The sequence below is a fragment of the Lactuca saligna genome, chromosome 5, assembly GCF_052625555.1.
Source record: "Lactuca saligna cultivar CGN05327 chromosome 5, ASM5262555v1, whole genome shotgun sequence".
NCBI classification, from domain to species: Eukaryota; Viridiplantae; Streptophyta; class Magnoliopsida; order Asterales; family Asteraceae; genus Lactuca; species Lactuca saligna.
In genome coordinates this window covers 154,104,354-154,176,442 of record NC_136421.1, presented here as the reverse complement: position 1 = coordinate 154,176,442, position 72,089 = coordinate 154,104,354, and positions in this window count along the sequence as shown.

Sequence of the window (72,089 nt, the reverse complement as noted above, 5' to 3'; positions counted from 1 at the left end):
AATCATTAGATTTAATTGTGTAAATTCCTGCGAAAGATGGCTTGATCTTCCCATCCTTGATGGCTTGCAGATATTCCGGGTAGCTTCTCTTCCAATGCCCTATTTTGTGGCAATGCTGGCACTCTGCCTCCGTTGGGTTTTGGTTAGTCTTAACAGGATCAACCTTGGTCCTACTAGAAGAGGAACCATCTTGAGACTTTCCCTTGTGGTGGTTCTTTGAAGAAGCCTTCCTCTTCTTGCCCCTTCCCTGACCAATAGCCAAAACAGGAGCAGCGGGTGGATTGGGAGTTAGTGCAACAGACTTGTCCTTGAGGTTGCTCTCAACAGTCCTTAGGAGCCCTTGGAGTTTGCTTAGGGTGACCTCTGCCTTGTTCATGTGGTAGGTCATCCTAAATCGGTTGTAGCATGAGGGTAAGGAGTGAAGAACAATGTCGATTGCCAAATCTTCCCCAAAATTAACATTCAATTTGCAAAGACGATCAACATACCTTTGCAACTTTTGCAAGTGCACGGTTAGAGACTCTCCACTTCCCATTTTAGCAGTGATCATATTCGTTATGATCTCATAGCGCTCTTGCCTCGCGCTTTGGTGGTATCTCTCCATTTAGTCTAGAAGCATCTCATAAGGATACATATCCTCATAGGACTTTGGGAATTCGGAGTTCATTGTGGTAGCATGATGCAATGGATTTTCGTTGCATCACGCTCATGGGTCTCAAAGACAACCATTTCTTCGAGAGTATCAATTTCTGGATTGGTCTTCTCGAGCTTCACATCGAGAACATAATCTTTTTCCTCATAACGCGTGATCGTGCGAATGTATCTTATTCAATCGCTAAAGTTCGATTCGTCAAAAATCACTTTTTGACAAAGGCTCATTAGCGTGAATGAGCTAGCAGCGACGTTTTTTGATTTAGACATCTAAAAATAGAAAGGAACAAAGTTTGATTAGAGTTAAGTCCCTAATTAACACCCAAAATGAAAAATTAGGGCTAGGACCCAACAACATTATTTACACATTAGAAAAGGGATGTCGTAATCCAACATGCAAATGATTTGGAGGTAAGTGAATGGCGATTCACTAATTCTTCACCATTAAAAACATAAGCTTAAGTTTCAAATCTATTGAGAATTCCTAGATTTATTTGAGATTCATTGAACCTTTCAATGGCATGTTTAAATCTCGATATGCCCCTCTAGTTTGTGACTGGGATGCCGAGGATCACAATGCGGGTGTGAATAACCATGCAAATCTACATGGTGCCTTCATTGTTATAGTCATCTATTTGATGTGCCAGTAAACCACACACACTCCATCGAACTATGACAAAAAATGAATCACCCTTTGCCACCTTTGCTTAGAACCAATTAGTGTGCCGGTTAACCACACATGCTCCACTAATATCTTAACAAGGGTTCAAAGTGTAATTTCATGGGATTTCATCAATTCACTTTTCCTAAAGTAACTAAGATTAGGAATTTTATGAAATACATTTAGTTGCTTTAAATAGATTCATTATACTTATTAATGAGGAGAGGATTGCCCTATCCTACCCGTTCGGCTAACGACCCTCCACCAGTCAAGCAAGTGGTGGGTGTGAGTGTACACCCATTAAGCTCCATTTTATAGGAAGAAACCTTATACCCACCTTATAGACCGACTTTGTGAATGAACCCTACTAACGGTAAGACTAGCACTTTTAAATCATACATATATATATATATATATATATATATATATATATATATATATATATATATATATATATATATATTAAGCTTGTAATAATATAATAGTATAGTGTTGAATTTTAAACTTGTAAAATTCTAGGGTTTGAAATTTAAATTATTCAAATTAAACTATTAATCACAAAACATAAATTTCCAAACTTGAAGACAAGTTTTAAACTTTTCAAAACATAAGCATCAAATAGAAAATAATACAAATCAACTAATTAGATTATTTAAATTTGATCTAATCAATATTACTTGCAAGACAATCCACCAATGTAATTCAAATACTCAATTATGATCATATAAGGAAAATATTATTTAATTAAATGGGAATTATCTTTTGTTTGGTGAAGAATATACTCCAAGATATCATAAAATTCGGATTTTAATGACCCAAAACAATTAAGGCAAGTATCCTCAAGCAAAACAACAACAAATCCTGATATTGACTCTTTTTGGCACTTGAACTCGCCGAGTTCCTCTGTAAACTCGCCGAGTTGGAGCTACTCGCCGAGTCTACATTGCAACTCGCCGAGTTCACCTGTCAGAAGCATAAAAAAATCGAATTTTTCAAGAAACAAGCAATTAACCAAAGCATCAATTCAATAGAAATCAATCAAATCTCTGATACCACTTATGGGTTTGAGCCATAAGAACTTTCCTATGTGCACATGCAAACCCTAATGCTTGGATCTAGGTTTCTCTAATTGAACGTGCAATGTATCCAAGGCTTACAATTCTAGATCTAGTGTAAACAAGTGAATCATATCATATGAAATCAAAGCTCTTGAGTTGCTTCCTTGAAACTTCTTGTTATTGGAGCTTAGAGTCACAATTGTCACTCCTCTAATGGCTTACAAACACCAACTAGCAAGAGGATGATCTTGAGAGAGAGAGAGAGAGAGAGAGAGGTGGTGAGAAATCAGCTCTAGGGTTCTTCCTTGCAAAAGTATGGCCGATTTCCCTCACCCAAGGGGTCTATTTATACTATGAGATACTAGGGTTACACCCTTAACCCTCATTGAATAACTTAGGCCCTAAGCAATCCAAAGATCCTCTTAGATATGAGGCTTGGACGATTTTGAGGTATCCTAACCCTAAAATCCGTCCACCTTAATATCCATAAGGATACATAGCCCAAAATACAACTATCACACGTTTGACCGTTTATGCCCTTTTATTCAATTAACCTCTTTAAGTCAACAAATTAATTCTCAATTAATATATGACTTATATCAATCAAATAACATTATTACTCCTTTAATATATTATTCTCATAATATATTAACAATAATATCTCTTCTCTCTTTACAAATCATCATCTCAAGTTGCTATGGTGAATGCAACCCAAAAGGACCATGCACAACCAAGTCAAGTACTTACCAAATATAGTTACAACCTTAGACACTAATCTAACACACTCCCTCAATGATCACAACCAAAATGAAGGATGGAGAGTCCATCACGACCCACTTGCAAAAGATGCAAAGATATGTGGACCGCTTATTGAAATTGAATGTCAATTTTGATGAAGAGTTGGCCACATATATCATTCTAAACTCTTTACCACCTTTTTATGATCAGTTTCGTATGAGCTATCATATGAATAAGCAAGATGTCAATATTAGCAAGATTCAAGGCCTTCTAAGAATTGCAGGAAGCAACTTAAAAGGCAAGTCGGTTGTACCTAATCCTACTGCTGCTGCTCCTGTTCTGGAAATTAGACATGGGAAAAGGAAGAGACTAAGGCTCCTTTTAAGACATGCAAGGGAAAGTCTCTTGATGGTTCCTCTTCCAGTGGGACCAAAGCTGGTTCTTCTAATCCCTCTACTAATCCAAAGGAAGCAGAGTGCTTCCATTGTCATGAAAAAGGGCACTGGAAACAAAGTTGCCCTAAAGACTTGCGGGATATTAAGGATGGAAAGATAAAGCCCACCTTCATAGGGACTAAAAATAAGTAGGGATGTGTAGCACGGGAAGATAAACTTAATCATGGGAAATAGGAAAATGTTGCCTGTCACCAAGATTGGAGTTTATTCTTTATTTCTTAGTAGTGGGTTAAATTTAGAGTTGAATAATTATTGTTACTCATCGGATATGGCGAGAAATAGTATTTCCTTTCATAGTTTGTATAAACATGGTTGTACCTTTTCTTTTCATAATGAAACTAGTAGTATTAATGCCTATTATACTGGTATATTTTATTTTGAAGCATTACCTTATAATGGTATATATGAAACTGTGATGGTTGTAGATAACCTATGAAATAATGTGTTAAATATTGATTCATCCAATGTTTTGGATAAGGCATGCTTGTGGTATTGTCATCTTAGACATGTCAAGAAGAAGTGCATAGCCCAATTCCAAAAGGATGCAGTCTTGGAGTCATTCAACTTGAAATCGGATGACACTTGCGAATCTTGTTTTCTTGGAATGATGACCATGTAACCCTTTACTGCTACTTGTGAGAGCGGTGAAGGTTTGTTGGATCTCATACACACCAATGTGTGTGGACCCTTCATATCTGCTACAAGGGATACTAACCGCTTCTATGTGACTTTTACTAATGATTACAACAGATATGGCTACATCTACCAAATGAAGCATAAGTCAGAAACCTTTGAAAATTTCAAAGAGTTTAAGCAGGAAGTGGAGAATCAATTGGGCAAGAGGATAAAGATGCTTCGATCTGATCGAGGTGGAGAGTATCTTAGTGTCTATCTCCTAGACTATCTTAAGGAATGTGGAATTGTTTGACTGTTGACGCCACCTAGGACACCACAAATTAAGGGTGTGGCTGAGAGGCGCAATCAAACCTTTTTGGACATGATTCGTTCAATGATGAGTCGAGCTCTGTTACCTATCTCATTCTGGGGGTATGTCTTATAGACTACCACCCATATCCTTAATCTTTTCCCTACTAAGAAGGTTGCCAAAGCACCTTATGATATGTGGACATTGAAGGTTCGCTCGTTGGTGTTGGATTAATGTCTAAGTCCATAACTATAATTGGTAAGACTTGACCCGACCCGGCATGGTCCATTTGGGTTGCATGGCATCATGCATTTTGATAAGACTATAATGAGAGAAATAAGACACTTATGGTTATTAATATGTTATAAGTTCTAGTATATTAATAATAAGAATAATAAGATTATTTAATTAGTATTGAACAAGAATTAATCTAGGATTAATTAAGTGATCAAAAGAAGACTAATTAAATATATGGGTTGATTGTGCAAATCATCCATACTTATATAGTGGGCTAATGCTCCATGGATTATCAAGTTGGGCTAAAACCCATAGGATGGTCCATGGATGCTCCATGGTGTATTTGAACCCATGGATCCAAGGAAATGGAAAGTCATGACAACTAGGGTTTACCCTAATTGTATAACTATATAAGCATCTTATTCTTGATCAAAATCGGCCACTAGAGAGAGAATGAAAGGGCTAGCCGATTTCATGAAGTGTAGAATTCTCTCTAAGTTATTCCAAGTGCTTATGGTGTTATGTGAACCATTTGAGGTGTCACACTTTGGGCACTAGGCACTCAAGCTTCATGAAGACAAGCACCAACAAAAGGTATGTTATTCTAACTTGTGTTATTCAAAGTTTAATATGCTAGATTAGAACAATACCTTGGAAAGTTGATATTTGCATGTATAATAGAGAAAACATAGATCCAAGGTATTTAGGGTGGCATGTACACTTAGGAGTGTTAGAATGCTCATAACCCAATAGTGGTATCAGCGCCTAGGCTTGTTTTCTTGTTATACTTGCAAATGGAGCTGAAAAATCGAGTTTTGATGTTGCCTGCCCAGCAGACTCACCGAGTCCAAGGCAAAAAGCATCCATCTCGCCGAGTTGGTTCGTGCACTCGACGAGTTGGACCCCCAGACAGCATAAATTCGACTTTTTTGGCTGGAATTGGACTAGGAACATTACCCTAAGATGTTTTTGAACTTATAAATTTGTTTTTGATGTGTTAATGTTCATGATAATCCAATTTCAAAGATAATTGTCAATAGATTCATGTTTTGTATTAGTTTACGGTTTAGCCTAATTACATGAAAAGGTTTGATTTGAATTAGCTTGTTCTTATGAGTTCCTTAGATTAATAGAAAAGTTGAGTGAAATAGTTGTTTTCAATCCAAATTAATCTAAGAGTTGATTCTAAAATGTGTTTTTTGTAACTTGTCCTCAACTTATATGAAAAGTCACATTTAAGTTTCATAAAACTCATAAAAGTTGGCAAAGGTTACAAAATGAATAGTCTATTTCTAATTAATTTGTGTTATGACTCCATAATTTGTCCTCAAGTTATGGAGGACCAAGATTCTCTTCATTAAATAATAAATAAATAAATAAGTGTAACCTTAATTAATTCCATAAGTTATAAAATAAAGAAAAGCTAATTGTTTTATTAGTTTAAAGTCTTCCATAACTTGTCCTCAAGTTATGGAACTTGAAGAGTTTTTGGATTAAAACTACTTTAAACACATAAGTTGTGGAATTAATTAGTTTTGAATAGTTTCAAAACTTGCCCTCAAGTTTTGGAATTTGTAAAGTTTTCTCTTATGAATACTTTAATTCCAAGTTAGCCCTTAGAATTTTAAAAGTTAAAAATTCAACCCTTATACTTTATAATATTATAAGTTATATATATATATATATATATATATATATATATATATATATATATATATATATATATATATATATATAAGAGTAAAGTCAGTCTTACCGCTAGTACGCCTCATTCAGGAAGCCGGTCTATAAGGTGGGTATAAGGTTGTTGCCTATAAAATGGCAACTTAATGGGTGTCCACTCTCACCCACCGCTTGCTTGTGTGGTGGAGGGTCGTTAGCCGAACGGGTTTGATAGGACTAGAATTCTCCCTTCATTAAAAGTATTAATGATAAATACTAAGTAACTAAACTCTTAATAATACCCAATCTTAGTTACTTAGGAAAATGTGAATAAAGTGCTAATCCATGAAATTACACTTTGCACTTTGTTTAAGTCGGTTAGTGGAGCGTGTGTGGTTAACCGGCACACTAACTCGTATTTAACAAGGTAGGCAAAGGGTAACTTAATGTTTATCATAGTATCGATGGAGCGTGTGTGGTTAACCGACACATCGATTAATGTGTAAACACTTAAGGGTACCAAGTAATTTGCATGGTTACTTCACACCTTGTTTTGTGATCCACGGCATCCCAGTCACAAAACCTGAAGGGCACACTCGAGATTGAAACATGCCATTGAAACGTTCAATGAATCTCAAAGATCTAGGAGTTTCAAAACAGATTAAAACCTAATTATTATTTCGTTTTTCATGGTGGAAATTGGTGAATCGTCATTCACCTACCTTCAAATATTTTATAGCTTGGATTACGGCATCCCTCTTCTAAGTTATAAAATAGTTTGTTGGGTCCTAGCCTTAATATTTCAGATTTGGTGTCATATTAAGGACTTTAAATCAACTATCTTGAATATCTCCCAAAAGATGTCTAGTTTAGACATTTATGATCTTCCCAAATCTCTTGAAACAAGATTTCCTAATGAAGATGATATCCCTTGGAAGTCATACTTCTTTCACCTCCTCTAATTATTCTCCCTAACCCACAAGTTCTTGAAAAGTTTAAGATCACTCAAGCCCTATTGGCAAGGAAAGGTCTAGGTGTGATCACATCTTGGAGATGTAGTCACATATTGACAAGCGGGGAGAGAAGGGTGTCAAAGTCTTGAGAAAGTTGGTGGTTCCATCACTTTCTAAGTCACATAGCGAGTTCCTTTGGGACACCTATGAAACAGACTATGACAAGACCCCTAATGATCTTATCTATTTGCTAAGATCAACTTCTTAAAACTTTATGGACATTGACAATGATGACACTGGATATCTAGTAAAGCTCTCTCTTCCCAAGGAAAGGGATTGACCAAAGTCAACTAGGTTGACCAAATGGTAAAGAGAAAAGGCTAAGTCTGTGATAGTCCCATGTTTCATTACCAAAGGGTCCATATGTTTATATTGCCAAAGGAAGGGTCATTAGTTGCGAAGCTGCCAAATTTACCTAAGGATGTTAAAGTCAATAAGTTTGACTCTACTTCAGGTAAAGTCCACTATCTAACTCTGCTAAGTTTCTATTCTGAGATTCTTATTACACGATGTGACTGGGTCACATGTTGATGTTTTTAGAATCAAAGAAAAGTGAAGGAACTTAAAGAAAGAATATGTTGAATCTGATCGCATAGATGGATTTCTATCGCGTAGTTTGAAGATCGGATTCTTGAGCTACTTCTTAGGATTTATGAGATATTACTTAGGAATCGATAACAGCAAGTTTTCATATGGATTGTAAGGATATGTTTTTCCGCATAGTTTTAAAATAAAAGAAATTTTATGATTTTATTTATTTTAAAATATCCTTACAATGGCATTTGAGGAAAAATTGTTGCTTATACGATTCCATTAATAGCAAGAGTGGAAATAAGAAATTGATTCCTTCATTTGTGGTAATGTCTAAATTTACCAAATAAGGAAAGATTCTCATCACCCAAGTTTCAATTGGACTAGAACTTGGAATCATGCAAGTTGTATAGCATGATGAATGAGAACTTTCAAGTATTGGAAAATTAAGACTAATTACTTATTCACATGGATGTGTGAGTAAAGTAATGGACTAACGGATCTAGTACATAGTCATGTGCACTGATTAAGTCCACCACAAAAGATTGATAAGACTATTCGTCATAGTTTACTAAAGCTCAATAAATATGATTATACTTAAAAGCTTAAGTGTAACTCTGAGACATTGAAAAAAGATTCCAATGTATGACAGAGCGAATAAGAAGAATCAAATTAGGCAGAAGGATAAAAGTTTCTCAAATCTGAAAAGATGGGAGAGTACTTTAATATCAGTTTTGTGATCATCTTAATGATTAAGATACCATATCAAAATTAGTTCTCTAAGGAAAGAAGAGGAACTCAAATTGTTGAAGTGGTTAAATCAAGAAGATGAGTCATACTTTGTTCCAATACAAGTCTTAGAGTCATACTCCAAGATTGTAACTTGAGTGACATGTCTCAAAGAAGGTTTAAAACACTTGTCAAATGTAAGAGTAAAAGTTTTCTACTCTTGTACATTTGAAATTGGTAAGTTGTGATGTTTTGGATAAAACAAAGACCAACTTAGGCTAATTGTGTGAAGTGTTTGTCTTGATTAGAATCTACACTGTCTCTTGAATATATGACAAGAAAGTCTTATATGTCAAGAGGACAGTGGGAGTCTTAAAGGTCTTAAAAGTCTCAAGAACTAATCAATAATAAAACCTAAAGTTCTTCACTAGCACACGACTTGAGGTTTATAACCTATCGTGTTGACATATTCTGTGCCCATTCCAGTTAAAGTTGGCTTTGCATATGAGTTCTTAGAGTTCTCAATGTGTTGCACAACAACTTGGAAGCAATGGCAGGCCCTTGAGCTACCAAGTGGCAAGAAATTAAGATTGAGTTCAATCCATATGAGTTTGTATTTGTCATTATCCTTGTCTTGTGATTATGGTTTTGACAAATTCATATGGGTAGGAACCCATACACCATAAAAGTCTAAGTGTCATAAGGTTTCTCTCCGATTCATGAAAATGATGGTGAGGAAACACTTGCATTCTCAAAGTCGTTAGTGGAGCGTGTGTGGTTTACCGGCACACTAACCTGGACTTATGAGAAGTGGCAAAAGGTCTAACCATTATGATTATGGCATCCCTCTTCATAATTGTTTAGACACACAAATGTGCTATCTAAGGGAAGGTGTATGATTTTGATAAAGTCTTATCAAAACAATCTAGTATCAGAAATCTGAACTTTGGTAAGAAAATCAGCTGATTTCTGATTACATGTCAAAGCTAGTGGGAGCATAAGTGTTATGCTAATAATCATCATGTTAGTGGGAGCATGATAATTATGATAAGTATTGCAAGTTAGCAATGTTAATTTTAGAAAACAAAATGTTTCAATTGGGAAAAGTTGTTTTGCTATGATTAAGGGAGAGGAAATTATACTTCATCTCAAATCTATAAGCTTAGATCGTGAGGCTTTGATCATTTAGTCAAGGAAATATATATGAATTTCATGTTGGAATGGCTCAACATAAGGAAATTCTGTATATGGGTCCATTATTTGCGTTCTAAAATTCGATTATGATTACGACATCCCTTTTCATAATCTGAATTATAAGAACTTGGCAAATAGAAATGGAAATGTTATAGCAAAAGACTGGTTTAGTCTTTATGTGAGACATCATGAATCGTGTCCCATATGCTTCGGATATAGGATCGATTACATGTGGTATATTCATCCTTTCTAAAATTTTCCAAATGCCTGGTCCATTAAGAAGGGAAAAAGGTTTAGAACTGGAACAATATACAATGAATAATGTGTAATCATATGGCGATAAATAAAAGGTGTTTTATTTATGTTCATAGGTTTTGATACCATATTGGATTCAATTATTATTGTGTTTCACTTTGCATGTTTTGACTTCCCGAATAAACTAGGTTATTCTTCTGGAATGACTAAGTTATTCAAACCATCCACAGTCGGTCATATATTGGAAGTAGATATGAATTAAGATTGTCATGGGTTGGCTTGTAGAGGTCTAAGGTGTTGGACAAAGGGCTACAACACTTATGAGTGCTCATAAGTTCTGAGTATTGGATTCAACCCCCGCTCATTGGAATCACTTCATGGATTTTATCACGAGTGATCATGAGACGATAATATCTTATATTCTTCAAACATAGAGATATGAGTTGTTACTATGAGTTGATAGTACGTTGATTGCACGAAACCGCATTTGGTAACTCGGTGCTATAAAACGTGTCTTTGTGTATGATTCAATAAGTAGTAGAACAAGCCATATGAGTCAAAGTTTATCCATTCCTTTTACCTTCAGGATAAAAGCAATATTTCTGGGCCCCTCGATGATTTGATGATGACAAATGGAAGTGCACGGCCGGGCCAGGACTAATTTGATTTGTTTAATTATTCAGTCGTCATAAATCAGAAATCAGGAAACGACAAATGGACAGAGAGAATGATTATAATCCATGTCTCAGTTCATACGATATCTAGAATGGAAGAATATATGATCCCTTATCTAATGGACAAGTCATTGACAAAGTTCAGAGTTTATCGACAAGGTCAGAGTTCGACAGAAGTTTTTGAGAGCTACGATTGCCAGTTGGTTCCTAAAGTCATACGCAATAATAGTTTTAGACTTATCCAAGTGGGAGACTGTTGCATTAATGTGTAAGTCCATAACTATAATTGGTAAAACTTGACCCGACCCGGCGTGGTCCATTTGGGTTGTATGGCATCATGCATTTGGATAAGACTATAATGAGAGAAATAAGACACTTATGGTTATTTATATATTATAAGTTCTAGTATATTAATAATAAGAATAATAAGATTATTTAATTAGTATTGATCAAGAATTAATCTAGGATTAATTAAGTGATCAAAAGAAGATTAATTAAATATATGGGTTGATTGTGCAAATCATCCATACTTATAGAGTGGGCTAATGCTCCATGGATTATCAAGTTGGGCTAAAACCCGTAGGATGGTCCATGGATGCTCCATGGTGTATTTGAAGCCATGGATCCAAGGAAATGGAAAGTCATGACAACTAGGGTTTACCCTAATTGTATAACTATATAAGCATCTTATTCTTGATCAAAATCGGCCACTAGTGAGAGAATGAAACGGCTAGCCGATTTCATGAAGTGTAGAATTCTCTCAAGTTATTCCAAGTGTATTTGGTGTTGTGTGAACCATTTGAGGTGTCACACTTTGGGCACTAGGCACTCAAGCTTCATGAAGACAAGCACCAACAAAAGGTATGTTATTCTAACTTGTGTTATTCAAAGTTTAGTATGCTAGAATAGAACAATACCTTGGAAAGTTGATATTTGCATGTATAATAGAGAAAACATACATCCAAGGTATTTAGGGTTGCATGTACACTTAGGAGTGTTAGAATGCTCATAACCTAACATTTGGATCACATCAAAGTTTAAGGTTTCGAGGGTTTCGTCAGACGAGAGACTCACGACAAGCTCGAACCTCAAAGTGAGCGATGTATTTTCATCGGCTACCTAGAGAAATCCTTTGCATATCTCTTCTATAGACCGAGTGACAATGTTATCTTTGTTGCGAGGAGAGGTGTTTTTTTTCAAGAAAGAGAAATCACATTCCAAGAGGATAGTGGGATGCAAATTGACCTTGAAGAGCTTCAAGAGTTAAGTGATGAAGGACCTCAAACACTAGCTCTCAAACTTAGGAGGAAACTCCTGTTGAACCAATTGTCGAGTCCATACCTCTTAGACGTTCCGGTAGAGTTAGTGTTCCACCTGTTTTTTATGGTTTCCATATAACATCTGAGGGTGATACATTTATCAGTGATCTTACATTGATAAATATGGATGAACATAACAACTACAAGGAAGCCATGGAAGGTCTTGAGTCTGCTAAATGGAAAGAGGAAATAGATAGCAAGATTCACTCGATGTATGACAATCAATTTTGGAAATAGGTTGACAATGTACATGGTCGTAAGATAGTCGGGTGCAAATGGATCTTCTAGAAGAAGACTAACATGGATAGGAAAGTACACACATATAAGGCGCGATTGGTTACGAAAGGCTTTATTTAAACTCGGGGAGTTGACTTTGATGATACGTTCTCACTAGTAGTGAAGATTAAATATATAACGGTTATGTTAGCCATAACTTCATTTCATGATTATGAAATATGGAAAATGGATGTCAAAACTGCTTTCCTTAATGGAAAGTTGGCTGAAGATGTTTACATGTGTCAGCCAGAGGGTTTTGTCAATGCAAAGTACCCTAATAGAGTGTGTAAGCTTGATAAATCCAGTTATGGATTAAAACAAGCATCTCGCAGATAGAATCTTTGTTTTGATGAGAAAGTCAAGGATTCTAGTTTTTCGAGAAGTGAAGATGAGTTCTGCGTATGTGTCAAAGATAGTGGGAGTATAGTTAGCTTGATGGTATTGTATGTAGATGACATACTTCTCATTGGAAATGACATTCCAAGCTTTCAGGAGGTTAAGTCCTGGATTGGGAAGTGTTTTGCTACGAAGGACATTAGAGAAGTTGCCTATATTCTAGGAATAAGGATCTTGAGAAACAAGAGTAAAAGACTAATAGGACTTAGTTAAAGTACATACTTGGACAAGGTGTTGAAGTGCTTCATCATGTAGAACTCCAAGAAATGTCACTTACCTATCCAAAACGATACCAAACCAAGAAAGACTCAGAGTCTGAGTACAGTGGCTGAGATAGTAGAGATGAGTCGAATACCATATGGTTCCTCAGATGGCTCGATCATGTATGCTATAACTTCTACTCACCTTGATGTGGCCATTGCATTGAACATGGTCAATGGATATTAATGGAAACCTGGTAGAGCTCACTGGACTGCAGTAAAGAACATTATTGAGTACCCGCGGAGGACTAAGGACTAGATTCTTACCCTCGGTGGGAGTGATGACTTAAGATTGACAAGCCATTGTGCTGCCGATTTTCAGATCAACAGAGATAATTTGTGCTCTCAGTCGGGCTGGGTGTTTACCCTAAATAGATGAGCAGTAACATGGAAGAGTTCTAGGGAGGAGACTGTAGCTAATTCAACATGTGAATCAGAGTACATAGTAGAGAGCGAAGCATCGAAAGATGCGATATGGTTGAAAAACTTCATCAGAGACCTTGAATTTGTACCATTCATAAAGGAGCTTGAGGAGATTTTCTGCACTAATGAAGGTGTAGTTGCCTTAACCAAGAAACTGAGAGATCATGGTAGATCCATGCATAATGACAGAAAGTACCACATCACATGACATCAAGTAAAAGAAGGACACCTCGTTGTGAAGAGGATCTCATCAGAGGACAACCCAATAGATCCCTTTACGAAAGGATTGAGTAGTGTTAGGCACTTGCAGCATGCAAGCGGCATTGGGAAAATGGACGATATTAGTTTTAGTGATTAGATACATATTTAGAAACTTGTAATACCTAAATTGTAACTGACATTTGATGATTGAATAAAATGAGTTTTATTTCTAAGTAAAGTTACTATCCTGTCTTAATTATTTACTATGGTTTCACTTTTGCATGTTTTGACTTCCAGAATAATAAGATTATTCAAACTATCCATAGTCGATCATACTTTGGAAGTAGGTTATGAGGTTAAACTATCATGAATTGGCTTGTAGATTTTCTAAGGTGTTAGACATAGAAAAAGTATGCTACAATGTTCATGAGTGCTTTTGAAATAAGATTTGAGTTTTAGATTAAACCCACGCTTACATGAATCACTTCATGGAATTTATCATGAGTGATTGCAAGACGACAATATCATATAGTCTTCAGACCAAGATATATTTGTTGTTGACTACGAGTTGGTTGTGCATTCATGATATGAAAATGCATCTGTAACTTGATGTTATAAAAGGTATCATTGTGCATGATTTAACGAGTAGTTAGTACAAGCATATAAGTCGAATTTTATCTGTTCCTTTTATCCTAATAGGATTAAAAGCGATATCTTGGGCCCCTCGATGATTTTGTTTTGAATTTTGTGTTGGGCCCCGTCGGGACTAAATTGATGTGTTCAACTATGTTCTATGTCAGTCATATCGGAAATCGGGAAACAAACTACAGGAGAATAAGTATGACTATTCTCCTTGTATTTTTGCGCATGATATCTTCAAGAATAAAGGAATATATGATCCCTTATTTAAAGGACACGTCACTAACTAGGTCAAAGTTCGACAGTGGCTTTTGAGAGCTATGATTGCCAATCGTATTTTGAAGTTACATTCGCAGTTATAGTTATTAGACTTATCATGTGGTAGACTGTTGGATTAGGTGTCTAAGCCCATAACTATAACCGGTATGTACTTGACCCGATAGTAGCACGGTCCTTTGGGTTACCTTCACCAGAGCAATTTGATAGGATGGATTTTTGAGAAAAAGGTTATTTGTGATTTATTAATATATTATAAGTATAATATATTAATTGAGAAATCATATTATTTAATTTGTATGGATCAAGAATTAATTTCGAATTAGTTTAGTGAAAAAAAAAGAGACTGATTAAATATACAGGGATTGATTAAGTAAATCAATGATCTTATTGTGTGGGCCAATGATCCATGGTTGATTAGGATGGGCTAAACGAATATGATATTCCATGGAGGTTTAACCCATGAAGCCTAGGAAATACGAAGAGTTATGGTGCATTAGGGTTTGCATGGATGAATCCCTAGCCTTTGTAACACTATAAAAGCAAACTCGTGCCCTAGAATTGGTTGCCCATTTATTCTAAGAGAGTGATAACTGATTTTGAGCTAACTATCCTACTCTCTCAAGCCTCCTCTTTCATTTGGTGTTTGTGACACGTTAGAGACATCACACTTGAGGTTCTAAAGCTTTCTAAGTCAAAGAACTACAAACTACATCAAGAGGTATTCATTTAAGTTGATTTTTATGTTCTATATCCTCTATTGCATGCTAATTAGGATGTATGCTTTGGAAAATTTGAAATGCGTGTATAATTAGAGAAAACTAAGATCCAAAGCATCTAGGATTTTATGTGCACCATAGGAGTGTTATAGTGCTTAAAACCCAACAACTTGTACCTAGTTGATTCTGGAGAGTTATTGGTTGGTTTCACCACCAGTGGGTGGTAGTTCGAACCCTAAGTGTGGGAGAACTAGGAATTCCTCTTGGCGGATCTTTGATATGTTTGGGTTAGTGGTATTGAGGAATGGTTTTAGGATCCACGGTGTGAGTATATGGGGTCTCGGTTTAGGGTTTTCATTCACTCGATTTAATGTGATGTGTTCATGATTATTTGTCACATTGTTTATCTTTTTGTAAAGGTTTCTGAAGGTATTGAGTATGGCAAATGTAGTTTTCTAGACGGGCCAACCTATCATCAAGTTATGGGTTCCCTAAGTATATGCACTATGGTAATTCATTGTGTCTATATGGGCCGAGCAAGATAACCTTGGGGCTTGGTTCAAATTATGCACATGGTTCATCTGGATGGTAGCCTTTAAATTGGGTCAAGGGTGCAACTATTGTTCGGTTCTCGGTCACGGGTGACCATGGTTTTGTTGGTTCTGCAAGTTGTAGGAGCTAGATCTATGAAATGGATTAGACATGGTATAGTCTTGGCATTTTGTGTAGTTAATGTTGAAAGGGACGTTGTTTAGGTCCCTACAAGGTGGTGGAAAGAGGTTGGGACTCTTTTGGTCATGGCGGTGGGGAGGGGGTGGGGGGGAGGTGTCATGAATTCCAGGTATAGATGTAATGTCGATATGATTGGCGTAATAGAAGGATGCTTGGGTTAGAATGTCCTAGTCTTTTGGGTTCTTAGGGACCTGGCTGCTAGATCAGGCGAGTGACTGGTAGTGTCAGCAGCAGTTGCAAAAAATCTTTTTATCCAAGTTTAGTGGTGAGTTGCCATGAATCATTAGATTTTAGGAAATGTGAGGGTAGGTCCTTGGATCTCGGGTCATGAGTTTAGACCTAAGTTATGTGTATTTTAGCATTCCAATCTAGGGTATGCCATCCTGAGGATGACTAGACCCTATGATTGATTGCATCCGACATGTTTGGTATTCCAACCTGATGGTTGATTGTACGACACATGCATATGATACAAGGGTATTCCATCATGAGGATGATTGGGCCCATCGTAGGCATGCCTGGTATTGAAGCCCGAAGCTGATTGGGCCATACATGTGTGTTTGTGCTTGTGAGTTGGTTGTTGTGTGTGTTTTGGTTTCGGAGTTAAAGGAAGCAGTGTATGGTTGGAACTAGAAGGGTCATCTTTGAGTTTGTCTCCCGTTGTTCATTATATCCCTGGAAATGTGGTCATCATAATGAGTTTTCTCTTGAAGGAATATATAATCCCTTGTGTCAAGTGAAGAGTTGTCGGTAGCCGTCTATGATATGTGGTTATGTTTTCTAAGGGGAACCTCAGGTTATCATATGTTGAGGAGTCAGATTGGGGGATCAGTGGAATGGTATTGGCTATGGTTCATTATGGGCAGTCAGTTAAGGAGTCAGGCCAAATTTTAGACTCCATATTTCAGTTTTCGGTAAGGTAAAAGTGATTTCCTGAAAGGGATTAAAGATTTGTTCATTTTTTAGGTTTGGAGAATTCTGCTAAGGTTAGGTTTGATTAATGGATGACCAGGTAGGTTGTTCAGCTTGGGCTGTGAAGTTGAGTCGTTGTGGTAGTAGTTTTGATTGGTTCTGTCTGTCTTGGAGTCCGACATTGTTTAGGGTTTTCAATTTCAGGTATAGCGGTTGGATGCTTCTAGGCCTAAGAAGAAGTTGAGGTTTATTCTTTTTAGGTCCTTTGATATCTTTTATTTTGGGTTAGACATCAGTAAAGGTGGGTGATCATCCGTGTGAGGTGACTTCCCCAAACATTTTGGGGTTCGGGGAGTCCTATCAGGATCATTAGTTCAGTAAAGGAGATAGTAAGGAATGATTTCGAGGATAAAATCTAATTTAAGTGGTGGAGAATTGTAGCACCAGAAAATTTGAGAAGCAACTTTGAGTATAATTCTATTTTGAGAATTTGATATGGCATGTTGGAGGCACCAACGCGATGTGTCTAGATAAGGAAAAGACAAGGGTTTCATTTAAGCAACATGACATGTTCCTCATGGAACACGACATGTTGATGGCTTAGAATGAAACCGTAATTTTTTGGGTTTTTCCCCCGTATTTAAAGGAAAGTGGAGGCTTGGGTTTGTTTACCCTCATCCCCCATCAACCCCTAAAACCCTAAGAGGACCCTAATCATCTTTTGCTCCCATTTTGAACCTACTTTGATGTTTTTGAGGAAGAAGGTGGAAGAAGGAAGTGAAGATCCAGCAAGCAAGCCCCGTTCATCAGCTTGACATTCTTATGGACCTGGTAAGTGTCCAAGACACAATTTCTATCATTCAAAGTTGTTAGTACTTGAGATTTGTATCTTTTTCTTTTTGTTGCTGGATGTTGGAATGGGTGGATCTCATAAAGTTTACAACTTTATCAATCCCTAGGTCAAGGTGGCCTATTATGTCTTGGATCTGATCTATAATCAGGTTTTGATGTCATGCTTGGAAGGTTAGGTCATAAACCCTCATTTTGACCTAATATGGGTTCATTACATGCATTGTACATGTATGTCTAAAAATTACCAACCTTTGGGATGGTTTAACTGTTTAAATCACTTATGGAAAGAATGGACTCCAGACTTTAAGGATTAAGTGCTTATTGGTGAAGCCCTTGCGTAATCAAGCTTTATAGGATCAGTTTTTTGGCCTTTTTGGTGGTCCGAAGGGGTAAATTTGGAAAATTTACCCTTCTAAGTCGCATTGTGTTCTGGATCTGAGGTTGGGAGCTCTTGGAGTCGAAGAAATCAGCTTAATATATTAAGTTGTTGGAACTCGGGCAAACACACCATGTTTTCAAGTCAACATGGTGTGTTGGCTAGGGATTTTCTTGACTATTTGGATGATGATGAAACACGACATGTTTTCTAGTCAACACAACGTGTTTGGTCCACATGGACTATTGACCTTGACTTTGACCAAGTTGGATATTAAGGGTATTTTGGTGATTTTAGGGTTTTGTTGGAATTGGTATCTTGGTGAATAGGTATCGTTTGGAAAAGAGATCCGGAGTCGGGACCTCATCAACTACGAATCAGTTTGAGAGGCAAGTCTTCCTCACTGTATTTGCGGGTTGAAGACACCAATGTCAGCCCATTGGATTGATGTCCTATTATGTATGATGTTGTGTTGTTGTGATTTGTTAGATCGGTACCCTGGTAGATAGGATGTTGTTATGTTGTTGTGATATGTTAGGTCGGTATCTTAGTAGATATGATGTTGATATGCTTCGTGATTTGTAGATCTTCTTGAATGGCTGTAGACTAGTATATGATTACCTGTTATATGTGTACATGGTTGGTTGATGGATGAGGCTTCACTGCTTCGTGCGTAAGCCGAAAGGTCGGGGCATGCCAAACTGATGGTTGAATGTCCCTAGAGTAGTCCATCCTGAGGATGATTGGACTCACAGTATGTTCGCATTCCAACCCGATGGTTGAGGGGCCCAGGGTATGCCAACCCGATGGTTGATTGGACCCATAGTATGTTGTGCATTCCAACCTGATGGTTAAAGGGCCTGGGGTATTCCAACCCGATGTATGATTGGACTCATAGTATGTTGCTATTCCAAACCGATGGTTGATTGGATCTATAGTATGTTGTTATTTGTTGGTATATGTTATTTGTTCGTGTGGTGGTATTTTAGGGGACTGTGGAAAGGTGAAGGCAGGACTGTACACATCCTTGGTTTTAACTGATTGGATTTTGGAAGACTCTGATGTTAATCAATATTTTCGAAATAATAGTTGGCAAACATTTAATAATAAATTGTTCATTTTTGATAGGTTTAATATTGTTGAAATTTTGGGATGTTACACTTCTTGTAGGGAACGACATTCCAACTTTTAAAGAAGTTAAGTCTTAGCTTGGAAAGTGTTTCATGATGAAGGATCTAGGAGAGGCAGCTTACATTCTCGAGATAAGAATCTCTAGAGACACACGAGCAAAAGGCTAATTGGACTTAGCCAAAGTACATATTTGGATAAGGTGTTAAAATGTTTTAGCAATGAGAATTCCAAGAAAGTAGAACTTCCTATCCAGAGTAATACCAAACTGAGTAAGACGCATAGTCTGAGTGTCGATGCTGAGATAGCATAAATGAGTCGAGTTCCATATGCTTCTGTCATTGGATTGATCATGTATGCTATGACATGTACTCACCCTGATGTGGCTTTTGCTTTAAGCATGGTTAGTCGATATCAGAGAAATCTGGGTATGGCTCATTGGATAGCAGTTTAGAATATTCTTAAGTATCTACAAAGAACAAATGGCTGGGTCCTAGTGCTTTGTGGCAGTGATAACTTAAGAGTGAGTGGGTATAGCGACGCCAAATTTAAAACAGATAGTGACAACTTCTGTTCTCAATCTAGTCAGGTATTTACCATAAATGGAGGAGTGGTAACTTGGAAAAGTTCCAAACAGGAGACGGTCGCTAATGCTACCTACGAATCAGAGTACATAGCAGTAGGTGAAGCATCGAAGGAGGATATATGGTTGAAGAACTTCATTAGAGACCTTGGTGTTGTGACAACCATAAAAGAGCCAATGGAGATTTTCTATGATAATAAAGGAGTGGTTGCCTTGATAAAGGAACCAAGAGATCATGGAAGATCACAACATATTGACAAAAGATACTATTTTATCAAACAAAGGGTAGAAGGACACCTCTTCATGAAGAGGTTATCATTAGAAGAAAATCATGTATATCCTGTCACAAAGGGTTTAAGTAGGATTAAGAAAGTTCAACATGCTAGGAGCGTTAGTCTTAAGGATAATATTAGTTTTAGTAGTTAGATAGTTATTTAGAAACTTGGAACAAAGTAAATGTAATTGAATATTGATGATTAAATAATGGAGAATTATTTATAAGTATTGTTTACAATCTTTTGTCAATTGTTTATTATTGTGTTCCATTTTGCATGTTTACTTCCAGAATAATTGCATTATTCTAATATCCATAGTTAATCATACTCATGGGACTAAGTAGTGAATCAAGAATGTCATGAATCAAATTGTAGATTGTCTAAAGGATTTTTAGACATACCAATAGTTTTAATGCAATATTCATGAGTACTTTGAAATGGAGAATTGAAGTATTGGATAAAGCTACGCTTAGAGAATTACTTTACGGAAATTATCATGAGTAATTCTGAGACGATAATATCATATAATCTTTAAACGGGGGTATATGAGTAATTGTTTATAAATCAATTATGCATTGGTGATATGTAAATGCACCAGTAACTTAATGTTATAAAACATATTTATTTGCATGATGTAAATAGTCCAAGCATATAAGTTAAAGTTTATCTGTTTTTTTTTTTTGCCTTAATGGGACAAAGTGGTGACTTTGACCCCTAAATGATTTGTGGTTGACTTATAGTGTTGGGCCCGGCCAGGACTTGATTGATGTGTTCAATTTGAAGTTTTATGTCATTATAAAGAAGAAATTGGGAAACAAAGTATTGGACAATGAGATTAATTATGTTCCATGTCATTTGTCCATATGATGTCTTGTAGAATGGAGGATTATATGATCACTGATCTTAGCAAACAAAACTAACTAGGTCAGAGTTCGACAATAAATTTTGAGAGCCACATTTTGCTGATCAGTTTAGAAGTTATACTGGAAACTATAGTGATTAGACTTATCCAAGTGGGGACTATTGGATTAGGTGTTCAAGGGCATAACTATTATTGGTATGTACTTAAATTGAAAGTAGCACAATTCTTTTGGGTTTCCCTAAAACTAGCAACTTGAGAGGATGACTTTCGGAGAGAGAGAGGTTGAATTTATTATTTGATTAATAAATTGAAATAAATAATTTGTTAATATATTATGAGAATAATATATTAATTAGAAATTAAAATATTTAATTAATATTTAATCATAAATTAATTGGATTTAATTTTAGGATTAAAAGCATTAATTAAAAGTTCAGGGTCGAAAGTGGAATTGTTCAGTATTGAGCAAGAGGTTCCAGAACCTTCCTAAGGAAAGGGGTGGACGGTTTTATGGGATTATTCTAGAGTTTCAAGAATAAATCATGTTGAAAATTAAGAAGGTGGATAATTATCCAAATTGAAATATTAATATTATATTCAGATTAGGATTATCTAGGACATCCTTGTCACACTATAAATAGGCCATTAACTCTTAGGATTTTTGGCTACTGACAACCCTAAAGAGATAGCTAAAAATCCTTATCTCCCCGCTCCTCTCTCCTATCTCATACTCTTGATAGTGTTGGGTGTGATGTACTAGAGGTATGAGATTTGTGGTGCTTGCTCTCTAAGAATCAACAATACAAGGATTGCTTGTTATTCATCAATAAAAATCACGGGTATGTATTCTAACCCAAGTTACTATTTTTGAAAGTAGTATAGGTTTCCTAGGTTTTTCCATTGATCCTCAAAAGTTGTATGTTCAATTAGAGAAAACATATATTAGGAATTAGAGTTTCATGCACACATAGGTTTTCGTTTGTTATGCTCAAAACCCATTAGTTTTTCACATCACTTTTCTCTTTCACAAATATAGCTCTCACCTTCAGCCTCGAATTGTGGTTTGGAAAGTGTGGATTTGTGGGCTTAAAAGGTTGATTTTTCTTTCCTTGAACATCCAATTTCTTTAAAAAAATTAGAAAAGAATGATTTGGTGAATTTTGAAATTGAATTTGGTATTGATTATGAATAACTAACAACATTTCGATTAAACACATTTTGACCTTGTTAAAAACGTCTTTGGTCATGAGTTGGATTAAAATTTCTTTGTGCATTATTTTGAACAACGCTCCATTGATTCTTGTTTTGAACAAAGCTTCCATTTTGACGTTGATTTTGAACAAATTTGCCGTTTCCTTGGTTTTAAACAATATGTGATCGAACTTGTTTTTGAACATTAGTTTGAATTTTTGGAAAGTTATTTTGCTTTTGAGATGGCTAGTTTTGGATAGACGTCTTACTTTGAGAAAATGTATGTAAATGTTTAGTGGATTTTTGCTTAAAAACATTTTGTTTTTTAAAAGATTTGATATTTTTCTAGTAAACTTTGTTTTGAGATTTTGTATTCGAAACACCTTCCTCACAAACCAATTTTTCAACATTTTCCTTGAGAACTTGTGCTTTTGTGTTTTGAGATTTTGAAACATTTTCTTTGTTGTGATGAACAACACTTGATTTTTCCATTTTTACTTCCCAAACATGTTTTGATTTTTAAAGTTGAAAAGTTGTTGAGTTATTGTTGAAACCATTTTCAATTGTGCTTTGGTTTGAATAAAAAGCATCTTTTGTCACATCTTTATTGTCCTCCTCAGCTAGTTTGCTCAATTTTGGATTTACCTTATCACCATTTCTAGTGGTGAAAAATACTTGGATTGGAAAAACAACCTCATCTGTACAATTGAATGTTGGATACACTACTAAATTAGATTCCAAATAATGTCTTCCTTATTTTTAAACATCTTTTTGTACTCCTCTGATTCGTTATAGACCTATTTGATAATGGCTCTATGAATAGGTGTCTCATTCGAAACATCATCCTCACCGCTCACATAGTCTTCCACTACAACTCGATCAAGAGGATCACATACTCCATAGAAGATTGATCAATATTAACCTTCACCATCGAATCATGACATATATATTTTCTTTTTGGTATCGAATTCACATTAATAACAGATAATTGAATAATCAACACTTTCCTCAGCATCAATTTCACTGATTTTATCATAATCGTCTTTGATATAAGCGAAATTTTGTTACAAATCAAATGTTTACCTCTCAGTCATGTCTAATATTTTAACTTGTTCATTTTTAGTGTGAGTTTCATTAACAATTTTCACTAAAGCATCTTCAATTAAGCATTCATCAATCTTAACTATTCCATATGCATATGAATCATTGGCAACTTAATCGAACTCAAAAAAATCATTCTCACAATCATATGAAGTTGCGTCTACTTTTTCTCTCTAATAAACTAAGAAAAGTAGTAATTTTCAATGTTGTTCTTTGTAAATATCAGAAGAATGATGCAATTCAGTTAGTTTAGCATTCATATGTATTTTTAGAATTACAGTAAATGTTTTGTCTATTTAACTAACAAAATATTAGCAGTCCTTACAAAATGTCTATCTACCATAATATTTGTCAATTGAAGCTCTAAACTCTTTATCATACTCTTCTTAACTTCCATTTTATTTCAATCATCATATAGTAATGATTTCGATTGTTCAGCTTCTCTACTCATGTAAATCAACATATCATTAAGATAAGAAAGATTATCATCTAAATCTATTAAAATCACATGATAAGTACTAGAAGGAATAATAATATTCAAAAAGATTATGTACCTTTGATGTTGTTAGGGATGTGTATGCTCCAGTTGAGACAACACATCTTCCTGAGATCTTCTCATCATTCCAACCATCCACTTCGAACTGAGTATACATCCCTCCATGGGTTGGATTCCTAATCTCCTCATCATTAGATCTCAAAGACCACATCTGATATGTCCCATCACTCTCATCTTCTCCATTAGCCATCAGTAAGAGTCCATTGGTTCGTGCCTTCAACTCCTCAATCATTCCAATGTAGTATGTTTCATCTTTCACACTCTCCATCTTCTCCCCCTTCTTTCGTACCATACAGTCCTTAGCCAATTGATTCAAACCATTTCATTAATTGTAATCATTGCCCGAATCCCCTTTGGGCTTCATTTGTTTCTTCTTAACCACATTCTTTATTTCCTTCTTCTCCTCTTTCGAATCTACTTTTTCACCTTTACCTGTTGAGCTATTCCACTTGAACTCATTGCTATTATTGTACTTTAGATTAAACGACTTTTCGAAGAACTTTTCACTTTGTTATTCGAATAAAATGTTGCCACTTCATCTTCAGAATTAACTAGAAACCCTTCTTCTTCAAGGTCATCCGGTTCATCAGATTTGACTTTAGAGTCCTTGGTTGTCACTTTTGACATTAGAGCCAATGGTCCTCCTAATCTCAACTTTCCTTGTTCAGTAATCCCGTGTATCTCACTTTCATGGGCCTTAAGGACATTATACAAATGACCACCTGAATAGCCATCAAAACTCTGTTGAGTTTTGATCATCAAGCTAATGTTCCTCCATTCTTTTTGCAATCCCATCAGAAAATTCAGATTGTATTCCAGAGTCGAATGAGTAACCCCATAACGAGTACACCTGAATATCAATTCGTTCAAGGGATCATACTACAACTCGATATTTTTTGTTATCTTTCTGCTTGAACTCACCTAATTCCAACAAACATTTCATCGTAGTGCCTTTCTTTGTTTTTTCAATACCTTGATATTTTTCTTTCAATGTGTCCCAAATCTCCATAGCTATTTTGCAACTTAGAACGTAGTTATAAACTACTGGTCGAACAGCACCACGTAATTCACGAAGGCATTTCTTATTATTTGCTTCCTGTTTCTCATTTCGCACAGCAACATCAGTAAATGAACCAGTAGCTGCAACTTGTTCAAGCATTCCAAGACGATAGTTTCCACTAGTGATACACCTCCAAAGATCTGCATTTATTCAGTTAAGATACTCTACAATTGGATCGACCCATTGCTCGTAGTATTCAAGAATGAGCATTGGAATCTTCGTAGATGATCCAAGTGTGAAAGACTTAATATTGTGTTCATGTCAAACTTTGCCATTGTTGTATGGACAAACTTCATTTTTTATTTCAAAAAGAGATTTGAAAGAAGAATTAAACATATATTAATATGTAATCACTCAATGTCACAAATAGAGTGCAAAATCAAACAAAACAACAAATTGAAACAAGTTTTCTGAATCAATATTGCGGAAAACTATGAATTGGAAAGATCAATTAAAAATATTGAAAAACATGAGAAAAGTTAAAGTGATTATATGAATCCTGCTCTGATACCAACGTATGTGTTTTAGAATCGAGCAGTGAATACGAAATCAATCAAACAAATTAGAAAGAACATATCAAGTAAATAAGATTTGATTGGCTCGCATAACGACCTAAAAATAAAGTGTAAAAATTTTATTTTTATTATAGTACACATATATATTTTAAATACATGTATTCCAAAAACATTGCTAATTACAACATTTGACAGATTTCAACCTAAAGCTACACAGTGCGGAAACACGGGTGTGCGTTGCGATCAAGTCGGGCCATTCATTTCCAAACCGATGATACCTGAAACCATAAACAACACTATAAGCACGAAGCTTAGTGAGTTCCCCAGAGAATACCCTACACAGTCCACGTAACCACATAAAACCATATTAGGTATATCAGCTACATAAACCACATAAGCCATACATACAACATATAAGGATGTCATAGGCTCCTCTAGGGTCTTACTGCAGGATGTTAGGGGCTCCCTACATGGTCTTACACCTACGTGACATGGGCTCCCCCATAGTCTTTAGTAGGGAAGCCATGGGTTCCCCACATGGTCTTACATCTAAGTGTCATGGGCTCCCGCATGGTCTTTAATAGGAAATCCATGGGCTCTCCACATGGTGTTACATCCAAGTTCCATAGGCTCCGCCATGGCCTTTCATACAAGTACACCACATATACAACTACCAAACCTCCTAGTATATAACCAACAATCATGCCACAGAACATTACATGAACTAGTATACCATATATCTTAAAATGGGATGGATTTTGTACCTCAGACTTATTGGTAAGGTAAGGAGACTCACCTCGCATTGCTGAAGTCCTGTAGATAAAACTTTAGCTGTTGGTCGATAGATTCCCAAATTATCAATCATCAAAATGACACCCAATTAATAATTGGGTTCCAATACATAACCATAAGTACATGCTTGGGGTAAAAATATTGTTATACCCTTAACCTAAGTTGGTCTAAAACCAAGGTCCAAACATACACTCTGAAGGCCCAAAAAAACCAATCAATGAACCAAGGCCGAACATATGGCCCAATTTTCCAAATTGGGCCCAAACCCCTACACGGACTTATCTAAAGGCCCAACCATTTATTCTAATCCAAACAATTGGCATTCCGATGGTCCAATATCTCATTTTCATCAAGGCCCAATTATGGCCCAACTTTCCAAATTGGGCCCAAGCCTTTCTAATGGGCCTTATCCTAAAGTCGAATAATTTCCTTAGTCTACAAACTTGTTCCCATTTGGCCCACGAAGGCCCACAGCAACCTAATCAAAGAAATGACCAAACAAGAACCCAAACACGTAAGCCTAAAACTAGGCCCAACTTGAAGCCCAATCATAATTAGGGTTTTTCACGTAAAATAAAAATGAGGGTTAAGTGTTCTTACTTTACCCATTAAGGACTTAATCCATTAATTCAATTACTCCAATATACCAAACATACAAAGTAATTGGGTGTAATTCTAAATTCCAAATCCAATGATCCAATGCGGGTCCCGACAATTCCTAAACTCACATTCCCAAATTAGGGTTTTCTAAACCCTAATTAGGGTTTTCTAAACCCTAATTAGGGTTTCCGACTAAATCACAAATCAATTAATCCAATAGTTAAGTTTTTACATTAATTAACATCGAAAAAGACGGGTACCACCCTACCTCCTTGGGCAGTGGTGGTTGGCAGTGGTTCACGGAGGTAGCCACCACCTCACGGTGGTGGTACTCATGATCTTACGCCAAAACAATGACAAAAGCACTCCAAACATAAATCCAAATGCACCCGAAAGCCCACAATCACCGTAGATAGTGGCTAGTAGTGATGCAACTGCAGCAACAGGTGGTGGTGGTGAGTTTTCAGCATTTTCCCGGCCAAGCAAAGATCCATAAAACATTAATCTTATGAAATACGTTCATACACATTTAAAATCATGCTCATAGCCACCTCCTTACGGTGGCTGGAGGAGGTGGAAAAAGATGATATGGTGACTTAGCAACCATGGTGGGTTTTCACGAGTTTTTCTAGCCGAACAAGAACCCTCAAACACTTCACAGTTCTACAACAACAACTATCTAGTTAAGAAATGAAACCAAAACTCCCAACCACTGACTAGGCGGCTGAGGACACTAGAATAAGCGGAAACGACGACCATAGGGCCGCTGGCGGTAGCAACCGACGTGCCCAAAATCAACTCACCGAGAAGAGCAAAGGAGAAGAGAGAGGGAGCTGGAAGAAGGACTTACCCAAGGCTTCCTAGTCGTTCACGACCACACAACAACGATCATGGTACGTTTGTTGGCCCGTCGGTCGTCCGAGTTGCTCACAACGTCTCTGGTAGTGGCACTATGGCAGTGGCGTTCATCGGCAAAGCATCGTTGGATGTGGGCATTCCAATGGTAGTGGCGGTTGGGGAAATGACGCTCTAGAGTTAAGGTTTCCGATGCTAAATCTTGAAGTAGGAAGGAAATGGTGGTCCGTATCTAAACCCGTGGTCTTTTCAAACATCCATCCAATTTCACAAGTTTGGCCCCTCCTTTACAAGTACTTTTCAACATAACCCTAATTTTTACCATTTATCCTCCCAGCCTCCAAATTTTATTCAATATAAGTCCAATATTTTACCAAACACTCCCTAGCTTCTGAAAATCCTCACAAAATAAATCTCAAAATTATACTTTAACCCCCTAAAGTCCAAATTATATCATTTGGCTCCCCGAAACCAATACCTTGCTAAATACTATGGATTTTGGGGCCATTATAAAATAATATAAAATATAAATTTACATCTTGGGGTTCCGGGTTCATTATTTAATTACTCTATTTCAAACGTATGTTACAACTCTTCCCCACTTAAATTAGATCTTGTCCTCGAAATCATTCCTTACCAACTCCAACACGCCAAACAGTTTGAGCAACATGGCTATAGTCTCGATCATACCATAGCCTTTCCAAGGTAACAAACACGAACCCTGTAGGGTTCTAAAACCCGTAGATGAAACGAATTCCTTGAAACATGATCACATTTACTCAATCCCAAAACCTAGAGCCTTGAGATGGTATGTCTTCCTGATAAACCGCCCACACCGTATCATTGTCGAGCTCACTGCACTTATCTCCCAACTGGCTACTTAACTTCTGATAACTTGAGGTTCCCACTAGAAAACAGAGTTATAAACCAAATATCCTCGCAGAACAATTATACTTGATGTAAGCTCAACTAATCCTTTGAGTAGGAGACCTATCCCTACAAAGATTAGATTCTGACAAGAGCTGCGCAACAGGGTCAAAGCAACCACTTTGAGATATTTAACCCAATTACAAACAGCTTAGTGTATACCCCAAATGCGAACAACTCCACGCATAAATCCCAAGTCATTGAACCCACTTCGAATCTTCTTGCTACCATTTGCTGCTTTTCAAAAGTAGTCGAGACCTCTCTGATCTCACCTTGTTTCTCAACTACTCAAAACATTGGACACATAACTGATTGTTGGCCCCAAAACACACGTAGGAGTCCCACACGACCTCTAAAGGATACATCGTCTAACAATAACTGCCCTATCTATACCACCACTCATGGCTCCTTCAATCCATTTGATCCATCCGATCATGATAGGCTGACAACGTGTTGCCACTGAATTCAATGCAAAAAGGTGAATGCTACCAGAATATTAGTAGTCTTACATCATACCCAGTCTCCTTTGACCTACCGATTCCTAACTACAATTGTGTTGTGACGTACTCACAACCTTGTAGTGTTTCTAGACTTCTCAAACTATCTAGCCACTTTTGAATGCTAGGACTCCCCTGCAGTCTTACAACACTTTCCACATTATCTGACTACCAATGAATGCTACGGCTCCCATATTGTATTGCCACACTTTCACCTCACCACAATCGCAGCCCTATGCCTTGCCCCCAATCTATTAATTCGAAATCACACAGAGTCGAGCACACACTCGACCGAACACCCAATTGAACTCACTTCATGACTGGAACCCCAACCTGCTTCCTCAAATTCTGATTTCAAGCACCAAGAAGACACGATTCACATGTTGGGAAAGTTTACCGATATCCAAACTCACACAACCCTCAAACCAAACAGCCACTTAGGCCGACATTTTCCTTGAGAAGAAATGTGAAACTCATCCCGATCTCATACCTGCTCCTATGTTGAATACCTGCATGATTCTCCCCCACTTAGATTCGACGACGTATTCATAATACATGAGGTTTGAAGGATTCTTAATCCTTCTTACTCTTGAATAACAAACTGATGACAACCTACTGCTTACCCATGCTAGTGTTCTATTACTGGCCCATACCCTAAAGACCACACAAATCCTAAAGATCAGACGAAAACTTCCCAAATCCTAGTGAAACTGATAATCTCAGACGCCCTAAAATGATGCCACACTTATATATTGAAGCCCAAATAACCAATGCCCAGACCAAAGTCTCCACAGTAGACCACTTCTTCTGGTGCTTCCAAAAGACGACACAAGCACAATGGTCGAGTCACCAATCCTGAACGTTTACCTTCCGCATCATGTCCCTGAACCAATCTCGACCGTAGACCCGGATAACATTGGACGCTCTAAACTAGCAAAGAGGGAAACCACCTTTCACCAACCACCCCGTTAATCGTGATATGCAAACAACATATGACAATGTTTGAAGGTATAACCCAAACACAAGCAGGAAAACAAACCCAGGGGTACACTAACCCAAACCTTTGGAACGAAGACTCTATCATGTAGTTTTCTGCAAGTGTTGTACTGAATCCGGCCAGGTTGGCCTCTCAAAAGCTGATCCACACTCTTTGGTCTCTTCCCAAGATCCTCCACTAAATTCACATGACCTGAACCTCTCTTATCGAGGTAATCTAATTCGATCTTCCACCCTCGGGCTCTAGGACCCATTTCATTCAGGGTCTTGCACTTTGATCCACTCACCAACTCATGTTGGGTTTTATATACTCAAACATCCGTATGGTGCACATGAAACCCTAATGTTTTGGATCTAAGTTTTCTCTATCTATACATAATATAAAATTTAGGGTTTGATAAACAATTCCAAAACTCACATCCCAAAATTCCAAATCAAGTGGTTCAACGCGGTTCCTAACAATTCCATAACTCACATCCTAAAATTAGGGTTTGATAAACCCTAATTCAGGTTTCAGACCAAATCAAAAATCAATTAATCCAATATTTAACTTTTTACATTAATTAAAGTCTAACAAGTCGGGTACAGCCCCTACCTCCTCGGGTAGTGGTAGTTGACGGTAGTTCATGGCGGCAGCCACCACCTCACGGTGGTGCTAGTCATGATCTTAGGCCAAAACAGTGCCAAAAGCACTCCAAACATCAGTCCAAATGCACCCGAAATCCCACAGTCACTGGAGATGGTGGCTAGCAGTAGCGGAACAGCGGCAACAAGTGGTGGTGGTGAGTTTTCTTCGGTTTCCTGGCCAAGAAAAGATCAATACAACATTAAGCTTATGAAATACGTTCATACACATACCAAATCATACACAAAGCCACCTCCTCATAGTGGCTGGTGGCGGCAGAAGAAGATGATATGGAGACAGCCACCATGGTTAGTAGCCATGGTGGTTTTTCTCATTTTTTTTTGGCTAAAAAAGCACCCACAAACACTTCACGGTTCTATAAAAACAACTATCTAGTCAATACAATAAAAAAGCATAGCTCCCAATCGCAGACTAGGCGGATGAGGATGCTGGAATAAGCGAAAACAGTAACCAAAGGGCCACCAGCGGCAACAACTAACGTGCCCAACATCAGCTCATCGAGAAGAGCGAAGGAGAGGATAGAGGAAGGTGGTAGAAGGCCTTACCCTAGGCTTCACGGTCGTTCACGATCACGAACCAAAGATTATGGTTAATTCTTCGGACACCGTTGATCATCCAAGTTGCTCACATTGTCTCTGGTAGCGAGACTATGGCAGCGTCGTTCATCGACAAAGTAGCGGCGGATGAGGGCGTTCCAAAGGTTGTGGCGGCTGGGGAAATGATGCTCTAGGGTTAGAGTTTCTGATGCTAAATCTTGAAGTGGGAAGGAAAGCATGGTCCGGAACTAAACCATTGCTCTTTTCAAGCATCCATCCAAGTTTACAAGTTTGGCCCCTCCTTCTCCATAACTTTTCAACGTAACCCCAAAATTTACCATTTAGCCCCTTAACCTCCAAATCTTATTCAGTATAAGTCTAATATTTTTCCAAACACCACCTGGCTTCTAAAAATATTCACAAAATAATTCTCAAAATTACACTTTAACCCCCGAAAGACTAAATTATATCATTAGGCTCCCCGAAACCAACACCCCGCTAAATATTATGGATTTTAGGGCCATTATAAAATAATATAAAATATAAATTTACATTTTGGGGTTACGGGATTATTATTTAATTACTGTATTTCAAACGGAATGTTACATCTCATTTATATCTGTCAATAGTACAAAGGTTTAATAGATTTTACAATTACAAACATCTTGAAAGATGCTCTCTACCCTTATACCTACCCTATTTATAGGGTGTTACAAACACACAAGAACAACCATGACTAAAAGTTAGAGTTCGAATTTGACATGTGCCTTGCAAATACATACATTTCGAAATAAATCTGTTTCACACCTTAACAGACTTAGACCTATTTCGCCTTCTCACTATATATATTTCGAAGCCCAGCAGCATAAGGTTTTAATCAAGAGCCCAACATTGACTACTTTGATACTTTCTACCGTGTCATTAAGCAAAACACCGTTCATCTATTTCTCTCAATCATTATCTCTCTCTCTCTATCCCTCTCTCTCTCTCTCTCTCTCATGATAAGTGTATTCGACAGATTAACATCAACAACACATTCCTAAATTGTGATCTTTCAGAAACTGTATACATGAAACAACCCTTATATTTTGAAGATCGACATCATTATACTCATGTTTTCCGCCTCAACAAAGCTCTATAAAGCCTCAAACATGCTCCCAGATCCTGGTTTAACAAGCTCAAATAGTACATGGTTGATCGTTATTTATGCATATGTCAATCTGACATCTCTCTATATGTACACATCAACTCAAAATTCATCATCTATCTTATGGTCTACGTTGATGATGTCATAATAACAAGAAACAATGCTGATATGATTCAACACTTTATACATCAACTGGATAATGTTTATTCTCTAAAGGATCTTGGTAAACTACATCATTTTTTAGGATAACAAATCTGCACAAAGACTACTGGTCTAAATCAATCCCAACAATGTTATATTGATGAAATTATTCAACAAAACCATATTTAATACTAAAAACCTTTATCCACACTAGCTGATCAAAATTCTTGACTACATGATGGTGAACCATTTCATTATCCTACCCTGTTTAACCAAATTGTGGCATCTCTCTAGTATGCCACCATCAAATGACCGGATATAGCTTATACACTCAATCTGGTGTGTCAATTCATGCACTCTCCAACCAAATATCATTGGAAAGCTACAAAATGTATCCTAAGGTAGTTAAAGGGAACAAATCATAACTATTTACAATTCACTCCAACCACAACCAATTTTGTTCTTTCAAATACTAATGTTAGGTGGCTTTCAAATTAAGAAAATAACCACTCTCAATACGGTTATGCAAGATTCCATGGATCAAATCTAATAATTTAGACTTCCAGAAAGTAATGTGTCGTGGATTGCTTAAGTAGAGATGCAGAATACAAGTCTTTAGCATGTTGAGTTGTAGAACTATTATGGCTAAAATAGTGGATTTAGGAACTACAGGCTCCTTTTCACAGTCCACCTTTACTACTTTTTGTCAATATGTGAGAAATATGCATGAGCAAATATTCAGTCATTAGTACTCATTTAAAGCATATTTCTTTGATTTTCTTTTTATACATGAACAAACTGAAGCTAGTTCCTTAAAATATGTTATGCATCTTCTGTTAACGAGCCATCAGACATATTCACCAAGCTATTGTCTAAAGATCGAGTTTCTCTTCTTCGTACGAAGCTGCAAGTATGTCCTGTCCTTGAGCTTGCCGGGGGCTAATAATAATGTGAAAAATATGGTCAACATAAATTTGAAATCCTCTTGTATTTTACTAGGTCGTTTGTATATAGTAAGATATCGCTTATATATAGGTTGCTCTTCCTTTCTTCCTCATGTATAATTAGATTGTGGAATCTTTGTATTATGCACAAAATTTTATCAATACAATACACACTCAATTGTTTACATGTATGTGGGATTAGGATGGAATGCATATGCATGTATCATGAATAATTTATCCTTGGATGGTAAATTTAACTATGGAAGGTTTGCTTGTTTGGGGATAAGGATAAAAATCACTTGACCGAAAGCAAGTGTTAAGCATTGGTCATGGGATAGTTTACATGTGATTATGTCATGTTTCATGTGGGTATCCATATTTATAAAGGGTTTTGTGAAGTTTTGAGTTGTATGGTATTCGTTTGGGTACGTATAAATGTGGGTATGCATATGTATAAATGGTTTTGTGATGTATTTGCATGGAATTTTTAATATTGGACAATTTTCTTGGGAAGACATTTGATGAAAAGGTTATGATATTTTTTAATGTTATTTTTGGATTCCAACAACTTTTGTAGTCCAACTTCAATGTTGATTTCGACTATGGCAACGACAAAATCAACAAAAACTTAAAATGTGAAAATTATAAACACATTTGTCTTCTTACCACGACATCTTGAATCGCGTAAATTTGAGCACCGATGAGCCGGATATAATAAATAAAATGAGGTGTTGTCAATTTGTTCAACATCATCTTTTTTAGCCCATCAGTTTGTCTTTTTCGTCCACATACTTATCAGCTTGTGTACCACCCTTTTTGCATTATTCCTTCACTCTTACCATCTACATGACTATTCAAATAATGTTTAAAGTAGCACCATTCACTCGTAAAATTGGATGTTTTGTACTGAATTGTGGACTAGTAGTATAGGGGCATCATTAATTCCTAAGTAATATTGTATATATCAGTTTGGCCAAAAAAAGTTTAGCCCAAGATATGTCTTTTGTTCTCTATACACACTCATAGACAAAGATGAATCCTTTGAAGCCTGTAGGTTATATGCAAGGCATAAGGCATGGGCATGAATTGACGTTGGAGATGTAATCGACATTTGTGATAGGATGATTGTTGAATGGCGCCTAGAAAAATGAACTTTGTTGAAGATCGAGAGTCGACTGCTTCTTTAAATCATTTGTTCTAAATTTAATTTCTATTTTTGAATTTCCATTATTCTCTTATTCCTAATTCTTGATTTGGTCATTTTTATGAGTTTTAGTCTATATTAAGATTTTTAATCTCATATTTCTGATTCCTAATCATAATTTCTCCTATTTTGCTTATCATTTGTTATGATTCGGTTGGAATTCGATTGTTTGAAGTTGTAGACTTGGAGTACGTTACTTCAAATCCTTTAGTTAAAGAGGTAATTAATTTTTTCTGCTACTTATGATTCCAAATTTGTTTTCAATATAGCACTTTTGTTCAAAATATGCCTCTTTGATTTCATATTTATTCTTTTTTATTACAGTAGTTTGCTTCATGATGTTTGATTTTTGATTTCTTGTGGTTTGCTTTAGGAGTTGGACTATAGGACTTCGAATCTGTGCTAAATTTTTGAGTTTGAAATCAAGAGTTCACAGATTAGATTTATGCTACTTGTGTTCGAAATCACTAATGATATATTAATGGATTAAGACATGTATATAGAAGGGGCTTAATGTATCTAAATGGTATGGTGAACCATTTCATGATCCTACTATGTTTAACCAAATTGTGGCGTCTCTTTAGTACGCCACCATCAAATGACCAGATATAGCTTATAAAGTCAATCGGGTGTGTCAATTCATGCACTCTCCAACCAAATATCATTGGAAAGCTACAAAATGTATCCTAAGGTAGTTAAAGGGAACAAATCATAACTATTTACAATTCACTCCAACCACAACCAATTTTCTTCTTTCATTTCCTAATGTTGGGTGGCTTTCAAATTAAGAAGGTAACCACTGTCAATACAGTTATGCAATATTCCATGGATCAAATCTTATAATTTAGACTTCCAGAAAGTAATGTGTCGTGGATTGCTAAAGTAGAGATGCAGAATACAAGTCTTTCGCATGTTGAACTGTAGAACTATTATGGCTAAAATAGTTGATTTAGGAACTACAGGCTCCTTTTCATAGTCCACCTTTACTACTTTTTGTCAATATGGGAGAATTATTCATGAGCAAAAATGCAGTCATTAGTATTTATTTAAAGCATATTTCTTTAGATTTTCTTTTTATACGTGAACAAATTGAAGCTAGTGCCTTAAAAATATGTTATGCATCTTCTGTTAACGAGCCATCAGAGATATTCACCAAGCTATTCTCTAAAGATCGAGTTGCTCTTCTTCGTACAAAGCTGCAAGTATGTCCTGTCCTTGAGCTTGCCTAGGGCTAATAATAAGGTGAAAAATATGGTCAACATAAATTTGAAGTCTTCTTGTATTTTACTAGGTCATTTGTATATAGTGAGACATCTCTTATATATAGGTTGCTCTTCCTTTCCTCCTCATGTATAATTACCGTGTGCCATCTTTGTATTATGCACATAAACTTTATCAATACAGTACACACTCAATTGTTTACATGTATGTAGGATTAGGATGGTATGCATATGCATGTATCATGAATAGTTTATCCTTGGATGGTAAATTTAACTATGGAAGGTTTGCTTTTTTGGGGATATGGATAAAAATCACTTGACTGCAAGCAAGTGTTAAGCATTGGTCATGGGATGCTTTACATGTGATTATGTCATGTGTCATGTGGGTATCCATATTTATAAAGGGTTTTGTGAAGTTTTCAGTTGTATGGTATTGGTTTGGATACGTATAAATGTGGGTATGCATATGTATAAATGGTTTTGTCTTGTATTTGCATGGAATTTTTAATATCGGACAATTTTCTTGGGAAGACATGTGATGAAAAGCTTATGAGATTTTTTAATGTATTTTTGGATTCCAACTACTTTTGTAGTCCAACTTCAATGTTGATTTCGACTATGACAACAACAAAATCAACAAAAACTTAAAATATGAAAATTATAGAAACATTTGTGTTCTTACCACGACATCTTGAATCGCGTAAATTTGAGCACCGAAGAGTCGGATATAATAAATAAAATGAGGTGTTGTCAATTTGTTCAACGTCATCTTTTTTAGCATATCACTTTGTTTGTTTCATCCACATACTTATCAGCTTGTGTACCACCCTTTTTGCATTATTCCTTCACTCTTAGCATCTACATGACTACATGTTCAATTCAAATAATGTTTAAAGTAGAACCATTCACTCGTAAAATTGGATGTTTTGTAATGAATTGTGGACTAGTAGTATGAGGGGCATCATTAATTCCTAAGTAATATTATATATATCAGTTTGGCCAAATAATGTTTAGCCCAAGATATAACTTTTGTTCTGTATACACACTCACAGAAAAAGATGAATCCTTTGAAGCATGTAGGTTATATGCAAGGCATAAGGCATGCGCATGAATTGACGTTGGAGATGTAATCGACATTTGTAATGCGATGATTGTTTATCGGCGTCTAGAAAAATGAACTTTGTAGAAGATCCAGAGTCGACTGCATCTTTAAATCAATTGATCTAAATTCAATTTCTATTTTTGAATTTCCATTATTCTCTTATTCCTAAATCCTGATTTGGTAATTTTTATGAGTTTTATTGTAAATTAAGATTTTTAATCTCGTATTTCTGATTCCTAATCATAATTTCTCCTATTTTTTTTATAACATTTTTTGTGATTCGGTTGGAATTCAATTGTTTGAAGTTGTAGACTTGGAGTACGTTAGTTCAAATCCTTTAGTTAAAGAGGTAATTATTATTTTTCTGTTCTTTTATTTCTGATTCCAAATTTGTTTGCAATATAGCACTTTTGTTCAAAGTATGCCTCTTTGATTTCATATTTATTCTTTTTTATTATAGTAGTTTGCTTCATGATGTTTGATTTTTGATTTATTGTGGTTTGCTTTAGGAGTTGGACTATAGGACTTCGAACCTGTGCTAAATTTTTTAGTTCAAAATTAAGAGTTCACAGATTAGATTTATCCTATTTGTGTTCGAAATCACTAATGATATATTAATGGATTAAGACATGTATATAGAAGGGGCTTAATGTATGTGAATGGTATAGGTGGTGGAAAGGAAGGAATTAGAGCCTCTCAAAAGAAGCTTTGGTGGAAAGGAAGAAGGAATGTTATTACGCTACAAGAGGTAAGTTATATTATCCTTATATAGTACAATTATGAGAAGTGGATCATGTTAAAACATATGCATATATGGATGTAATTGCAGACTATATCATGGTCAGATTTTGTTATGTTTAATAACTTTTGATATGTTATGACATGTATGTGCATGCATGCAATGAACTAGAATAATGGATCCCTAGGAAAGAATGTGCTTAGAGTTTTGCATGGAAAGAACAAGATATTGAGGTCTGATTCATTACCATCTAGAGAATGATTAGATTCTTGATTACTTAGGTGACCAACTAGATAAGTGTATTATGATTAATGTTTTTATGTTTATGTTGTATATTACATTTTGTTATAACTCATGAATCACCAGACTTGTAGTCTGACAGATAATGTTTCCTTATGTTTTACATGTCCAGGTAGAAAATCATAGAATGTGTGAGCTTAGAAGCATCAAGGACATTAGATTCGACTTTTGTTTCATGATTTATCCTTATTTGAATTATTGTTAGGATTTGAATTGGTAACACGTGCAATGTTTTTGGGAATAGTTTTAAAGATTTTTGTTTCATGATTTAACTTGTAGTCTAACAGATAATGTTTCCATATGTTTTACAGGTCCAGGAAGAAAATCATAGAGTGTGTGGGTTTAGAAGTATCAAGTACATTAGACTCGACTCTTGTTTCATGATTTATCCTTTTTGTTTTATTTATGGCCAGTGTATGAATTGGTAGCACTCATCAATATTCTTGGGAATAGTTTTAATGATTTTTGAAACTATGTTTTTGTCGCATCCATGTAAACTCTGATATTTTCCCAAAATCTTAATGCTAAATGTTTGTGAAAATTACGGGTTGTTACAATTTATATTCGTATATCTTACCAAAAAATGTAACGTCATAAAATTTCCAACCAAAAATTTTCATTTTTACAACCATCAAAACATGAGTAATAAGTTTAGATTCCAAAGTAACAATGTAGTCACAACCGATTGCATAACAAAAGATAACAAAATAGTTTCCCCGAGTGTGTGTATGGTCACGCTGGCGCCTTCCTACGGTCCTCACTAGTACCTGAAACACATAATGCAACAACTGTAAGCATAAAGCTTAGTGAGTTCCCAAAATACAACATACACACATACGCCTTTCCAGGCCTTAACCTTCCGGTCCATGTGTCTCAGGGGACTTCCGTCTCGACTGGGTAAACCTTCCGGTCCTACCCACGTCAACCCTTACAGTCCATATGACCACGCCTTCCGGCTCATATCATGTTGCCTTCCGGCCCAAATTAAGCATATCATACATGACACATATAGCAAATAACTTGACACACATATTTCCGGTCACACAGTCAAAACCCTTCCGGGTACAGTATAGTGAGAAGACTCACCTCGAATGCCTTGCTAAGTCGCTAATCGTGAATCCTGAAATCACTCGGGCTCGAACCCTCGAGCTGCAATCCTCCTATGATATTATAAATCTATAATTATTACTTGTACCACAAAGGTGGGCCATCCTTATCAAGTTAACACAGGTTGACTTGGTCAAACGTCTTTAATCAATTTGGACCGGACTCGGCGAGTGCACACTAGTGACTCGGCGAGTCTACGCATTTTAATCAACTATCAGGGTTATTCCCCTTTGACTCATCAAGTACTCCCCCGACCCGACGAGTCCCCCCTGGGCCTGATTCACAGGGCCACCGCGACTCAACTCGCCGAGTCGAAGGTCAACTTGGCGAGTCCCAACCTGACTCGGTCCACCTATCAAAACCTTTCCAACTCACTGCGACTCACTGAGTCGCCGACAACTCGGTCCGGACTACACACAGGATGGTATCAAGGACAATCTTCAAGCGACTCGTCGAGTCTGTTCTTCAGACTCGGCGAGTCCATGCCATGCACCAGCTAAAACTGGATTTTGCGGTCAGATCCGTTCCATACATACATAGATCTGGCCTTCCCAAGCTTATTTGTCACGTAAAGTCTCGATCTTGGTTTCCATGCAATGCATACAAGGCTTATTTTGAAGAAACAACCTCTAATATGGCAAGTTTAGCTTCTAACTCAAAACAATGGAGAAAATGCTTGTCATAAGGGGTCTCCTGGACCTGCTAAAGTCCAGATCTAGGTTCCATATCTCCATGGGACCTCTCATACTTCTTATTCAAGCCAAGAAATGCAAGAAGAAACCCTAGATTTGGCACATCAACACAAAACACGAAGTTTGGCTCTGAAAATTACCTCAAGAAGACTCCCTTGAAGAAATAGAAACAGATCTAAGCTCCCCAACACTTCAAGCTTGCTCCTCTCCATCCTTTCCTTGCAATATCACACAAAATGATGAACAAATGGCCTTCAAACACACTCACAAGGGCTTACAGATGTATGGAGGCTCTTAGGGTTCAAGGTGGCCGCAAATGAGGGCCATAAGGTCCTTTAAATAGGGCTTAGGATCGGGAAATTAGGGTTTCATTAAACAGCACGGACTCGCCGAGTCCATCCCTTGGACTCGCCGAGTCCGGACGCGAACCCCCGCCCAAAATCGCGACCCGACTCGGGGAGTTCGACCACCAACTCGCCGAGTCCCCCCACAGAATGTCAAAAATATATGAAATAAGATACCTGGGGATCCGGGCTGTTACAATTCTCCCCCACTAGAATAAGACTTCGCCCTCGAAGTCCCGCTTAGGCAAAAAGCTCCGGATGCTGCTCCTGCATCTCACGTTCCGGCTCCCAGGTCATCTCTGATCCCTTCCGATGCTGCCACTGAACCAATACCAGGGGTATCTCCTTGTTTCTCAAAACCTTGATCTTCCAATCTTTGATGGCTACAGGTCTTTCAGCATAATTCAGGCTTGCATCCACCTGAATATCCCCTAACAGTACCACCGCTGATTCGTCGGCTATACATTTCCTCAGTTGCGACACATGGAAAGTATCGTGAATCTGTCCCAATTCTGCTGGCAAGTCTAGACGGTAGGCTACCCGGCCCACCCTTGCGATCACACGGAAAGGACCAATATATCGGGGCCCCAACTTGCCCCTCTTCCTGAACCGAATCACTCATTTCCAAGGAGAGACCTTCAGGAGCACGAGATCACAAACTTGGAACTCAAGCTCGGACCGTCGCCTGTCTGCATAAGTCTTCTGTCGGCTCTGAGCGGTCAACAACCTTTGCCTGACCATCTGAATTTGCTCGGTCGTCTGAAGCACGATCTCCGTGCTACCCATAACCTGCTGTCCCACCTCACCCCAACAGATGGGGGTGCGACACCTCCGCCCATACAACAGCTCAAAAGGCGGCATACCAATGCTCGAATGATGGCTGTTGTTATATGAGAACTCTGCTAAAGGTAGATAGGTGTCCCAGCTCCCTCCGAAGTCCAACACACATGCCCGAAGCATGTCCTCGAGTGTCTGAATTGTCCGCTCACTCTGACCGTCTGTCTGAGGATGATATGCCGTACTGAAATGTAACCTAGTACCCAACTCTTCATGGAATTTCTTCCAGAACCTGGAAGTGAAACGCACATCGCGGTCCGAAATAATCGAGATCGGCATCCCTTGCCGAGATACTACTTCCCCCACATATAACTCAGCCAACTTCTCCGTAGAAGAGCTCTCGCTAATGGCTAGAAAATGAGCGCTCTTTGTCAGCCGATCCACGATCACCCAAATCGCATCGACTCCTCTCGCCGTTCGCGGTAACTTGGTGATGAAATCCATAGAGATTTGTTCCCACTTCCATTCGGGAATCTCTAGCGGTTGCAGCTTACCGTGCGGTCGCTGGTGTTCGGCCTTGACCTGCCGACAAGTCAAGCACCTCTCGACGAACCAAGCGACATCCCTTTTCATACATGGCCACCAGTACTCCTTCTTGAGATCCAAATACATTTTCGTAGCACCAGGATGAATCGAGAATTTCGATCGATGTGCTTCCTCCATCAAAATAGTGCGCGCACCGCCCACAAAAAGCACCCAAATCCGCCCCTGAAAAGTCATAAGCCCTCGACCATCCGTAACAAATCCTGATACCTGACCTACAACCCGTTCCTTCTTCTGGTGTTCCGGCTTTGCAGCCTCCATCTGAGCCCCTCGAATAATATCCAGAATCGGGGTCAAAACCGTCAACCTCATACAAATATCTCGGATCGGGGTGCTATCCGCCTTACGGCTCAATGCGTCGGCTACCACATTAGCCTTGCCCGGGTGGTACAGGATCTCACAATCGTAATCCTTCACCACATCCAACCACCTCCTCTATCGCATATTCAGATTTGGCTGATCCATCAAGTATTTCAAGCTCTTATGGTCCGTGTAAATCGTACACTGAACCCCGTACAAATAGTGTCGCCAGATCTTGAGGGCAAACACCACAGCCCCCAATTCCAGGTCGTGCGTGGGATATCTCGACTCATGAGGCTTCAACTGCCTCGAAGCATACAGTATCACATGACCCCTCTGCATAAGTACCGCCCCCAAACCCGATATAGAGGCATCACAGTATACCATAAAATCCTCCATCCCTTCCGGGAGTGCAAGCACTGGAGCCTCGCACAATTTCTGACGAAGCGTCTCAAATGAAGACTGCTGCTCCGGTCCCCATGAAAACGTAACACCCTTCCGGGTCATCCTAGTAAGTGGCACAGCGATCTTGGAGAAATCCTTGATAAATCTGCGGTAATATCCAGCCAAACCCAGAAAACTCCTGATCTTGGTGGGCGATCTCGGCACCTCCCACCTCAACACCGCCTCAATCTTGGCCGGGTCGACCAATATCCCCTTCTGGTTCACAAGATGCCCGAGGAACTGGACCTCTCGTAACCAGAAATCACACTTGGAGAACTTGGCATACAGTCTCTTCGATCTCAAAACCCAAAGAATCTCCCGCAAATGTTCCTCATGCTGGTCCCTAGTCCTCGAATACACCAAAATATCATCGATGAATATGATCACCGACCGATCCAGCATCGGTCGGCACACTCGGTTCATGAGGTCCATGAATGTGGCCGGGGCATTGGTGAGCCCAAAAGGCATCACCACAAACTCATAATGTCCATAACGAGTCCTGAAGGCAGTCTTTTGGATATCCTCCTCGCGAACCCTCATCTGATGATATCCCGACCTCAAGTCAATTTTGGAAAACCAAGATGCCCCCTGCAACTAATCGAACAGATCGTCGATCCTAGGTAACGGGTATCGGTTCTTAACCGTCAACTTTTTCAACTCCCGATAATCGATACACATCCGATGTGAACCATCCTTCTTCTTGACGAACAAAATCGGCGCTCCCCAAGGCGAACTACTCGGTCGAATGAATCCCTTTCCCAACAGCTCCTGAAGCTGCGAGGATAATTCCTGCATTTCCGGTGGAGCGAGACGGTAAGGCGCCTTGGCGATGGGCGCCGCTCCCGGAACCAAATCGATACGAAACTCCACTTGCCTCTCTGGAGGCACACCTGGTAACTCCTCGGGGAACACATCCGCAAACTCACATACAACCAGAACGTCATCAATCGAATTGGGCCTCTCCGCGATCACACGAGTATCCATCACATAGGCTATGAATCCATCACAGCCCTGCTGCAAACTCTGCCTTGCCCTGGCCGCCGAACAAAACGCCGACCCACACCGGGTCCCCTCGCCATAAACCATGAGCACTCCCCCACTAGGGTCCCGAATCATCACCAGCTGTCTCTCCCAGTCAATGACTGCTCCAAACATGCTCAACCAATCCATGCCCACGATAATCCAAACATCCCCCATAGCTATAGGGACCAAGTCTATAGGAAACTCGACCCCAAAAATCTCGAGCACGCATCCTCGAATCACCTCGGTGGCGTATACCGCTCTCTCGTTCGCTATAGCAACTCACAGGGGACGACTCATCGTCTCCCGATCGATATCGATGTGCTGGCTAAAAGCCAACGAAACAAAGGACCGACTCGCACCCGAGTCGAATAATACCAAAGCAGGCACATGATTCACAAGAAAAGTACCTACGCAGATAGTAATATAAGCATAATATCTCAGCATAAATGTAAATACATGAAAGAATACATACAGGCCACTACATCAGGCGCCACGCGGACCTCCTCCGCAGTCAACTGGAAAGCTCTCCCACGAGCCTTCGGAGCCTCGGTGGAAAGCTCTCCCACGAGCCTTCGGAGCCTCGGTCTTCACTAACCGAACCTCAGGAACCCTGGCAGCAGGCAAAGATCCCTGGCGAAGCTGGGGGCACTCGGCCTTCCGATGGCTAGTCTGGTTGCAATGGAAGCAAACCATAAATCCCTTGGGGCAATCCCTCGCAATGTTCCCCTCCTTGCCACACTTGTAGCAATCACCCGATCGACATGCCCCCTCGTGACCCTTGCCGCACTTCCCACAAGTGCGGCTCTTCTGTCCTCCGGATCTCAAATCAGCGGACTTGGTCCGCTTGGCTGCCGGCTGCGACTGAGCCGGCCGCCGATCCACCCGTTGAGACTCGACCTCCTCCCAGGCCTGGGTCTCCAACTCGATCTCACGCTTCCTGGCATTCGCCTGAATCTCAGCAAAATTATGATATGACGAGTTCGATACGAACTCCCGGATGTCTCTCCTCAGCACTCCCAAATATCGGCTCATCCGAGTCTGCTCCGTGGACACCTGCTCGGGGTAGAACATCGCCCTCTCATGAAACATCCGCGTGATCACTGTAACCGAATCCTTACCCTGCTTGAGGGTCAAGAACTCCTGAACCAATCGTTCCCTCTCCACCGGGGGAACATACTCGTCTCTGAACATAGCAGTAAATCTCTCCCAAGTCACGGCTGAAACCTCCGCAAGAGTGAAGTTCGCCGTCACGAACTTCCACCAATCCTTTGCTCCCAGGCGGAGCTGGTTCAAGGCGAACCGCCAAAATAAATAAAAAGGTTTTTGTGGCACAAGTTTTTTGTTGGTAAAAACTATTGTTATTTAAAAATCTATACCAATTTTAATGTCACATAGTTTTTGCTACAAAAAACGTTTTACCAACTTAAATGCCACTATAGATATTTATCACATTAGCTTTGATTAATCAAAATCATTATTTATTTACAATATAAAAGATAAACAAAACAATAAAATGTACGTAGAAATCATAATACCATCATTTCAATTAAAATTTAAATCATGTTTCAAAAACATTCGCAAAATTTCGAGAAAATGGCTACATATGTCAATTTAAATCTAAAAATCTAACATAAAACACAAAAAATCATTAATCTCTTGAACCTCTCTCAAAATCTTCATGCGAGTAATGTGATCCTCATTCTTAGCAATAATACTAGCGGTTACTGTTAAAAAAAACACCTTTCAATATGCATCCAATGAAAACATGATTCAAAATGCAAGTAAAAATATTGTCCACTACATATGTAAAATTTTGAAAAAAAATTTATTTACCATTATTATCTTGACTTCTTGCTGGTAACATCTGGTTAACTGATACAAACTTATTAGGGACTGAAGAAATACCAGGGACCTAAAACATATTAATGAAAACAAATATAATTAATAAATAAAATATAAATCAAGTATCAGTGCATCTAATTACCTCTATGTTCATATTTCAGTACAAGGGCCTATTTTGTAAATTTCATTGGACCAAATCTATAAAATCAATTCAACAAAAGGACCTGTAGTTGACAATTAACATATAAGCAAAACGACAATTTCTACGTAAACAAGTCTACAAAAACATGGTTATTATTAAAAAAATTGTTAGATAACATCTGATTAAATGAAGATTTTAATAATATCAGAATTTGAATAAACTTTGAAACCTAAAGGGGTAAACTGAAAAGTTTGATAACCAATTATGAAAATAAATTCAAAATGAAGGTTTACATGGGAAATAAGAGTCAAAATCAGGGACCGATAGTGCAACTGTAGATTTGAAAGGCAAAAGCAAATATCATATCATTTAACCAGAAACAAAATCACGTCCTTCATTTTATATGCCTAATGACCAATACACCTCCGTATTTATATGGATATTATACCTTTGTTTCTTTTATAATTTCTAACATCTGTTTTTTTGTAATGACCACTATACCTTTGTTTGTTTTTAAATATCATACCCATGATCTTTAATAATGACCATTATAAACCTCTTTCTTTTTATATTTCAGTCCCATGTTCTTTTATAATGATAGTTAATCTATTATAACATATGGTAATTTTGTGTTGGAGTAACTAAAATACATTGTTCATTTGCACCTATCCCACACTCAGATTCTTGTTGTTTAGATTGTTGATTAATAGACTGACATTCTCTAGAATTTGATTGAACACCTTATGTTTCTGTATCCCCATGGTCTTCTACGAGCTCGTTGATTTCAGTAGAAGTGATACATAGCCACTTTAGTCTTCTTCCCATATTGTTATTTAAAAACACATGAAATACAAACATCAATATTTACAACTTATATTATATTAAAAAAATATACCACATACAAAAGATACATTCCAGGTATCCTAAATCTAGAAAAATATGTCTATTATTAGATTCCATGTTTATACAGTTTGTACATGGTCACTTCTTCCCATACTGTTATTTAAAAACACATGAAATACAAACATCAATATTTACAACTTATATTATATTAAAAAAATATACCACATACAAAAGATACATTCCAGGTATCCTAAATCTAAAAAAATATGTCTATTATTAGATTCCATGTTTATACAGTTTGTACATGGTCACTTTATAATCCCCCCCCCCCCCCCCCCCCCCCCCCCCCCCAAATTGACACTTGTTCTCTTAAATGCAAAATTGAAGAAGCTTAGAACCCCATCACCAAAATTTTGACTTGATGTTGGGGCAAGATACATCCAAGATCTGTTCATGACATAGAAAGAGAAAGAAAAGATTAACTATAACTAAAAAAATGGTGCTAGTATAAGATACTTCTGAAATATTTTATCATGCATGAATATGAGTAATTAGTTCTCACAATAAAAAACAGAAACGATAGTAGACAAAACACTACAAAAAAGCAACAACAAATAAAATAGAATGAATACCTGCTAAAGTAGCTAACTCTTATGGAGGAAAAATGTAGTCGAGAAAAATAGTAGCTACAACAAGGAATCAGTTAAATCGGTAGGCTTGGACCATAGATTAATGGTGATACTTGTAATCGAATGGTTAGTAGTAACCAAAGATCGATTGAATGTTAAAAGGTATTAGCGAACCCTAGTGAATGTGAAACTTACTTGGCTTTCGGCCAGTAAGGTTGGTTTGCTGGAACTCTTTGAAGGATGCGGAAATCTCCCTATACTAATAAAAGAGTAGTTTTTTTTTTCCATGTGTCATCATGTTAGGTATTGTAATTAATATCATGACACTTGTCAATCTATTAACACTTGTAATTAATATAATGGCACTTGTCAATCAATTATTTCTTCATTTTAAATTTTAAATTTCAAATTTTAAACTTTAAATCACATTTTAAATACATTAAATTAAGAATATTAGAATAAAAATAAAATAAAATTTATACAAATTATAATAAAATAAGATTTATACAAATTATAAGATGATATATTTTACGTATTTATTTGAATCTATAATTTTATATATAACTAAAAAATATCTTTTAATTAATAAGTTATTTAAAATTATTAATTAATAATTTTGATTTATTTACTTTAAAAGTTTAATTAATTTTCTAACCTTGAGAATTACGGGTTATAAACTAGTCATGAATATAACCATTCAAACTATTATTTCATAGCAGGAGGTTTTAATGGAGGGATGAGAAATTTCCTTGGCGGTCAATTTACACTTTCAATTGAGGGTAACTAAAAATTTCACCCGTTGCTGGAGGGAAAGGGGAAGTTAAGCTAAAAATTTCACTAGATGCAAAGCGAAAGGGAAAACGAGCACATGATGAAAGTTAAGGCTAAATTAGTGGCACATTAATCGTATTGTATAATACTTTACGAAATTATTACAAAGTGAGTATATCTTTCGTTTAAAATAAGATAATATAGTTTTTTTAAGAATATATATATATATATATATATATATATATATATATATATATATATATATATATATATATATATATATATATTATATGTCATCGTCAATTCTAAGTCTCATAAAATATAAACTGCCACTAAAACTAGTTCCTTTTTTATGGCATATGAAAAGTGCCATTGAAAACCTAAATTAGTGGCACAAAATCTAAATGCCACTGAATAGCTTTTTTTTAGTGAATACATACTCTTATTCTCTTACCGACCCCTTATCCCTTCTTCACTCTCGACCGATGGATCCCTTCCTTGGGCCTTCTTTGCATTACCCTTTTTCTCATGTTCATTTGTGTCCCTTCAAGAGTGAAAAATCATTTCACTAAAAATCCATATGTAATGTAACATATTTATCCGGACGTTGAAGTTTCCTGGCGTGTTGTAATTCTTATCTCATCCCATCAATATCTAACTTGATTAATGGGTGTTGCATGTGAAAATTTACTCTTGCAAGATATTGATTCATACCCAAAACTTCACCAATATATTTTTGGTGTGTAGCAAACACTTCCTTAATATCATCATTCAATCACATAAGCTCAACACACATAGCTTCCATCATGAAGATCGTCTTCCATTTTCATTGAATACTCTTAAAACTCCCTCATATCCATATCTAAAATGTCACAAAAACTACGATAAAAAGTTTCATTTTCAAAAGACATTAAAATCTAAAAAATAATCAAGCATTGTTTTTACTACAAAACCTTAGAAATCAGAGTATCAACATCATCTCTTAAAACGTAAATCAACACGAGAATTGGTACAATCACACCTCCGCCTTACCCCGATCATCTAAAGTACCTGAAAACATTTAAATCCACAATTGTAATACAAAGCTTAGTGATTTCCCCCAAAATACCCCACACAACAACACACATACAATGCATGCATACCATGCCTATAACACATGGTTGGACGGCCTCCTATGCCTACAACACAAAGTTAAACCACTGACGAGCCTACATCATATAGATGGACCGCTCTTTGATATGTTGGCCTATAGCAAAAAGTAGTATAACCTCAACCTAACCACTCCTGAGCCTACAACATAAAGCTAGACCGCTCCCAGGTATGTTAACCAACAACATACATGGTATGTTAACCTACAACATACAGTAGTACCGCCTCAACCCAACAATACTATGTTGACATATGCACAAAAAAATAACAAGCAAGCATAGGTAATCATAGAAGGTCTACAAGTATAACGTGTGACATCCCCATTTTTACGCCCATTTTAAAACATTTAACTATGCTTATTTAAAACATAGTTTTATTTATACGTGCATAATTCGGTCCTGTAAAAGTATTATTGAAGAAATGTTTTTTATTTGATTTATAAAAGCTTGGGATGTCATAACTGATACAAAACATAAGAATAAATAGGCCTTATAGTATTTTAGACTATCAGTCTACATCTCCTTGAATCTCCCATCATTCATGTGCGTTTGTACTGCTACCTGTGATACAAAGACGCTGATTGGGTTAGGTTGGGAAACTTGGTGAGCATATAGGGTTTTCAACCCACAATAATGTAGTTAACATGTTTAATTATTCAAAAAACAATTAACCCAATTACACATCCCCATTTTCTTCTATATTTATTTCAAAGAACATCTCCTAAGGATCATAACTTGCATCACATTTCATCGCTAAGGACTTCTCCTAAGCTTCATCACCTAATCATCGCATTTTATATTTCCATCGCTATGGAATTTTTCTAATGTTTATTCGTTGATCATCACATTTAATATTTTCATCACTAAGGGCTTCTCCTAATATTCATAGCCTATCATCGCACTGATAGTACTACTTCGGGGATTCCACCACAATATATGTCGGTAGAGTACATCGCATGAATACACGGTTCTTACAACATATGGTAAGACTCTTAATTTTCTAAGTTTCCTTTTAGACCCTTAATGCAAAATCCTTTTTGTTTTGGTCCCTGGCGAGTACACGGGGTGTACTTTATGAGTATGCTTATTGTACTAACTCTTTGCTAGTAATTGGCTTCACCCACGTACACTGGGCGCATGTATGGTTTGGGACAACCCTAAATTTTAGGGTTTATACCCTATTTAAAAAACTTAAACCACCTCTTGGACATTTATTCACCAACCTCCATCAACATATACCGTGCAAATGAAACGCTGAGTGTATTTTGTGAAATTTAAGCTTCAAAGTGAGTTTGTTGGTGTTTTGTGGTAAAGAAGAATGCAATGTCAAAAAAATAAGACCCAAAATTTTCATTTTTAATTTAATAAACCAATGTTTAAGACATCATCAAAAGACCCCAAATGTAACAATTTTATCAAAACATCACAATATCAAAGTAAACATTGAATGCAGAACAAAACGTATGTGCACTGCAATCAACCTGAGCTATTTCCTTTTGCACCAAAAGTACCTAAAACATTAAACTAAAAACCATAAGTACAATGCTTAGTGAGTTCCCCAAAATACCACATACTATCATACATAAATAAACACATAATGGGCCCCACTCGTTATTGGGCCATGACCGGTAGTGGGCCACGGCCGTCATCGAGCCCCACCAGGTGTACATATAAACATATAATAATATAGCCAAACAAAAACATGCGATAATGATAAAGATAATAGGATACTATATAGTCATCGGGCCCTGCCTGACATTGAGCCCCACCGAGTAAACATATATGCATAACACATGCAAGAGTCATGTAGACAAATAGCATATCAAAATATCAAACCATGGGGCAACATTGGTGTCACACCCCGAAAATCAAAGGCGGAAACATTTCCGGGGTGGACTCCACGTTGTGTATCAAATCCAATGTACATAGTAATCATAGTAAACAACCATTACATTACATATATATATGAAAGTTTACATGTGTTTCAAAAGTAAGGTTATACTAGATATACATATGCATCATATTAACAAAAGTTGAGACGAGTCTTCTGAGCACTCCGTCTTCACCAAAAGATATCACCGGGTACCTGTCTAACTTGGACCTAAGAATACAAGTGATTTGAAAATCAACATAAAGCTAGTGAGTTCATAAGCGGTTTTGTTTTATGAAAATGTATCGGTTTCCTTTAGTTTTCCGAAAAGGTTTGTTATCCAAGAAAATCCCATATTTTCTTATGAAAAGTTAGTTTAGTTATCATTTGTTACCAATTCGATTACGTGTTGTATTTTACCCCAGGAAAATCCCATATTTTCCTAATTGTAAGACCATTTGTATATCACAAAGTATAGCTTAATACACAAAACTATATATTGAAAATCTTGGGATCACTATCCCAAAAGAGATATAAGATAGTTTGACACATATGAAAATCCAGATTAAAGATCATGGGACTACCATCCCGGACTAGACACAAGATAATTTGATATATATGAAAATATAGATTGGGAACCATGGGATTACTATCCCGGACAAAATATAGATTTAGACCATGGGATTATCATCCCGTACTTGATATAGATTGAAATCATGGGATTACTATCCCGTAATAGATATAGATTAAAAACCATGGGATCACTATCCCGGACAAGATATAAGTGTAAACCATGGGATTACTATCCCGTAATAGTTATAGATTCAAAACCATGGGATTACTATCCCGTATAAAACATAGTTAAAAAGCATGGGGCAAACATCCCGTACAAGTTATAGATAACATATAAAAATTAGATACGGAATCGAAACAAAGTCAAAACGATACTGTGAATAAACTTATATTAATACATGTTGTGAGTTGGGTAACCATGCTAATACGACAACGAGACCTCCTTGACGCTAGTCAGACGTCGAATGATATCTAGAAATTTGTCACCCCAGGCGTGCCCGCCTAACTGTAGCTAGCAGTTAAGGTGTGGGATTGTCAGTCCCGAATAGATCTATTCACAAATTCCTCGCTCTCCCTCCAGGAGACTCTGGTTACACTTCCAGGGAGGATTTACTGATCATCCATAAAGGGTAGTGACTATCTCACAAACTAGTACTTAAACTATTCACAGGGTCCTCATACGATATCAACATACAGAAGATTATGAAACGTAATACACCGAATATAGATACATACGATGAAACTATCTGACAATACATCCAAATAATACGGAGATAAACTGAATCAAACATAGTTTATCTAATAAATTTATATACACATTAGTACATGATAAAATGACAATAAAGAACCCTAAATTATTCCCATAATAATTTGATTAGTTTGATTATTTTCTTAACTAAAATCCATTTAGTTGTAATTGATAAATCATTCCATATGCTCAGCATAATACATAAGGAGTAAAAGAGTTTATAAGTTTGTCAGATATAATTTGAAACATATCAATGTTATGATTTGAAAACAATTATAGTTTGCTTGTATTCCCCGCCTGAAAACATTGAAAAACACGGAAAAGGGCGTAGGGGTATGAACTCACCGAACGAGAAATGTGACGATTTCGGATGCTAAACGTTGGTCCGGGGCTTGCAAACGCACGAGGTTCCTAAGTATAATGTAAAGATACACATTTGTATCTAATTAGGACCTAGATTATTTAATTGTTAGGGACAAACACTTCTAGTCGCAAAAACACCCCGATTCAAGTGTTTGGAGGGACCCGTGTGGCGTTTAAGGACATGTAATGATGCGAGGGACTTAGGAAATGAGTTTAATCCCCAAGAGAAAACTTCTAAATGGTGTTTACGGCCTAAACGCCCATTCCCCATGAGTTTACGGCCGTAAACTCATGGTGGGTGGTTTATGGTGCAATTTGGACTTCAAACACTTAGGGGACAATTTCTAGTTTTGGTTTAAGGGTTTGGAATAAATTTTAAACACCAAAGCGACACATTTTAGGGAGTTTACGGCCTAGCATGGTCTCATGGCCGTAAACTCCTATAAACCCATGAAAAGTTGTGTTTTTGGATTCCAAACTAATCACATGTGATTACTAGATTTATTCCTAAGCCTTACTTGCATTTACTTGATGATTTGAAGGGGTTTTTGGAGTTTACAGCCATGGGGCACCTTCTATGGCTGTAAACTCTTAGAATGAAGGGTTTTGATGTGTTTAAGGCCCTTAAACTATTTTTGGTTGGTCCCATGATTTATTCCAAGGCTTTTGGTGGTGCTGGATGGCTTTCTAACACCTTAGAAATGAATTTGTACCATGTTTCATGGAGTTTACGGCCCAAGCACAAGCCTTGGCCGTAAACTCATATAAGTCCCCCAAAAATCATGTTTAAAGTGTTTCCAAGGCTAAAACAAATATTCTAAATTTCATATCTAAGCCTTATTAGTGTTTTGGAAGGGTTTAAGGTCATAGAAACCCCATATATTTGAGTTTACGGCCCAAGCATGTGCCTTGGCCGTAAACTCCTTCAAATGTCTCAAAATCCATGTTTTAAATGTTATAAGTCCATTCCATGAAGTCATTAAGCCATATCTAAGTCCCAAAATTGTTTAGGAGGGGTTTAAAGGCATAAAAACCCACTTATTATGAGTTTACGGCCTAAGCTCCTTCCAGGGCCATAAACTCATATACAAGGTCTTAAATCATGATTAAATCTCAAATTTGAAGGTCAAAGATGCTATACATTAAGGTTAGGAAGGTACCTTAGGGATTTGAGACCTTAAAATTGAGTTTTGGACCCTTAAACTTTGGATTTAGGAGAGAGGTTAGAGAGAGAGTAGAGAGAGGAAGAAAAATCTTCAAATGGGTGCTTAAACACGTTTATATAGGTCCTAAAACTTGGACACGGTGGAATTCTACCCGATACCAGCATTAAACGAGGCTTTAGGTCGCACCCAATTAAGTTTCCGTCACCCGGTGGGGACGTTTCTAAAACTTATGAAATAAATACTTTGGGCTAATTAAATGAGTTCCTAAGTGGTTTAGACACTCATTTAATTATAATAAACATATAAGTTTAAATAATTTAACCCAAAGTAAAAACGGAACGAATTCGATAACGGCGAATTTTTCGGGTAGAATGGGTTTTGGCGATGAACAACTTCGGGTTGTTACATTATACCCCCGTTATAGGTAATTTCGTCCCGAAATTCAAATAATAAGGTATAGATTATGAATTTGAAATGAGACATGAATGGATTTGTTACCTTGGATCTTCACTTTCTCAAGTGGAATCAGGTCTCTACTGGGCGTTCTAGTGAATTCTCACTATTGGGACGTGTCTTTGTTTCGTACCTTGACTCTCTCTCAATCTATGATCTTTATTGATTCTCCCATGGAGGTTCCAACCCTGAACGACTTCGGTTTCCTCAAAGGAATCACTAGGGTTTCGTTGGGTAGATGGTTCTAAGGATTCGAGACATGATGTACTGGATAGATGTTATCGGTTCTGAAGGCATCCGAAATCTGAAGATTGCAGAATCGATTTCTACGAAGATCTCGAAAGGTCTGAGGTGGGACTAAACTAGACGTTCGAAAGAAATTCCTGGGAATTCTTCGGGATAGACATTTAGAAGAAAGAGCTGCTAACTTCCCGTTTCCCAATGATCATAGAAACGAGGGATGTGCGATAATTCATATTAGGAAAAAAATTTCAAACTTTTAAAGTATGAAACAATACGAAGGTTTGATTCCGAAGATCATGAGAGTCGGGTCGGGGAAAAGATGTAGACAGATGACCCTTTCAAAACCAAGATAACAACATGAATGAGGCTCAGTCATTCCATGTTAAACATAGCACCAAAGCATTTCGTGAAAAGTTTCCCATTTAATTGAATGGAACAGAATAGTTCTCTGGACTGAGGATTTAATCTATAGGTACGAAGTTTAGTGTTCTCTATCTCACTGGTTAGTTGTCTCGATGATACACATTTCGATCACATATGAAAGGTTGAGCTTAGAAAAATGTTCGAATAGATAGATAATAGGTTTCCCTCTTTGTACCGGAATCGAAAAGAGTTGCAGATATAAGAATTATCAAAGAGAAGTATACCCGCAGCGACAGAGGGATCAGTGGTTGTAGCTGCTTTGGGGAAATTCCTTTTGAAGTGCCCTGCTTCACCACTATTGTAGCAGGCTGGACTGATTCCCGCTCCGGATGATTGGTTCGTTGATTTGGTTGGTTTTCTGCAGGTTCGAGCAAGATGGCACTTCTTGCCACAGTTGTCACAGATCCTTTCGCGACATGGACCAGGAATGCGGTGATGGTAGCTGCACTTACCACACCAAGGAAGGGTACCAGTGTATCCACTAGTATGAGTTTGGGCTGTGGATCCAACAGCTGAGACAACAACAGGGGTAGTAGCAGCATGGACTGCTACTGTTTGCTGTTTCTTAGAAGTCCTTTGCATACTCGGGGACTTCCGCTTGTTCCAAGATTTCTTTTTTCTTCCATCTCCACTGGTGTCTGGGTCGGGGGTAGTAGCTTCCTCATCAGAGTTGTCTTCGTGATCGATCAAGATTTTTGCAAGACATTTAGCGCTGTCGTAGGTGTCTGGCTTCGCAGCCAAGACATTCCCTTTAGTTGGCTAGGTCAATCCCTAGATGAATCTCTCGATCTTTTTACTCTTCGGGGTAACCATTCCCGGACAGAGTAATGTCAGGTCATCGAATCTTGAGGTATAAGTGGCTATGTTGGAACCCTTTCATCTTAAGGTTCTAGAGTTCGTGTTCTAGCTTCTAAATTTCGCCCCGAGGGCAATGCTCTGGAAGCAGAAGCTCCTTCATAGCTTCCCAACCAATGGCATTTGCTATAGGTAAACTTAAAGATTTGACTCGGCCGTTCCACCAAGTCAGGGCTTTATCAAGGAAGGTGCAGGCGGCGAACTTTACTTTGTCAGACTCCAAACAGGCACATATTTCGAAGATTGATTCGATTTTCTCGAACCATCGAGTTAGGGAAATGACACCTCCAGTGCCATCGAAGGATGTGGGTTTCGCGTTCATGAAGTCTTTATAGGAACCCCCTCTTCGGTGTTCCTGGCTGTCTTCTGGGTTTTGGGGTTGGGGACCACCTCCGGAGCCACCAGGATTCATTTGTGACATGGATGCCACCATTGCAGCAGTCAGAACTGTCTGAAGTGATGCGAGATCAAATTGAGGAGAAGGTGGTGGTGGAGGAGGATTTTCGTTGTTCTTCGAGCTGGGTCTCTTTCTTGGAGGCATCTTGATCTAAAAAAGATTAGGAAAGAGAGGATCATAAGTCCTCTGAATTGAATCAAGAGAAATGGAACATGGGATATCTCATCAAGATTGATATAGCATTATACTAAACGATAAAGCAGGAAAAAGTTATCAAGACAGAACATTTATCGCAAGAGGAATGGTCAAGTAACATCGTGTATACGAGGATTTTCTACGAAGGATCGGCTCGAGAAATACTCCCATAGTATTTCATGGTTCGCTGCAGCGACGACTCGTTGTTTGAGATATTAGGTAAGTTTTAGGCATGTTGCGTACCACAGTCACTCCCAAGCACATGTTGGCCGTGTCTCGAATGAATATAGTTGGCCAAGCTATATTGATCCTAGAAACGACTACATAACTGCCCAGGTTTAACCGCAGTGTACAACACCCATTTACTTATGTTTTGTTCTACTTGTAGTTACGGATTTTGACAGTTCGGTATACTTGTATACTTTTGAAAATACTTATAGTTTTGAAGATACTTTTAATTCAGAGCACTGAGGCCCTTTAGTGTTTATAGTTTTATACCAAGTAAGGTTTGGTATACTCTGTTCACTATAAACAAGGGCTCTGATACTAATCTGTCACACCCCGAAAATCAATGGCGGAAACATTTCTGGGGTGGACTCCACGTTGTGTATCAAATCCAATGTACATAGTAATCACAGTAAACAACCATTACATTACATATATATGAAAGTTTACATTTGTTTCAAAAGTATGGTTATACAAGATATACATATGCATCATATTAACAAAAGTTGAGACGAGTCTTCTGAGCACTCCGTCTTCACCAAAAGATATCACCGGGTACTTGTCTAACTTGGACCTGAGAATACAAGCGATTTGAAAATCAGCATAAAGCTGGTGAGTTCATAAGCGGTTTTGTTTTATGAAAATGTATCGGTTTCCTTTAGTTTTCCGAAAAGGTTTGTTATCCAAGAAAATCCCATATTTTCTTATGAAAAGTTAGTTTAGTTATCATTTGTTACCAATTCGATTACGTGTTGTATTTTACCCCAGGAAAATCCCATATTTTCCTAATTGTAAGACCATTTGTATATCACAAAGTATAGCTTAATACACAAAACTATATATTGAAAATCTTGGGATCACTATCCCAAAAGAGATATAAGATAGTTTGACACATATGAAAATCCAGATTAAAGATCATGGGACTACCATCCCGGACTAGACACAAGATAATTTGATATATATGAAAATATAGATTGGGAACCATGGGATTACTATCCCGGACAAAATATAGATTTAGACCATGGGATTATCATCCCGTACTTGATATAGATTGAAATCATGGGATTACTATCCCGTAATAGATATAGATTAAAAACCATGGGATCACTATCCCGGACAAGATATAAGTGTAAACCATGGGATTAGTATCCCGTAATAGTTATAGATTCAAAACCAAGGGATTACTATCCCGTATAAAACATAGTTAAAAATCATGGGGAAAACATCCCATACAAGTTATAGATACCATATAAAAAGTACATACGGAATCGAAACAAAGTCAAAACGATACTGTGAATAAACTTATATTAATACATGTTGTGAGTTGGGTAACCATGCTAATATGACAACGAGACCTCCTTGACGCTAGTGAGACGTCGAATGATATCCAGAAATTTGTCACCCCAGGCGTGCCCGCCTAACTGTAGCTAGCAGTTAAGGTGTGGGATTGTCAGTCCTGAATAGATCTATTCACAAATTCCTCGCTCTCCCTCCAGGAGACTCTGGTTACACTTCCGGGGAGGATTTACTGATCATTCATAAAGGGTAGTGACTATCTCATAAACTAGTACTTAAACTATTCACATGGTCCTCATACGATATCAACATACAGAAGATTATGAAACGTAATACAGTGAATATAGATACATACGATGAAACTGTTGGGTTATGAGCATTCTAACACTCTTAAGTGTACATGCAACCCTAAATACCTTGGATCTATGTTTTCTCTATTATACATGCAAATATGAACATCCAAGGTATTATCCTAATCTAGCATACAAAATAATGGATATAACAAGATAGAATACATACCTCTTTGATAGTGCTTGTCTTCATGAAGCTTGAGTGCTTAGTGCCCCAAGTGTGACACCTCAAATGGTTCACACAACACCATAAGCACTTGGTATAACTTAGAGAGAAATTAGAACACTTCATGAAATCGTGTAGCCCTCATACATACACATAGTGTTAGTCACGATTTCTTGAGCCATGGGTTTCTTTTATATGGTGGCTATTAGGGTTACACCATGTAACTCATGACTTTACCCATTCCTTATGCTCCATGGATTTTAACCTCCATGGAGTATCCATGGGTCACCCCATGGACTTAGTCCAACATAAGGAATCTTGGATCACAAGCCCACACATATAAGAATGAATGATTTACACAATCAACCCATATATTTAATTAGTCTTCTTTTGATCACTTAATTAATTCCAAAGTAATTCTTGATCAATACTAATTAAATAACCTTATTAATGTATTAGAACTTATAATATATTAACAAACCTTAAGTGTTATTTCTCTCCTTTTAGTCTATCCAAGTGCATGATGCCATGCAACCCAAATGGACCATGCCGGGTCGGGTCAAGTCTTACCAATTATAGTTATGGACTTAGACATTAATCCAACAGTCTCCCACTTGGATAAGTCTAAAACTATTATTGCGTATGACTTCAGGAACCAACTAGCAATCGTAGCTCTCAAAAGCTTCTGTCGAACTCTGACCATGTAGATGAACTCTGATCTTTGTCAACGACTTGTCCATTAGATTAGGGATCATATATTCCTCCATTCTAGATATCATATGGACTGAGACATGGATTATAATCATTCTCTCTGTCCATTAGTTGTTTCCCGATTTCTGATTTATGACGACTGACTAATTGAACAAATCAAATCAGTCCTGGCCCGGCCGAGCACTTCCATTTGTCATCATCAAATCATCGAGGGGCCCACAGATATCGCTTTCATCCCGAAGGTAAAAGGAATGGATAAACTTCGACTCATATGGCTTGTTCTACTACTTGTTGAATCATACACAAAGACACGTTTTATAACATCGAGTTACCAATGCGTTTCGTGTAATCAATGTACTATCAACTCATAGTAACAACTCATATCTCTAGGTTTGAAGAATATAAGATATTATCGTCTCATGATCACTCGTGATAAAACCCATGAAGTGATTCCAATGAGCGCGGGTTGAATCCAACACTCAGAACTTATGAGCACTCATGAGTGTTGTAGCCATTTGTCCAACACCTTAGACCTCTACAAGCCAACCCATGACAGTCTTAATTCATATCTACTTCCAACATATGACCGACTGTGGATGGTTTGAATAACTTAGTCATTCCGGAAGAATAACCTAGTTTATTCGGGAAGTCAAAACATGCAAAGTGAAACACAATAATAATTGAATCCAATATGGTCTCAGAACTTATGAATATAAATAAAACTCCTTTTATTTATCACCATATGATTACACATTATTCATTGTATATTGTTTCAGCTATTAACATTATTCTTGAATTTAAAACAATAGTTGTCCCATGCTCCAAGCATGCACACTATGTTTTCTAAACAATAGTCATGCCATACACCAAGTATGCATAATATGTTTGACTATGATCTTTATTTTGTGAACTAGATCAAATGAACATAACTTCAATGATTCTCTTTTCACACTCCCAAATCCTTACTGCAAATGCAAGAATTCCAAATTCATGTCATTTACTGAAATCTGTTAGATTCTAAACTTATATGCATCGATCCTCTTGTAATGATTATGCACAAAGTCAGAAAGACTTAACAACAATCATTACAGAGCATTCCAAAGGAGATCAAGTCCTTGGAACCATCCTTCTTGCATTAAGTTTCCTTAATCTTACACAGATTGAAAATTCTAACTTTGAAACATTTCCGAATTCATTTTGACTATCACTTCTGAACAAGAGTTGCCTCCTTACAGATTATGTCAATATGGTCCTTCCAGAATTATCACTATACTTCCAATTGTCCTTGAGAAACCAGTCTTTGGTAAACCTTAGATTGTCCTCGACAATTGTTTAATCCTTTTTAGTCATATCCAGTTCTAAACCTTTTCCCTTCTTAATGCCCCAGGCATTTGGAAATTTTTAGAAAGGATGAATATAGCACATGTAATCGATCCTATATCCGAAGCATATGGGACACGATTCATGATGTCTCACATAAAGACTAAACCAGTCTTTTGCTATAACATTTCCATTTCAATTTGCCAAGTTCTCATAATTCAGATTATGAAAAGGGATGCCGTAATCATAATCGAATTTAAGAACGCAAATAATGGAACCATATACAGAATTTCCTTATGTTGAGCCATTCCAACATGAAATTCATATATATCCTTGACTAAATGATTAAAACCTCACGATCTAAGCTTATAGATTTGAGATGAAGTATAATTTCCTCTCCCTTAATTATAGCAAAACAACTTTTTCCCAATTGAAACATTTTGTTTTCTATAATTAACATTGCTAGCTTGCAATACTTATCATAATTATCATGCTCCCACTAACATGATGATTATTAGCATAACACTTATGCTCCCACTAGCTTTGACATGTACTCAGAAATCACTGGACTTCTAGAAATCAATACTTTATTGACTTTCTTACCAAAGTTCAGATTTCTGATACTAGATTGTTTTGATAAGACTTTATCAAAAACATACACCTTCCCTTAGATAGCTCATGGGTGTGTCAAAACAATTTTAAGAACTATGAAAAGGGATGCCGTAATCATAGTCTTGATCATTTTGACCTTTGCCATTTCTCACAAGTCCAAGTTAGTGTGCCGGTAAACCACACATGCTCCACTAACGACTTTGAGAATGCAAATATCACAATTGCTATCTAACTAAAATCTACTTAGTCAAAGTGTTTCCTCACCATCATTTTCATGAATCGGAGAGAAACCTTATGAAACTTAGATTTAATGGTGTATGTGTTCTTATCCATGTGAATTGTCATAACCATAGTCACAAGACAAGGATAATGACAAATCCAAACTCATATGGACTGAACTCAATCTTAATTTCTTGCCACCTGGCAGCTCAAGGGCCTACCATTGCTTCCAAGTTGTTGTGCAACACATTGAGAACTCTAAGAACTCATATGCAAAGCCAACTTTAACTAGAATGGGCACAGAATATGTCAACACGATAGGTTATAAACCTTAAGTCGTGTGCTAGTGAAGAACGTTAGGTTTCATTCTTGATTAGTTCTTGAGAATTTCAAGACCTTTTAGACTCCCACTGTCCTCTTGACCTATAAAACTTCCTTGTCAAACATCCAAGAGATGGTGTGGATTCTAATCAAGACAAACACTTCACACAATTGGCCGAAGTTGGTCTTTGTTTTATCCAAAACATCACAACTTACCAATTTCAAATGTACAAGAGTAGAAAACCTTTACTCTTACATTTGTCAAGTGTTTTAAACCTTCTTTAAGACATGTCACTCAAATTACAATCTTGGAGTATGACTCCAAGACTTGTATTGGAACGAAGTATGACTCATCTTCTTGATTTAACCATTTCAACAATTTCAAGATCCCTTCTTCTTAGTCATAAGAATGCACTAAGACTTCCTTAGAGAACTAATTTTGATATGGTTTCTTAATCATTAAGATGATCACAAAACTGATACTAAAGTACTCTCCCATCTCTTCATATTTGAGAAACTTTTATCTTTCTGCCTAATTTGATTCTTCTTATCCGCTCTGCCATGCATTGGAACCTTTTCCAATGTCTCAGAGTTACACTTAAGCTTGTAAGTATAATCATATTTACTGAGCTTTAGTAAACTATGACGAATAGCCTTACATCTTTTGTGGTGGACTTAATCAGTGCACATGACTATGTGCTCGATCCCTTAGTCCATTACTTGACTCACACATCCATGTGAACAAGTAATTAGTCTTAATTTTTCCAATACTTGAAAGTTCTCATTCATCATGCTATACAACTTGCATGATTCCAAGTTCCGGTCCAATTGAGACTTTGGATGATGAGAATCTTTCCTTATTTGGTAAATTTAGACATTACCACAAATGAAGGAATCAATTTCATATTTCCACTCTTGCTATTAGTGGAATCACATAAGCAACAATTTTTCCTCAAATGCCATTGTAAGGATATTTTAAAATAACTAAAATCAAAGATTTTTCTTTTATTTTAAAACTATGCGGGAAAACTTATCCTTACAATGCATATGAAAACTTGTTGTTATCTATTCCTTAGCAATATCTCATAACTCCTAAGAAGTAGCTCAAGAATCCGATCTTCAAACTACGCGATAGAAACCCATCTATGCGATCAGATTCAACATATTCTTTCTTTAAGTTCCTTTACTTTTCTTTGATTCTTAAAAGATTAACATATGACCCAGTCACAACATGTATCAGGAATCTCAGAATAGAAACTTAACAGAGTTAGATTTGTGGACTTTTACCTGGAGTAAAGTTAATCTTATTGATTTTAACATCCTTAGGTAAATTAGGCAGCTTCGCAACTAATGACCCTTACTTTGGCAATATAAACATATGGACCCTTTGATAATGGTACACAGGACTATTACAGACTTAGCTTTTCTCTTTACCATTTGTTCAACCGAGTTGACTATGGCCGATCCCTTTCCATTGGGAAGAGAATGCTTTTTTCTGTATTTCCAGTGTCACCATTGTCAATGTCCATAAAGTTTCAGGAAGTTGATCTTAACAATAGATGAGATCGTCATAGTCTATTTCATAGGTGTCCCAAAGGAACTCACTATGTAACTTAGAAAGTGATTGAACCACCAACTTTCTCAAGACATTGACACCCAACTCTCCCGGCTTGTCAATATGTGACTACATCTCCAAGATGTGATCACACCTAGACCTTGTCTTGCCAATAGGGTTCGAGTGACCTTAAATTTTTCAAGAACTTGTGGGTTAGGGAGAATAATTGGAAGAGGAGAGAGAAGTATAATATCCATGGGACATCATCTTCATTTAGGAAAGCTTGTTTCAAGAGATTTGGGAAGATCATAAATGTCTAATCCAGACATGTTATGGGAGATATTCAAGATAGTTGATCTTTGAGTCCTTAATATGACACCCAATATGAAAATATTAAGGCTAGGACCCAACAAACTATTTTATAACTTAGAAGAGGTATGCCGTAATCCAAGCTATAAAACAATTTGAAGGTAGGTGAATGACGATTCACCAATTTCCACCAAGATAAACGAAATGTATTATTAGGTTTTAATTGGTTTTGAAACTCCTAGATCTTTTGAGATTCATTGAACTGTTCAATGGCATGTTTCAATCTCGAGTGTGCCCTTCAGGTTTTGTGACTGGGATGCCGAGGATCACAAAACAAGGTGTGAAGTAACCATGCAAATTACTGGGTACCCTTAAGTGTTTATCCCTCAATCGATGTGCCGGTTAACCACACACGCTCCATCGATACTATGATAAACATTAAGTTACCCTTTGCCTACCTTGTTAAATACGAGTTAGTGTGCCGGTTAACCACACGCGCTCCACTAACCGACTCAAACAAAGTGCAAAGTGTAATTTCGTGGATTAGCACCTTATTCACATTTTTCTAAGTAACTAAGATTGGGTATTATTAAAAGTTTAGTTACTTAGTATTTATCATTAATACTTTTAATGAAGGGAGAATTATAGTCATGTCAAACCCGTTCGGCTAACGACCCTCCACCAGTCAAGCGAGCGGTGGGTGAGAGTGAACACCCATTAAGTTGCCATTTTATAGGCAACAACCTTATACCCACCTTATAGACCGGCTTCGTGAATGAGGCGTACTAGCAGTAAGACCGACTTTACTCTTATACATATATATATTATTAACTTTTAATATTATAAAGTATAAGGGTTGAATTTTAACTTTTAAAATTCTAAGGGCTAACTTGGAATTAAAGTATTCATAAGAGAAAACTTTACAAATTCCAAAACTTGAGGGCAAGTTTTGAAACTATTCAAAACTAATTAATTCCATAACTTATGTATTTAAAGTAGTTTTAATCCAAAAACTCTTCAAGTTCCATAACTTGTGGACAAATTATGGAAGATTTTAAACTAATAAAGAATCAATCTTTTCTTTATTTTATAACTTATGGAATTAATTAAGGTTACATATTTTATTTATTTATTTATTAATGAAGTGACTCTTGAACCTCCATAACTTAAGGACAAGACTCTTCATCTTTTTTGTAACCTTTGCCAACTTTATGAGTTTTATGAGTCTTTAATGTGAATCTTCATGTAACTTAAGGATAAGTTACACAAACACATTTTATACTCAACTCTTAGATTAATTTGGATTGAAAACAACTTTTTCACTCAACTTTTCTATTAATCTAAGCAACTCATAAGAACAAGATAATTCAAATCAAACTTTTTCATGTAATTAGTCTAACCTTTAAACTAATACAAAACATGAATCTATTGACAATTATCTTGAAAATGGATTAGCATGAACATTACCACATTTAAAAACAAGTTTATAAGTTCAAAACAACTTAGGGTAATGTTCCTAGTCCATTTCTAGCCAAAAACCTCGAAGATATGCTGTCTGGGGTCCAACTCGTCGAGTGCATGAACACAACTCAGCGAGTTGGATGCATTTTGCCTTGGACTCGTCGAGTCCCTTCATGGACTCGGCGAGTCAGTTGGGCTGACAGCATCAAAACTCGATTTTTCAACTTCTATTGCAGGTATAACAAGAAAACAAGCCTAGGCTCTGATACCACTGTTGGGTTATGAGCATTCTAACACTCTTAAGTGTACATGCAACCCTAAATACCTTGGATCTATGTTTTCTCTATTATACATGCAAATATGAACATCCAAGGTATTATCCTAATCTAGCATACAAAATAATGGATATAACAAGATAGAATACATACCTCTTTGATAGTGCTTGTCTTCATGAAGCTTGAGTGCTTAGTGCCCCAAGTGTGACACCTCAAATGGTTCACACAACACCATAAGCACTTGGAATAACTTAGAGAGAAATTAGAACACTTCATGAAATCGTGTAGCCCTCATACATACACATAGTGTTAGTCACGATTTCTTGAGCCATGGGTTTCTTTTATATGGTGGCTATTAGGGTTACACCATGTAACTCATGACTTTACCCATTCCTTATGCTCCATGGATTTTAACCTCCATGGAGTATCCATGGGTCACCCCATGGACTTAGTCCAACATAAGGAATCTTGGATCACAAGCCCACACATATAAGAATGAATGATTTACACAATCAACCCATATATTCAATAAGTCTTCTTTTGATCACTTAATTAATTCCAAAGTAATTCTTGATCAATACTAATTAAATAACCTTATTAATGTATTAGAACTTATAATATATTAACAAACCTTAAGTGTTATTTCTCTCATTTTAGTCTATCCAAGTGGATGATGCCATGCAACCCAAATGGACCATGCCGGGTCGGGTCAAGTCTTACCAATTATAGTTATGGACTTAGACATTAATCCAACAGAAACTATCTGACAATACATTCAAATAATACAGAGATAAACTGAATCAGACATAGTTTATCTAATAACTTTATATACACATTAGTACATGATAAAACGACAATAAAGAACCCCAAATTATTCCCATAATAATTTGATTAGTTTGATTATTTTCTTAACTAAAATCCATTTAGTTGTAATTGATAAATCATTCCTTATGCTCAGCATAATACATAAGGAGTAAGAGAGTTTATAAGTTTGTCAGATATAATTTGAAACATATCAATGTTATGATTTGAAAACAGTTATAGTTTGCTTGTATTCCCCCTCTGAAAACATTGAAAAACATGGAAAAGGGCGTAGGGGTATGAACTCACCGAACGAGAAATGTGATGATTTCGGATGTTAAACGTTGGTCAGGGGCTTGCAAACGCACGAGGTTCCTAAGTATAATGTAAAGATACACATTTGTATCTAATTAGGACCTAGATTATTTAATTGTTAGGGACAAACACTTCTAGTCGCGAAAACACCCCAATTCAAGTGTTTGGAGGGACCCGTGTGGCGTTTAAGGACATGTAATGATGCGAGGGACTTAGGAAATGAGTTTAATCCCCAAGAGAAAACTTCTAAATGGTGTTTACGGCCTAAACGCCCATTCCCCATGAGTTTACGGCCGTAAACTCATGGTGGGTGGTTTATGGTGCAATTTGGACTTCAAACACTTAGGGGACAATTTCTAGTTTTGGTTTAAGGGTTTGGAATAAATTTTAAACACCAAAGCGACACATTTTAGGGAGTTTACGGCCTATCATGGTCTCATGGCCGTAAATTCCTATAAACCCATGAAAAGTTGTGTTTTTGGATTCCAAACTAATCATATGTGATTACTAGATTTATTCCTAAGCCTTACTTGCATTTACTTGATGATTTGAAGGGGTTTTTGGAGTTTACAGCAATGGGGAACCTTCTATGGCTGTAAACTCTTAGAATGAAGGGTTTTGATGTGTTTAAGGCCCTTAAACTATTTTTGGTTGGTCCCATGATTTATTCCAAGGCTTTTGGTGGTGCTGGATGGCTTTCTAACACCTTAGAAATGAATTTGTACCATGTTTCATGGAGTTTACGGCCCAAGCACAAGCCTTGGCCGTAAACTCATATAAGTCCCCCAAAAATCATGTTTAAAGTGTTTCCAAGGCTAAAACCAATATTCTAAATTTCATATCTAAGCCTTATTAGTGTTTTGGAAGGGTTTAAGGTCATAGAAACCCCATATATTTGAGTTTACGGCCCAAGCATGTGCCTTGGCCGTAGACTCCTTCAAATGTCTCAAAATCCATGTTTTAAATGTTATAAGTCCATTCCATGAAGTCATTAAGCCATATCTAAGTCCCAAAATTGTTTAGGAGGGGTTTAAAGGCATAAAAACCCACTTATTATGAGTTTATGGCCTAAGCTCCTTCCAGGGCCATAAACCCATATACAAGGTCTTAAATCATGATTAAATCTCAAATTTGAAGGTCAAAGATGCTATACATTAAGGTTAGGAAGGTACCTTAGGGATTTGAGACCTTAAAATTGAGTTTTGGACCCTTAAACTTTGGATTTAGGAGAGAGGTTAGAGAGAGAGTAGAGAGAGGAAGAAAAAGCTTCAAATGGGTGCTTAAACACGTTTATATAGGTCCTAAAACTTGGACACGGTGGAATTCTACCCGATACCGGCATTAAACGAGGCTTTAGGTCGCACCCAATTAAGTTTCCGTCACCCGGTGGGGACGTTTCTAAAACTTATGAAATAAATACTTTGGGCTAATTAAATGAGTTCCTAAGTGGTTTAGACACTCATTTAATTATAATAAACATATAAGTTTAAATAATTTAACCCAAAGTAAAAACGGAACGAATTCGATAACGGCGAATTTTTCGGGTAGAATGGGTTTTGGCGATGAACAACTTCGGGTTGTTACATTATACCCCCGTTATAGGGAATTTCGTCCCGAAATTCAAATAATAAGGTATAGATTATGAATTTGAAATGAGACATGAATGGATTTGTTACCTTGGATCTTCACTTTCTCAAGTGGAATCAGGTCTCTACTGGGCGTTCTAGTGAATTCTCACTATTGGGACGTGTCTTTGTTTCGTACCTTGACTCTCTCTCAATATATGATCTTTATTGATTCTCCCATGGAGGTTCCAACCCTGAACGACTTCGGTTTCCTCAAAGGAATCACTAGGGTTTCGTTGGGTAGATGGTTCTAAGGATTCGAGACATAATGTACTGGATAGATGTTATCGGTTCTGAAGGCATCCGAAATCTGAAGATTGCAGAATCGATTTCTACGAAGATCTCGAAAGTTCTGAGGTGGGACTAAACTAGACGTTCGAAAGAAATTCCCGGGAATTCTTCGGGATAGACATTTAGAAGAAAGAGCTGCTAACTTCCCGTTTCCCAATGATCACAGAAACGAGGGATGTGCGATAATTCATATTAGGAAAAAATTTTCAAACTTTTAAAGTATGAAACAATACGAAGGTTTGATTCCGAAGATCATGAGAGTCGGGTCGGGGAAAAGATGTAGACAGATGACCCTTTCAAAACCAAGATAACAACATGAATGAGGCTCAGTCATTCCATGTTAAACATAGCACCAAAGCATTTCGTGAAAAGTTTCCCATTTAATTGAATGGAACAGAATAGTTCTCTAGACTGAGGATTTAATCTATAGGTACGAAGTTTAGTGTTCTCTATCTCACTGGTTAGTTGTCTCGATGATACACATTTCGATCACATATGAAAGGTTGAGCTTAGAAAAATGTTCGAATAGATAGATAATAGGTTTCCCTCTTTGTACCGGAATCGAAAAGAGTTGTAGATATAAGAATTATCAAAGAGAACTATACCTGCGGCGACAGAGGGATCAGTGGTTGTAGCTGCTTTGGGGAAATTCCTTTTGAAGTGCCCTGCTTCACCACTATTGTAGTAGGCTGGACTGATTCCCGCTCCGGATGATTGGTTCGTTGATTTGGTTGGTTTTCTGCAGGTTCGAGCAATATGGCACTTCTTGCCACAGTTGTCACAGATCCTTTCGCGACATGGACCAGGAATGCGGTGATGGTAGCTGCACTTACCACACCAAGAAAGGGTACCAGTGTATCCACTGGTATGAGTTTGGGCTGTGGATCCAATAGCTGAGACAACAACAGGGGTAGTAGCAGCATGGACTGCTACTGTTTGTTGTTTCTTAGAAGTCCTTTGCATACTTGGGGACTTCCGCTTGTTCCAAGATTTCTTTTTTCTTCCGTCTCCACTGGTGTCTGGGTCGGGGGTAGTAGCTTCCTCATCAGAGTTGTCTTCGTGATCGATCAAAGATTTTTGCAAGACATTTAGCGCTGTCGTAGGTGTCTAGCTTCGCAGCTAAGACATTCCCTTTGGTTGGCTGGGTCAATCCCTAGATGAATCTCTCGATCTTTTTACTCTTCGGGGTAACCATTCCCGGACAGAGTAATGTCAGGTCATCGAATCTTGAGGTATAAGTGGCTATGTTGGAACCCTTTCGTCTTAAGGTTCTTGAGTTCGTGTTCTAGCTTCTAAATTTCGCCCCGAGGGTAATGCTCTGCAAGCAGAAGCTCCTTCATAGCTTCCCAACCAATGGCATTTGCTATAGGTAAACTTAAAGATTTGACTCGGCTGTTCCACCAAGTCAGGGCTTTATCAAGGAAGGTGCAGGCGGCAAACTTTACTTTGTCAGACTCCGAACAGGCACATATTTCGAAGATTGATTCGATTTTCTCGAACCATCGAGTTAGGGAAATGACACCTCCAGTGCCATCGAAGGATGTGGGTTTCGCGTTCATGAAGTCTTTATAGGAACCCCCTCTTCGGTGTTCCTGGCTGTCTTCTGGGTTTTGGGGTTGGGGACCACCTCCGGAGCCACCGGGATTCATTTGTGACATGGATGCCACCATTGCAGCAGTCAGAACTGTCTGAAGTGATGCGAGATCAAATTGAGGAGAAGGTGGTGGTGGAGGAGGATTTTCGTTGTTCTTCGAGCTGGGTCTCTTTCTTGGAGGCATCTTGATCTAAAAAAGATTAGGAAAGAGAGGATCATAAGTCCTCTGAATTGAATCAAGAGAAATGGAACATGGGATATCTCATCAAGATTGATATAGCATTATACTAAACGATAAAGCAGGAAAAAGTTATCAAGACAGAACATTGATCGCAAGAGGAATGGTCAAGTAACATCGTGTATACGAGGATTTTCTACGAAGGATCGGCTCGAGAAATACTCCCATAGTATTTCATGGTTCGCTGCAGCGACGACTCGTTGTTTGAGATATTAGGTAAGTTTTAGGCATGCTGCGTACCACAGTCACTCCCAAGCACATGTTGGTCGTGTCTCGAATGAATATAGTTGGCCAGGCTATATTGATCCTAGAAACGACTACATAACTGCCCAGGTTTAACCGCAGTGTACAACACCCATTTACTTATGTTTTGTTCTACTTGTAGTTACGGATTTTGACAGTTCGGTATACTTGTATACTTTTGAAAATACTTATAGTTTTGAAGATACTTTTAATTCAGAGCACTGAGTTCCTTTAGTGTTTATAGTTTTATACCAAGTAAGGTTTGGTATACTCTGTTCACTATAAACAAGGGTTCTGATACTAATCTGTCACACCCCGAAAATCAAAGGCGGAAACATTTCCGGGGTGGACTCCACGTTGTGTATCAAATCCAATGTACATAGTAATCACAGTAAACAACCATTACATTACATACATATGAAAGTTTACATTTGTTTCAAAAGTATGGTTATACAAGATATACATATGCATCATATTAACAAAAGTTGAGACGAGTCTTCTGAGCACTCCGTCTTCACCAAAAGATATCACCGGGTACCTGTCTAACTTGGACCTGAGAATACAAGCGATTTGAAAATCAGCATAAAGCTGGTGAGTTCATAAGCGGTTTTGTTTTATGAAAATGTATCGATTTCCTTTAGTTTTCCGAAAAGGTTTGTTATAAAAGAAAATCCCATATTTTCTTATGTAAAGTTAGTTTAGTTATCATTTGTTACCAATTCGATTACGTGTTGTATTTTACCCCAGGAAAATCCCATATTTTCCTAATTGTAAGACCAGTTGTATATTACAAAGTATAGCTTAATACAGAAAACTATATATTTAAAATCTTGGGATCACTATCCCGAAAGACATATAAGATAGTTTGACACATATGAAAATACAGATTAAAGATCATGTGACTACCATCCCGGACTAGACATAAGATAATTTGATATATATGAAAATATAGATTGGGAACCATGGGATTACTATCCCGGACAAAATATAGATTTAGACCATGGGATTATCATCCCGTACTTGATATAGATTGAAATCATGGGATTACTATCCCGTAATAGATATAGATTAAAAACCATGGGATCACTATCCCGGACAAGATATAAGTGTAAACCATGGGATTAGTATCCCGTAATAGTTATAGATTCAAAACCAAGGGATTACTATCCCGTATAAAACATAGTTAAAAATCATGGGGCAAACATCCCATACAAGTTATAGATACCATATAAAAAGTAGATACGGAATCGAAACAAAGTCAAAACGATACTGTGAATAAACTTATATTAATACATGTTGTGAGTCGGGTAACCATGCTAATATGACAACGAGAACTCCTTGACGCTAGTGAGACGTAGAATGATATCCAGAAATTTGTCACCCCAGGCGTGCCCGCCTAACTGTAGCTAGCAGTTAAGGTGTGGGATTGTCAGTCCTGAATAGATCTATTCACAAATTCCTCGCTCTCCCTCCAGGAGACTCTGGTTACACTTCCGGGGAGGATTTACTGATCATCCATAAAGGGTAGTGACTATCTCATAAACTAGTACTTAAACTATTCACGTGGTCCTCATACGATATCAACATACAGAAGATTATGAAACGTAATACAGTGAATATAGATACATACGATGAAACTATCTGACAATACATTCAAATAATACGGAGATAAACTGAATCAGACATAGTTTATCTAATAACTTTATATACACATTAGTACATGATAAAACGACAATAAAGAACCCCAAATTATTCCCATAATAATTTGATTAGTTTGATTATTTTCTTAACTAAAATCCATTTAGTTGTAATTGATAAATCATTCCTTATGCTCAGCATAATACATAAGGAGTAAAAGAGTTTATAAGTTTGTCAGATATAATTTGAAACATATCAATGTTATGATTTGAAAACAGTTATAGTTTGCTTGTATTCCCCCTCTGAAAACATTGAAAAACATGGAAAAGGGCGTAGGGGTATGAACTCACCGAACGAGAAATGTGATGATTTCAGATGCTAAACGTTGGTCAGGGGCTTGCAAACGCACGAGGTTCCTAAGTATAATGTAAAGATACACATTTGTATCTAATTAGGACCTAGATTATTTAATTGTTAGGGACAAACACTTCT